Source organism: Oncorhynchus kisutch, linkage group LG12 (assembly GCF_002021735.2).
Source record: "Oncorhynchus kisutch isolate 150728-3 linkage group LG12, Okis_V2, whole genome shotgun sequence".
Taxonomy (NCBI): Eukaryota; Metazoa; Chordata; class Actinopteri; order Salmoniformes; family Salmonidae; genus Oncorhynchus; species Oncorhynchus kisutch.
The window spans coordinates 11929038-11999645 of record NC_034185.2 but is presented as its reverse complement, the minus strand read 5'-3'; the positions used below and the strand labels follow the sequence as shown (position 1 = coordinate 11999645).

The 70608-nt window shown below is 42.5% G+C and overlaps 7 protein-coding genes across 16 annotated transcripts; 2 read left to right on the top strand and 5 right to left on the bottom strand.

Moving 5' to 3' along the window:
* The first annotated feature begins 6773 nt into the window (after positions 1–6773).
* On the top strand, positions 6774–8586 carry LOC109900522 (cell wall protein IFF6-like). The gene has a single exon (XM_020496180.2). The coding sequence runs from the start codon at positions 7004–7006 to the stop codon at positions 7970–7972; it is 969 nt and encodes a 322-aa protein (XP_020351769.1). The 5' UTR covers positions 6774–7003; the 3' UTR covers positions 7973–8586.
* Positions 8587–17800: 9214 nt separating this feature from the next.
* On the bottom strand, positions 17801–19412 carry LOC109900521 (complement C1q-like protein 2). The gene is made up of 3 exons (XM_020496179.2): positions 19043–19412; positions 18485–18622; positions 17801–18182 (listed from the first exon to the last, which is right to left on the bottom strand). Exons 1-3 carry the CDS (start codon positions 19230–19232, stop codon positions 17890–17892), a joined length of 621 nt encoding a protein of 206 aa, XP_020351768.1. The 5' UTR covers positions 19233–19412; the 3' UTR covers positions 17801–17889.
* A 1327-nt stretch (positions 19413–20739) lies between these two features.
* Positions 20740–22149, bottom strand: LOC109900519 (complement C1q-like protein 2). 2 transcript variants are annotated; one of them, XM_020496177.2, is made up of 3 exons: positions 21791–22149; positions 21258–21395; positions 20740–21121 (listed from the first exon to the last, which is right to left on the bottom strand). In XM_020496177.2, exons 1-3 carry the CDS (start codon positions 21966–21968, stop codon positions 20829–20831), a joined length of 609 nt encoding a protein of 202 aa, XP_020351766.1. In that variant the 5' UTR covers positions 21969–22149; the 3' UTR covers positions 20740–20828. The 2 variants fall into 2 exon arrangements, with proteins under 2 accessions (XP_020351766.1, XP_020351765.1); XM_020496176.2 differs by having other exon boundaries at positions 21779–22140.
* A 4083-nt stretch (positions 22150–26232) lies between these two features.
* Positions 26233–38151, bottom strand: LOC109900518 (coiled-coil domain-containing protein 9). Of its 8 annotated transcripts, none has more exons than XM_031836892.1 (6): positions 37395–37499; positions 37119–37279; positions 36851–36949; positions 36411–36557; positions 35596–35748; positions 26233–27679 (listed from the first exon to the last, which is right to left on the bottom strand). In XM_031836892.1, exons 2-6 carry the CDS (start codon positions 37200–37202, stop codon positions 27449–27451), a joined length of 714 nt encoding a protein of 237 aa, XP_031692752.1. In that variant the 5' UTR covers positions 37203–37279; positions 37395–37499; the 3' UTR covers positions 26233–27448. The 8 variants fall into 8 exon arrangements, with proteins under 8 accessions (XP_031692752.1, XP_020351763.1, XP_020351762.1 ...); XM_020496174.2 differs by lacking the exon at positions 37395–37499 and adding an exon at positions 37502–38151 and having other exon boundaries at positions 26596–27679; positions 35596–35745; XM_020496173.2 differs by lacking the exon at positions 37395–37499 and adding an exon at positions 37502–37806 and having other exon boundaries at positions 26596–27679.
* On the top strand, positions 36520–53411 carry zbtb25 (zinc finger and BTB domain containing 25). Of its 2 annotated transcripts, XM_020496170.2 has the most exons (3): positions 36520–36632; positions 49115–49251; positions 49927–53409. In XM_020496170.2, exons 2-3 carry the CDS (start codon positions 49229–49231, stop codon positions 51170–51172), a joined length of 1269 nt encoding a protein of 422 aa, XP_020351759.1. In that variant the 5' UTR covers positions 36520–36632; positions 49115–49228; the 3' UTR covers positions 51173–53409. The 2 variants fall into 2 exon arrangements, with proteins under 2 accessions (XP_020351759.1, XP_031692749.1); XM_031836889.1 differs by lacking the exon at positions 36520–36632 and having other exon boundaries at positions 47343–49251; positions 49927–53411.
* On the bottom strand, positions 38160–47263 carry zbtb1 (zinc finger and BTB domain containing 1). Its single transcript, XM_020496168.2, has 2 exons — positions 46978–47263; positions 38160–45427 (listed from the first exon to the last, which is right to left on the bottom strand). The coding sequence occupies exon 2, from the start codon at positions 45421–45423 to the stop codon at positions 43327–43329; it is 2097 nt and encodes a 698-aa protein (XP_020351757.1). The 5' UTR covers positions 45424–45427; positions 46978–47263; the 3' UTR covers positions 38160–43326.
* A 1128-nt stretch (positions 53412–54539) lies between the features above and the next one.
* LOC116376498 (uncharacterized) lies at positions 54540–61137 on the bottom strand. The gene is made up of 2 exons (XM_031836890.1): positions 60958–61137; positions 54540–58777 (listed from the first exon to the last, which is right to left on the bottom strand). The coding sequence occupies exon 2, from the start codon at positions 58646–58648 to the stop codon at positions 56786–56788; it is 1863 nt and encodes a 620-aa protein (XP_031692750.1). The 5' UTR covers positions 58649–58777; positions 60958–61137; the 3' UTR covers positions 54540–56785.
* Positions 61138–70608: the final 9471 nt, after the last annotated feature.

Here is a 70608-nt window from a genome sequence, read left to right as displayed (position 1 = left end):
CAGATAGAGGTGCATGCACACGCATTGACAGATAAAGGTGCATGCACACGCATTGACAGATAAAGGTGCATGCACACACATTGACAGATGAAGGTGCATGCACACACATTGACAGATAAAGGTGCATGCAAACACCTTGACAGATAAAGGTGCATGCACACACATTGACAGATAAAGGTGCATGCACACGCATTGACAGATAAAGGTGCATGCACACGCATTGACAGATTAAGGTGCATGCACACGCATTGACAGATAAAGGTGCATGCACACACATTGACAGATAAAGGTGCATGCACACACATTGACAGATAAAGGTGCATGCACACACATTGACAGATAAAGGTGCATGCACACGCATTGACAGATAAAGGTGCATGCACACACATTGACAGATAAAGGTGCACGCACACTCATTGACAGATAAAGGTGCATGCACACACAGTGACAGATAAAGGTGCATGCACACACATTGACAGATAAAGGTGCATGCACACACATTGACAGATAAAGGTGCATGCACACACATTGACAGATAAAGGTGCATGCACACACATTGACAGATAAAGGTGCATGCACACACATTGACAGATAAAGGTGCATGCACACACATTGACAGATAAAGGTGCATGCACACTCACTCATTGTGTTTCAACACTATTATGCCTCTCTCTCTCTCTCTCTCTCTCTCTCTCTCTGTCTCTCTCTCTCTCTCTCTCTCTCTCTCTCTCTCTCTGTCTCTCTCTCTCTCTCTGATCTCCTCTAGTTGAGGTGGCTGGGGGTGAAAAGAGAGAGAGAGGCCTGTTTGATGTGCAGATGGTGGCCAATTAGAACCAGGCACCAAGACCCTTTATCTCAGGCTGTATCTCATTCTGTTTGGTTGTGGGCAAATCAGAAGGCATGAATCACAGCACAGCTTGCAGACCCAGAAGGTGAAGATAGTTTGGGTATTGGTTTGTATGACAAAGATATTCTAAGGCATCTTTGGAGGTGTTGTAAATATCAAGACTCATTTTTCAGAGCATTCACCTAGGTTATTATAGTAAACTAAAACTGAAATTAAAATGAAAACAAATAATGAAAAAATTATTTAGTAAACTGAAGTAAAAAATAATGAACAAACCTATAACTTAAACAACAATGAAACTATTATCTTTGACTCCAAAATTAACTAACTCAAATATATTTTTAAAAAACTATCATGAATTATGTTGTTTTAGTTTTTATCTCAATTTTGGGCAAAAATCCAATTGGGTTTCCAATGCGTTATTCAATCTTTTCGGGCCGTTTTCAAGCTACTGAATCTGGAGGGTAAATGCTGGCAGGTGATGGCGATGTCACTATTAGCCTCTAGACAGATGAGTTGCTTGCCTAGCTTACAATGCTCCAAGGTCTGGGATATCTGAGACGACATCACTATCACAAGCTAACAGGGAAAAAACAGGCTATGTATCTAACTTGTCCTACTAAGGTGAAAAGCATTGGATTGGTGTGAACATGGGTGAGAAAGAGTTTCCTTCTGCCATATCTTTTTACACCAGTGTTAGCGCTATTCCTTTTAAATCCAAGTCACATTGCATTTGACCTCATCATTTAAAGGACCAATCAGCAGGTGAAACAATAACAAAGCCACTCTGCCACTGTTTTGGTAAAAAGCTGAAGGATGGGGATGGAGAATTGCAACCACTCTAACATTAACAGACAGACCTGTAAGGATTATAGTTTTAACCATGTTTTGAGGCTGCACAGTGTTTGTTCACATTTACAAACATTTTAGTAAAACAAGCTTATATTTTGGATTCTGATGGGGACCGACAATCGAACTAAGCTAATGAGGCATTTATAAGTTATATTCTTCAAGAATCAATGTGTACACATCATTTATAAGTAAAACAATGGATGCAGCAACTGCTGATTGCCCTATTAAACCTGACCTATGACCTGACCCATCCCATTATGCACTGCTGTCCCCCAGACATGGACAACATAATGTCTCCAAGCCACACATGTTTTCTCTCCCTAAAACTAAAACTAAAACTAAAACTTAATAATATAAAAACAAAATAGAAATACTACTACACATTTGAAATGAAGTAAATACTAGCCAATCAGGTCTGACAACTGAAACTAAACTCAATTCCAAATAAACAACTAATAGAAATAAAAAAAGTAAAAATAACAAATCTATGATAACTTTGGGACACACGCACGCTCGTGCACACACGCTCACGCACACGCAGAGAGACACAAACAGACAGACACACACACACACCCATCCTTGCTAAAAATCGGACATTCTTGTCAAACACCTCAAACCTGCCAAACACGACACTTCTTTATGTAAGATATGAAACATAGATTGTGTAGCCATACAAAAGTGCTGAAATAATATGAATGAAAAACAAATGTAAAACATACTGAACAAAAGTGTAAATGTCAATTAGAATACATTCATTAGGCCCTAATCTCTGGGAATACAGATATGCATCTGTTGGTAACAGATACCTTTTAAAAAATAGTTCAGGGCTTTGATCAGAAAACCAGTCAGTATCTCGTGTGACCATTTACTTCATGCAGCGCGACACATCTCCTTCGCATAGCGTTGATCAAGCTGTTGATTGTGGCCTGTGGAATGTTGTCCCACTCCTCTTCAATGGCTGTGCGATGTTACTGGATATTGGCGGGAACTGGAACACACTGTCGTACACGTCGATCCAGGAACTGGGACATTTTCACCTCCCAGGAATTGTGTACAGATCCTTGCGACATGGGGCCGTGCATTATCATGCTGAAACATTAGGTGATGCTGGTGGATGAATGACCAGACAATGGGCCTCAGGATTTTGTCACGGTATCTCTGTGCATTGAAATTGCCATTGATAAAATGCAATTAAGTTTGTTGTCCGTAGCTTACACCTGCCCATACCATAACCCCACCGTCACCATAGGGCAACAACAATTTGACATCAGCAAACCCCTTGCCCACACGACGCCATACACGTGGTCTGCTGTTGTGAAGCCGGTTGGACCTACTGACAAATTCTCTAAAACGAAGTTGGAGGTGGCTTATGGTAGAGAAATTAACATTACATTTTCTGACAACAACTCTGGAGGACATCCCTGCTGTCAGCATGACAATTGCACGCTCCCTCAAAACTTGAGGCATGTGTGGCATTGTGTTTTGTGACAAAACTGCACATTTTAGAGTGGCCTTTATTGTCCCCAGCAGAAGGTGCACCTGTAGAATGATAATGCTGTTTAATCAGCTTATTGATATGCCACACCTGCCAGGTGGATTGATTGTCTTGGCAAAGGACACTAATAGGGATGCAAACAAATGTGTGCACAAAATCTGAGAGGAATAAGCCGTTGGTGCGTATGGAACATTTCTGGGATCTTTTATTTTTAATACAAAATAACCTTCAGGGTGTCTGGCTTGTGTGCATTGGTTAATTGGCTGTAATTGAGTGCCTGGCAGCGCCAAAGAGTCAGAGTGCCTCCTCCCCTGAGTTTACAGTGCCCAGCTGCTGCTGTTGGCGCCAGACACTTTATTACCCAACACCGCTGCTCAAAGGCCACCAAGAGATTTTGCCACACACACATACGTACGCACGCGCACACACACACACACACACACACACACACGCGCACGCACGCACGCACGCACACACACACACGCGTACGCACGCACGCACACAGATACACACGCGCACACACAGACACACGCACACACATACGCACGCACACGCACACGCGCACGCACGCACACACACACACACACACACACACACACACACGCACACACACACACACGCACACGCACGCACACACATACACACACACATACACACACACACTCTTGTTACTGTGTCAGAAGATCCCAAAAGCATAAAAAGCTACTTAAAAACAGGAAATTATGTCACAGGAGTATTGACAGATGGGCTAACTATAGCTCTAAAGAGGAAGTCATGATGTCATGATAGCGGCCATGTTCCAGAACAGATTTTGAGGCCACCTGCTGAGCTCCAAAATGGATACAAGTGGATTGCCAATCTGCAGTGACTGGTTACATCTGTCACTCTAACACACAGATCACTAGTTACACATGAATGAGCACACTCACTCACAAAAAAAAAAGAGCTACAACTGCAAAAAGTACACATAGGCCTACATTTCACACACTTGCAGGAATAAGCATGTACAGTGTGTGCTTATTTTTTCATTCAAATATTACAGATACACTCACTCCCCCCATTTTCTAGAGGATGAAACGCAGAGGAGCACAGATGTGTGCCGGAGGCTGTCGCCATTGGAGACAGTCACCAGGGGAGACTGACTGACGTAGGCCTGCTGTCAGTCAGCAACATTAACCCAGTGGCCTCTGTCTCTGCCTCCCTGGAGACCACCCATCCAAAATTCATACAGAAATCCCAGAGGGAATATGGAAAAGGTTACAGCGCACAGAATATGTCCCTTTTCACGGATACAGGTACGCTCAGTCGCACACCTAAGCTGTGCAGTGGTTGGCGTGAGCAGTAGTGCAGACATAGGCTACTAATTTATGTACTGCTATTTCACGAAGAGATCTGGTCATATACACACATGTTTACAACATACACAAGTGGAAGGTGTTGGGTTTGCATATGGTTGTGTAAAACTAGGGGCTGATGGAACATCTGTAGACAATGTGCTTATTAGGGATAAATGGGCTATAGTTCTCACCACACAAGCACACACACACACATACACACTTCATCTGGCAGAAAGTAAGACCCTCACCAGCACAAATCAATGAGCTTCATCCTTGAGCCTAAATGCAAATCTAATTTTATGTAAGATCCAGGAAACCCTTTTTTTTTTTTCTCTCTCTCAACCAATTACTTTTTTCTCTGCTAGGCAATGAGTGGGTGTATCTGTTAATATCTGTTTTTTAAGAGCACTTTTATTTGGAATGTCCCTTATTCAAGCCTATACCTTGTGCAAAGACAGAAAATGATACTATGATGCTCCACAATGACCTTGAAAACACTAAAGCATCAATGATTGATCACCAAATCCAATTTAGATCAAGGTACCAGGCAGCTATGGGGACCATGATGAACCTTTTCATAGCCTACATTCAGTTATGAGAGAGGTCTGGACCCAACACAGGAAGTCAATATAAATGGTCTATGTAAAGAGAAACAAGTAACACATTCCTGGCTGTGCTAGTTGGATGGAGTCCCAGAACAACAAGGTCCCCTCCCTTGACAGTCCCGGGTGCGTCACGGAGCTGTGCCTGCTGGCTTTGGAACGTAGCTTGCGTCATGGCGCTGACGTGATTCGCGCAATGCCATCATCGAGACACAGCCGACGCCGGTGTGTGACTAAAGTGTGAAGCGTGAAACCATGGATTGTTGCATGTAAAATGAAAAAACGGTCTCCTGTGGTCTTTTATTCCGCCTAGACAATGTAGTTTAAATGTATTTGTTATTCTACGAAAAGAGTTACAGAAATGGGATGAATAATTATTTGTGCACAGCCTTCCTTGTCTGGTAATCTGAGCATCTGATCTGAACATTTATTTGGTGAGAAATTGATAGATAGGTCTTATATCAGCGAAGTTAAAAGTGTCACTAACTTCAACCAACCACAATAGAAGGGTAAGAAATAAAAGCCTTCCTCAATTTCTGAGGTAGCTACAACGAATAAGTAGGCTATAGTATAGGCGTAGGCGCAATGGTGCATAATAGCTTCATCAAGCAGTTCCCCCATCCTTCAAATTAAATGAGACTTTGATAGCCAGAGAGACCCTTCTTGGGCTTTTGCAACATTTCAGTAAGATGACAATTCTGTATTCTATCACAATTTCCAATGTAACCGATGTGAAATGGCTAGCTAGTTAGCGGTGGTGCGCGCTATACTGTTACACCAACAGGTGCACCTAAGCTTTGCTCATACCTCTGTTCGTCCCAATGGTTTACTACGCGGAGCTGTCCATGCAATCAATCGCATGTGCTCAATAAGTATAGGCATCACTCATTGTGCATCAAGACTTTATGTAGTTCAAGTATTTGATGATGACTGAACAATGACAACACCAAAAAAAGTAATCCAAATAGATCCTGGGGGGATTCATGAATTATGCGTATGGGACATTTCAGGGATCTTTAATTTATAATTCAAAATAACCTTCAGTGTGTCTGGTTTGTGGGCATTGGTCAATTGCCTGTAATAGGGTGTTCTGGCAGGCAGGCAGGCTATAGGTCTATAATATAGCCTATAGGCTGATAGGTGACATACTGTGTGTGTTGCATGTGGTCCAGTATGGTTCGTTTTTATCTTTGTGTTTTTACATGGACGTAAAAAACAAAAGATCACCATGTGCATTCATCTATCCTTATGCAGACTACAATAAGTATAGGCTAATGCAACGAGAGAGAAACATGTAGCCTATTTTCATTAAGTCTGATGTCTTGAAATCATGGCATTTGAGGACAGTGAAATTGATCAATGCATGGTAAAAAAAATATTGAAATTTCCTCGCTTCATCAAAGGCCCGCCTCCCGACCATGTTTTGAGACCAGACTGTCCACTTACTTTGCTGAGGCGCCCTTGTACGTTACCTCATTTAATGAGTCGAATTAATCACGTCCTCGCTGCTTGGACGCAAAACCTCTAAATAATCGCCTACAAGAGCTTTCGTTGGGATAAACAATTGCAGTGAGCGTAGCAGAAAGCGCATGGACCACGGAGACTAGCGCACCGCACCATCTCATTATCTTCCCAGTAAATGCCTGGTAAATAACGGAAGGGTGCAACCGCTTTATAAAGTGAGCCTGTGTTATATCCGAGCCAAGATGAGCGCGATAGTAATCTGTTTGGTTACGAAGTGATACGTCGGTGTGAAAGACACATTTTGTGTGCGTTAATTAAGCGGGTAAGCGTCTTCTCTTGCACCGTGGATACCATCTAATCCTTCAAGACGGACGGCGCGGCGGAGCGAAGAGGGAGAAGGTCGAAAATGAGGGACAGGGACTTCATGCCCAACATGGAACGGGGGAAACCCGCCACATACACGGGGGACAAAAAGGCGAAAATGGCTGCGAAGACTAACAAAAAGTGGGTGAGACTGGCCACTGTTTTCGCATACGTATTGTCCGTTTCTCTGGCGGCTATAATATTGGCCATATACTACAGCCTAATATGGAAACCGACGTCTGCCGCCTCCTCGTCATTTGCGAGCCCCAATGCTGTGACCGTTGTCGCGGCGAATACTACTGCGAACATAACCACCAGTAGTGTGCCAAATAATACAATGCACACAGGTACGCAGACGGACGCTAGTATACGCGACGACACGAGGTCCAAGGCATCACCAGTTACCATCAAAACAGAGACGTCCGGGACTGAGGCATTTCAGTGGGCGGATAGCAGTAGTAAAAGTCCCACGGTCTCCGCAGACGACAATACGCCCAAAACAGCGAATGTTGGACCAACGAAAATACACTTGGTCTCTGCGCAAAGCTACCCAGCCACAAACAACAAATTGGCAACTCCAACAGAAGTAAGACACGGGTCTCCAAGTGTCACTGTAGAGGACTCGGTGAACTTGCCTACGCACGCAACCATGGACCAAGAGGATAAGTGGTGGACGTTTAGCTTGGTCTCTCCTGCTGTTGGGGTACAACATGAACCTGTGGAAGGATCTGGGTTGAATTATATTCAAGAGAGCCAAGCTACGGATTCTTCTCGGATGAACGGAGTGACGCTGGCGGAAGCCGCGGTGGCTTCAAACGCAGATCATCCGACTTTGCGCACCGACTCTACCTCTGACCAGGCCCGGGGTACGCGGGGACCGGTTACCTTTACCGATGCACAACGTGATTCGGATTTAATAACGGATCGGTTTTCTAACGTACCAGAGCACAGGCAGGAGGAGATAGTTACCATGGAAAACGGAGATGCCCCAGCGAGAACTACACAATCCTAAACGCACATGCTTTTTTGGGCACTATTCAAACTGCGTAATAGGGCCTATTCTTATAATGCATTAACGCTTTTTGAAAATTAGAATTATAGCCTAAAATTCCAATATTTAAGTTATGCCTTCATGTGGTACCCTTATTTGGGTTGTTGGCATCACAACATTTCTATCGAAGCATCTTCTATGTTACCCCATAATGTTGAGGAAATTAACGATATAATTTAACGCGTCTGGATTGAGCTATAGGCCTATGTTTAAATGTGTTGTTTACATTGGACCTTATTCTCAAGGATAACGGAGCCATGATACCCAAACAGCCTACTTAACGGGAAAGGCATTTCTATGGTATATCTTTAAAGGTTCTGTCCCAAGGTAAGATGATATCAGGAATGGATTGGCAGAGAAAAATATGTAGTCCCTCTCAGGTAGCCTATGTCCATAAACTTACACATTTAGCCGCAACATACACTGTGTTTTGGTCTTTTCAGTAGGAGTAACATTGTAACACATTGTAACATCGACCTTTGTTAAAGTTATAGCCAAATGTAGCCTCCTTTTTACAATATCCATGTGCAATACATAGCCTGTATGAACACACAAATAAAGCCTTTTGAGAATAATATTGTTTTTCATGGTTTGTCACGTTTACACTATAGTATGTTAATTAGACAAGAGGACTTGAGATCATGCTTTATGCTCTTTTTCAATAACTTTTGCGCACCCACACCTTTGTTGACTAAATCAATGACCCAAGTATCAAATAGAGTAGGGTGTTCTTATTATTTCAAATGGGAACCATTGACATCTTTATGCTCTGAAATGTTTCTTTGTCTTTAATATTGTTCAATTAGATATTGCTTGGTGGAGCGTGGGATCATTTTTCACGGCAGGTGGAGAACAATAGGCTACATTAAACACTTTGAACGGGTCCACGTCTTATCAAAATATACAGAGGTACTGTACAAGAAAGCATGTTCTCATTGTTGTAAACTAATTATTTGCTGGGATGGAGGAAACGGTGACACAACGGCCCTCAGCTGAGAAAAGGTATTATATATTATATTATAGTATTGGCAATGGGCCATGAAATGGGTTGCTTGCAAACTGCAGACATTGGGCAACACCAGAGTGACAACAGTTTACAGGCTGACATATTTCCTAATAAATTACACATAATGTTTACATGAAGAATATATTTCAGAGTTCTGGGGCCTGCCCATTAAATGCTTTGTGAATGTGTGAATGAAATGAGAAAGAAATGGCACCAGAGAGGAAGGGAAAGGTTAATGAGAGGGAGAGTTTTCATCTACCACTCACCCTGAACTTCAAGAGGAATAGAATTTCTTAATCAGGATAGACTTCCACCCTATACTTCCACACTACCACTCACCCTATCCTTCCACCCACCCTATCCTTCCACTCTATCCTTCCAAAAATGTAAAGTCACCCAGTAAAATAATACTTTAGTAAAAGTCTAAAAGTCTTTGGTTTTTAAATATACATAAGTATTCAAATTAAAGGTAGTTGCTAAAATATACTTAAGTATCAAAAGTAAAAGTATAAATTGTTTTAAATCCCATATATGAATCAAACCAGGTGGCAAGATTTAATTTTACATTTTTGTATTTACAGATAGCCAGCAGAACGCTCCAACAGTAAGACAATCATTTACAAAGAAAGCATTTGTGTTTAGTGAGTCTGCCACATCAGAGGCAGCAGTGATGTTCTCTTGATAAGTGTGTGAATTTGAATATGTTCTTGTCCTGCTAAGCATAATAAACGTAACAAGAACTTTTAGGTGTCAGGGAAAATGTATGGAGTAAAAAGTACATACTTTTCTGTAGGAATGTAGTGGAGTAAAAGTAAAAGTTAAAAAAATATATAAATAGTAAAGTAAAGTACAGATAGCCCACAAAAAAATACTTAAGTAGTACTTTGACGTATTTTTACTTACACCACAATATTTTTGTGATAATGGTGCGATCAGTTGGTTGTAGTTTTGGATAGAGCAGACCATATATTTTTGTGATAATGGTGCGATCAGTTGGTTGTAGTTTTGGATAGAGCAGACCATATATTTTTGTGATAATGGTGAGATCAGTTGGTTGTAGTTTTGGATAGAGCAGACCATATATTTTTGTGACAATGGTGCGATCAGTTGGTTGTAGTTTTGGATAGAAGAGACCATATATTTTGTGATAATGGTGCGATCAGTTGGTTGTAGTTCTGGATAGAGGAGACCATATATTTTTGTGATAATGGTGCGATCAGTTGGTTGTAGTTTTGGATAGAGGAGACCATATATTTTTGTGATAATGGTGCGATCAGTTGGTTGTAGTTTTGGATAGAGCAGACCATATATTTTTGTGATAATGGTGCGATCAGTTGGTTGTAGTTTTGGATAGAGGAGACCATATATTTTTGTGATAATGGTGCGATCAGTTGGTTGTAGTTTTGGATAGAGCAGACCATATATTTTTGTTAGCTGCATGTGTGACATAACTCCGCCAGTACTACTTATGATATCATTAATAAAGATTATACTGTTTGTAATTTTGTTTCTCCCCCCAAAAAATACATATATATCAATTTGTATATTTGAGTTTAACCATAATATTTTTTGTAATATGTGTTCTGTCGTTTAAGGTGGATTATACTGAAATTGCAACCAGCTTTCTATCGCTTGTTTTAAAAATAGCGATATTCTGTAGATTATTTCATTTTTCATGACCTTTGTCTTGCTGCAGTTGTTAACCAGGCCTTCTTGCCAAATGACTGGATTCTGTCCATTTTTGGCTCATAAATGTTGGTGTGTGATAAAAGAGTTGTCATCGGTGAAGTCAAGGTCTTAGTAAAATACAAGGTCCATCGTATACCTCTTGCCTGATCTTCTGTTGTTCGCCCGAGAGTAGGGCTGAAATCACACAATCTTAACAAACTCCAGACTTCACAGCAAAGCTCATGTTGTTCGTTCCCACAGTGCATGAGAAGTTGCTGCAGAACTGTTTTATGATGTTAACGACATGGGTGGAGATTCCATACATTCTTAATATGTTCCATAAGCTTCCGCGGCGGATGTTGTCTAAAGTCTTCTGGAAGTCAATAAAGTTGATGTAGAGCTTCCAATGCAACTCACTACATTGCACAATAATGTTCCTGAAGCTAAATATCTGGTCTGTACAGCTCCTTCCTCCCCTAAAATCCGCTCGTTCGTTCATAAGCACTTTGTCTACAGCTGAAGACATCCATTGTACGATAATCTTGCAATAGATCTTGTTGGGAACTGATACACATCCTGTTATTGCAGTAGTGTGCCCTTCTTAATTAGGTACCTGTATGATGATCATTTTGGTCCAATCTGAAGGTATCTTTCCTTTCATTCAGATGTCAGTGAAGATTTTGAACAGCTCTGCATTGAGGCTATCAGGACCTGGAGCTTTTCCATTCTTTAGTGGACTTGATGGTAGTGATTATTTCTTCTTCGGTTGGTGGGTCGGTGTTTATGTTTAGATCTTCTGGAGCAGTTTCAGGTGTGTTAATTAGATCCACAGGGGGTTCTCTGTTGAGAACCTCTGAAATGTTCTGTCCACCTTGCTTCCTGTTCATTTTCTGTATTTTACTTGAAGTTTCAGCCACAGATTCGGTTAATGAATTTGTATACTGTTCCTTAAACCCTTTTGTCTCTTCTTACTAGCCTGCTGCCTCTTCTAACTAGCCTGTTGTCTCTTCTAGCTAGCCTGTTGTCTCTTCTAACTAGCCTGTTGTCTCTTCTAACTAGCCTGTTGTCTCTTCTAACTAGCCTGTTGTCTCTTCTAACTAGCCTGTTGTCTCTTCTAACTAGCCTTTTGTCTCTTCTAACTAGCCTGTTGTCTCTTCTAACTAGCCTGCTGTCTCTTCTAACTAGCCTGTTGTCTCTTCTAACTAGCCTGTTGTCTCTTCTAACTAGCCTGTTGTCTATTCTAACTAGCCTGTTGTCTCTTCTAACTAGCCTGCTGTCTCTTCTAACTAGCCTGTTGTCTCTTCTAACTAGCCTGTTGTCTCTTTTTACTAGCCTGTTGTCTATTCTAACTAGCCTGTTGTCTCTTCTAACTAGCCTGTTGTCTCTTCTAACTAGGCTGTTGTCTCTTCTAACTAGCCTTTTGTCTCTTCTAACTAGCCTGCTGTCTCTTCTAACTAGCCTGTTGTCTCTTCTAACTAGCCTGTTGTCTCTTCTAACTAGCCTGCTGTCTCTTCTAACTAGCCTGTTGTCTCTTCTAACTAGCCTGTTGTCTCTTCTAACTAGCCTGTTGTCTCTTCTAACTAGCCTGCTGTCTCTTCTAACTAGCCTGTTGTCTCTTCTAACTAGCCTGTTGTCTCTTCTAACTAGCCTGTTGTCTCTTCTAACTAGCCTGCTGTCTCTTCTAACTAGCCTGTTGTCTCTTCTAACTAGCCTGTTATCTCTTTTTACTAGCCTGTTGTCTATTCTAACTAGCCTGTTGTCTCTTCTAACTAGCCTGTTGTCTCTTCTAACTAGCCTGTTGTCTCTTCTAACTAGCCTTTTGTCTCTTCTAACTAGCCTGCTGTCTCTTCTAACTAGCCTGTTGTCTATTCTAACTAGCCTGTTGTCTCTTCTAACTAGCCTGCTGTCTCTTCTAACTAGCCTGTTGTCTCTTCTAACTAGCCTGTTGTCTCTTTTTACTAGCCTGTTGTCTCTTCTAACTAGCCTGTTGTCTCTTCTAACTAGCCTGTTGTTCTCTTCTAACTAGCATGTTGTCTCTTCTTACTAGCCTGTTGTCTCTTCTAACTAGCCTGTTGTCTCTTCTAACTAGCCTGTTGTCTCTTCTAACTAGCATGTTGTCTCTTCTTACTAGCCTGTTGTCTCTTCTAACTAGCCTGTTGTCTCTTCTAACTAGCCTGTTGTCCCTTCTAACTAGCCTGTTGTCTCTTCTAACTAGCCTGCTGTCTCTTCTAACTAGCCTGCTGTCTCTTCTTACTAGCCTGCTGTCTCTTCTAACTAGCCTGTTGTCTATTCTAACTAGCATGTTGTCTCTTCTTACTAGCCTGTTGTCTCTTCTAACTAGCATGTTGTCTCTTCTTACTAGCCTGTTGTCTCTTCTAACTAGCCTGTTGTCTCTTCTAACTAGCCTGTTGTCTCTTCTAACTAGCCTGCTGTCTCTTCTAACTAGCCTGTTGTCTCTTCTAACTAGCCTGTTGTCTCTTCTAACTAGCCTGTTGTCTCTTCTAACTAGCCTGCTGTCTCTTCTAACTAGCCTGTTGTCTCTTCTAACTAGCCTGTTATCTCTTTTTACTAGCCTGTTGTCTATTCTAACTAGCCTGTTGTCTCTTCTAACTAGCCTGTTGTCTCTTCTAACTAGCCTGTTGTCTCTTCTAACTAGCCTTTTGTCTCTTCTAACTAGCCTGCTGTCTCTTCTAACTAGCCTGTTGTCTATTCTAACTAGCCTGTTGTCTCTTCTAACTAGCCTGCTGTCTCTTCTAACTAGCCTGTTGTCTCTTCTAACTAGCCTGTTGTCTCTTTTTACTAGCCTGTTGTCTCTTCTAACTAGCCTGTTGTCTCTTCTAACTAGCCTGTTGTTCTCTTCTAACTAGCATGTTGTCTCTTCTTACTAGCCTGTTGTCTCTTCTAACTAGCCTGTTGTCTCTTCTAACTAGCCTGTTGTCTCTTCTAACTAGCATGTTGTCTCTTCTTACTAGCCTGTTGTCTCTTCTAACTAGCCTGTTGTCTCTTCTAACTAGCCTGTTGTCCCTTCTAACTAGCCTGTTGTCTCTTCTAACTAGCCTGCTGTCTCTTCTAACTAGCCTGCTGTCTCTTCTTACTAGCCTGCTGTCTCTTCTAACTAGCCTGTTGTCTATTCTAACTAGCATGTTGTCTCTTCTTACTAGCCTGTTGTCTCTTCTAACTAGCATGTTGTCTCTTCTTACTAGCCTGTTGTCTCTTCTAACTAGCCTGTTGTCTCTTCTAACTAGCCTGTTGTCCCTTCTAACTAGCCTGTTGTCTCTTCTAACTAGCCTTCTGTCTCTTCTAACTAGCCTGTTGTCTATTCTAACTAGCCTGCTGTCTCTTCTAACTAGCCTGTTGTCTATTCTAACTAGCATGTTGTCTCTTCTTACTAGCCTGTTGTCTCTTCTAACTAGCCTGTTGTCTATTCTAACTAGCCTGTTGTCTCTTCTAACTAGCCTGCTGTCTCTTCTAACTAGCCTGTTGTCTCTTCTAACTAGCCTGCTGTCTCTTCTAACTAGCCTGCTGTCTCTTCTAACTAGCCTGTTGTCTATTCTAACTAGCCTGTTGTCTCTTCTAACTAGCCCGTTGATTTTTCTGTACTGCTCTTCCAATTTCCGTTTCAGACTTTTTCATTTGGCATCTGTTGTTTTCTCTTGTCCATTCTTTCTTCAATCATTTTCCATGTTTCTGGGGTGATCCATTCCTCAATTTCCCATGTTTCTGGGGTGATCCATTCCTCAATAATTTCCCATGTTTCTGGGGTGATCCATTCCTCCATCATTTCCAATGTTTCTGTTTGTGATCCATTCCTTGCATTGTCCCCTTCTCTGTCCATGGTTTCCTCACTGCTTTTACTGTAAGCCTTAATCACTTATCCCACTTCCTATCTATATACAGTGCCTTGCGAAATTATTCGGCCCCCTTGAACTTTGCGACCTTTTGCCACATTTCAGGCTTCAAACATAAAGATATAAAACTGTATTTTTTTGTGAAGAATCAACAACAAGTGGGACACAATCATGAAGTGGAACGACATTTATTGGATATTTCAAACTTTTTTAACAAATCAAAAACTGTAAAATTGGGCGTGCAAAATTATTCAGCCCCTTTACTTTCAGTGCAGCAAACTCTCTCCAGAAGTTCAGTGAGGATCTCTGAATGATCCAATGTTGACCTAAATGACTAATGATGATAAATACAATCCACCTGTGTGTAATCAAGTCTCCGTATAAATGCACCTGCACTGTGATAGTCTCAGAGGTCCGTTAAAAGTGCAGAGAGCATCATGAAGAACAAGGAACACACCAGGCAGGTCCGAGATACTGTTGTGAAGAAGTTTAAAGCCGTATTTGGATACAAAAAGATTTCCCAAGCTTTAAACATCCCAAGGAGCACTGTGCAAGCGATAATATTGAAATGGAAGGAGTATCAGACCACTGCAAATCTACCAAGACCTGGCCGTCCCTCTAAACTTTCAGCTCATACAAGGAGAAGACTGATCAGAGATGCAGCCAAGAGGCCCATAATCACTCTGGATGAACTGCAGAGATCTACAGCTGAGGTGGGAGACTCTGTCCATAGGACAACAATCAGTCGTATATTGCACAAATCTGGCCTTTATGGAAGAGTGGCAAGAAGAAAGCCATTTCTTAAAGATATCCATAAAAAGTGTTGTTTAAAGTTTGCCACAAGCCACCTGGGAGACACACCAAACATGTGGAAGAAGGTGCTCTGGTCAGATGAAACCAAAATTGAACTTTTTGGCAACAATGCAAAACGTTATGTTTGGCGTAAAAGCAACACAGCTCATCACCCTGAACACACCATCCCCACTGTCAAACATGGTGGTGGCAGCATCATGGTTTGGGCCTGCTTTTCTTCAGCAGGGACAGGGAAGATGGTTAAAATTGATGGGAAGATGGATGGAGCCAAATACAGGACCATTCTGGAAGAAAACCTGATGGAGTCTGCAAAAGACCTGAGACTGGGACGGAGATTTGTCTTCCAACAAGACAATGATCCAAAACATAAAGCAAAATCTACAATGGAATGGTTCAAAAATAAACATATCCAGGTGTTAGAATGGCCAAGTCAAAGTCCAGACCTGAATCCAATCGAGAATCTGTGGAAAGAACTGAAAACTGCTGTTCACAAATGCTCTCCATCCAACCTCACTGAGCTCGAGCTGTTTTGCAAGGAGGAATGGGAAAAAATGTCAGTCTCTCGATGTGCAAAACTGATAGAGACATACCCCAAGCGACTTACAACTGTAATCGCAGCAAAAGGTGGCGCTACAAAGTATTAACTTAAGGGGGCTGAATCATTTTGCACGCCCAATTTTTCAGTTTTTGATTTGTTAAAAAAGTTTGAAATATCCAATAAATGTCGTTCCACTTCATGATTGTGTCCCACTTGTTGTTGATTCTTCACAAAAAAATACAGTTTTATATCTTTATGTTTGAAGCCTGAAATGTGGCAAAAGGTTGCAAAGTTCAAGGGGGCCGAATACTTTCGCAAGGCACTGTACATATTCCCCTCTTAATCTTCTTCTTCTGTGTTGTTTGAAAGGGCTTAAGACTTGTTGCGAGCATTCTGAAGGTTTTCTTGATGGTTTGGTCTCTCAGCATGCTGTTACGGTTTTCTAGGTGTGAAGGAGAGTCGGACCAAAATGCAGCGTGTAGATTGCGATCCATTTTTAATGAACGAACGAAAAACACGAATCAATAACACAAACACTACAAAACAAAGAATGTAAATAACGAAACGAAAACCGAAACAGCCTATACTTGTGAAAACTAACAAAGATAGGAACAAGGACACTAAGGACAATCACCCACGACAAACTCAAAGAATATGGCTGCCTAAATATGGTTCCCAATCAGAGACAACGATAAACACCTGCCTCTGATTGAGAACCACTCCAGACAGCCATAGACTTTGCCAGATAACCCCACTAGCTACAATCCCAATACATACACACCAAAACCCCAAGACAAAACACACCACAATACAAAAACCCCATGCCACACCCTGGCCTGACCCAATACATGAAGAAAAACACAAAATACTTAGACCAGGGCGTGACACATGCCAACATGTTGGTGGTCCTGAACGTTTCAGCTGGCAGTCACAAGATGGTGGTCACCGGCAACATCGGCCCTCCTTCGCAACTTGACATCCCTCAGCGAGCTTCTCCACTTGCCGTTGATCATCAGGTGGTCAATTTGGTTTGCCTCTTCCATTAGGAGAGTACCATGTCAGCTTGTGGATATTCTTGTGGGGAAACTGGCTGCCACCTATCACCAGGTTATTTGTGAAGCAGAATGTTGCCAGTCTGTCACTGTTATCATTCATCTCTCCACAGCCGTGCTTCCCCATTGGTCTCTCGTAGTTAGTGTTGTCGGTGCCAACCTTTGCATTCAGGTCACCAATGAAGAGGAGCAGGTCCCCCCTCACATTCGACCAGCTGGTGGACCTGTCCATCCAGATGGACAAACTGCTGGCTACCCGCAGACATTCAGATCGGGGTCTGGTGGTTCCATCCTCCCGCACCCCCTTTCCGATACCCATGGAGCTGGGAGGGGCGGTGCGCAGGGAGACTAGAGGGGGTTCCAGCTCGTGCACCATTTGTGGCCGCAGAGGTCACACTGCCGGTCGGTGTCGGGTTTGTTCCTCTGGGATCGGGGCAACAGGCAGGGCACTCTGGCGTCACCCCAGGTGAGCCGGCACCATTCTCACCCAGAGCCCTCTGTTGCACATATGTTTGTGTATGTCACTTTCCCTGAGTTTTCCCCGCATTCCCAGCATAAGGCGCTCGTAGATTCAGGTGCGGCTGGGAATTTTATTGAAGAGCGTTAGCCCATAGTTTAGGGATCCCCATTGTTCCCGTGGATGTGCCCTTCCCCGTTCATGCCTTAGATAGTCGACCATTGGGGTCAGGGTTGATCAGGGAGGTCACCGCTCCTTTGGGCATGGTGACGCAGGGGGATCACAAGGAAAGAATTAGTGTCTTCCTTATTGACTCTCCTGCATTTCCCGTGGTGCTGGGCCAGCAGAGCAAAACATTTTTGGGACTGTATCAACAGTGGACTAATGATAAAAATACCAGAAGACAGTTTGAGTGGATTATTTCTTTAATGAAACGTTGAAATAAGTATTTCCAATTCTTGCTAAGTCATGCCATGTAAATATCAGCCGTTTACTATTACTTATTATCGATAGGAAATAGAAGGTAACCACTGAACATGCTAATTCTGCTGTTGTCAAATATGCTACTGCCCCTCCAGAGAACCACATAGACTTTGTCTCCTTCCACTAGGTCTAGTATGACTCCATTGGCCCCGCTGTGGTAAACACCGGATATTGGGTCGGCATATTCATAGACGGCAGCCATGATCACACCGTTCTTAAGCAACGCTGCATTCGCCACCCCTGAATTCCCAACATTGCAAGTGAATGTGAAGTAGTAGGCCCCTCTCACAAGTGCAGTAAAGACACCTGCATCAGGTGGGAAAGCAAGGTGGACAAAAACAACTTTGTGTGATTATGACACAACAGAATATGGACATAAAGACACCTCAGTAAAATACAGTAAAATACATAAAGGTGCAATCTGTATCGTTCATCATTGCCAGTGGCAACTCAAGGTACTGCAAACACTTTCAGCCAAGAACCGAAAGATTAAACAAACTAAGTCCCATCCCCTCAGTTCACAAGTGCAGGACAGCGCTTGACACAAAATGAAGTTACAGATTGCACCTTTAATATAATGCTGAAATACTTATCTAGTGGGTAAATACCTGTATCTGGGTTATATGCTTCACCAATGTTTGTAGTGACCTTTTTATACACCACGGTGGTGTACTTTTCGAAAGGTCCTAAGTGATAATGTTCATCACTGACCCTAATTGAAGCGGTGAAGGCCACTTTTGGTTTGCCTGTAAAAAGACATTATGTTCAGATTACTACACATCAAACGTTTGAAGCCAGATAGTTTGACAGCCTGAACCTTTGCACTTCTTTCCAAAGATACTGTGAAATAATGACAGAGCATGATGAACAGCAACTTCCATCATGCATGAGTACACACACACACACACACACACACACACACACACACACACACACACACACACACACACACACACACACACACACACACACACACACACACACACACACACACACACACACACACACACACACACACACACACACACACACACACACACACACACACACTGTTCCTGCATGCCCGTAAGAATACCGACACACACTGTTCCTGCACACCCGTAGGAATACCGACACACATAGAGAAGCTAAGTCTAGGAACAATGATAAGTAATGGCCAACATTACCAATACACTCGCTCTCCAGTTTCTGCACCCGAGCTGTCAGTTCCCTCAGCAGCCCGTCAACCTCACTCTCCGTCTGAGTCTCAACCACACAACAGCAAAGCAACACCACCACAGCCAAAACAGACTCCATCGCAGGGCTTTCAACGAACTGGGTGGGAGAGGATTGCTGAGATGTCTGACTGCTCCTCATATGTTGAAATAGATTGGTTTATTTAAAATGTAACCCGGTTTGCAAAATTCTGGGAACATTTCAAAATTCCCCAGCTATTGCAGAAATCCTGGCTGGAAGATTCCTGGAATCAGATGGGAATAAGCAGGAAATCCTGGACTCCTCCAACCGGGATTCTGGACCACCTGGGAATTTTGCCGTAATTACCAGAATTTTGCAACCCTGGTATCAGCAAAGTTCACTCCACTCTGTGCGTCAACAAATGACATCACCGACCCTGTAATAGAGAAATAAAGACAAAAAAAACATATTTTGATTAAAGGAGCATTCCACAATATTCCCATAAAATGTATGTCTATGTTTTATCTATAGAAGTAAAGGAAGAAAACAACTAAACATAATACCCGTATGGCCAACTGACAAAACCTTGAAATAGCAGATATTGATGATAACAAGAAACACACTTGTTTCTCTATCACCAATGTTATTTTTTTGTTGTTGTTAAAAACACTCTTGAGACATGGGTAGGTAGGATCCTTATTTTTGTTTTATTTTCCAGAACAGAACAAAAAGTATTTCATTTAATCAGGTTATGTGGACAAAACTGTTTTCTGTGAGACTGCAGTATGTATGGTACATTCAGTTTCTGAGTGTTGAAGTGTGCCACTGGCTATCCTTAAAAAAAGAAAATGGTTCCGTCTGGTTTGCTTAATATAAGGAATGTGAAATTATTAACATTTTTACTTTTGATACTTAAGTATATCTAAAACCAAAAACTTTTAGACTTTAACTCAAGTAGTATTTTACTGGGTGACTTTCACTTTCACTTGAGTCATTTTCTATTAAGGTACCTTTCCTTTTACTCAAGTATGACAACTGGGTACTTTGTCCACCACCGACACCAGCGTGTGGTACTGTTTCTCCAGCGCTGGTCCTCGTGGATTCAGAGCTGGTCCTCGTGGATTCAGAGCTGGTCCTCGTGGATTCAGAGCTAGTCCACCTGACTTCACTCACCTTCAGGATCAGTAGCTTGTATCGCTTCATTTAGTTGGAAACCCGTGCCAGCTTTCTGGACTCAAACATTGTTCAAATATTACAAAAGCCAAAGTGCAGTTTGTTTTTGGTGTTCAGTGCTCCCATTAGTCAGCCACTAGTTTCCCGTAGGCTTTCACTGATGGTGCTCATACAAGTCTGGGACACTGGGAGATTTTGCATCCAATTGTAGAATTGTGATTTGTTTTTGCGGGTTGGGGTTGTTAGCCCCATGGCCAACAGTCCAACCTTTCTGTTTTCACGAGATGTTGGAGATGATTTGTTAGTCCTATCCCCTGACATTTTGTCTTCCTGGTGATGGATCACAGTCTCATACAACGTGAGGCCAGACAGGCTTTAGGTTGTGTACAAGCAGCCCTGGTGTGTCAAGTCCAACCAACTACTGCTATGTTGGTTTTACCAGTTCATACCAGCAGCGCAAAACATTTTGGGACTGTATCAACAGTGGACTAATGAAAAAAACACCAGAAGACAGTTTGAGTGGATTATTTCTTTAATGAAACGTTGAAATAAGCATTTACAATTCTTGCTAAGTCATGCCATGTAAATATCAGCCGTTTACTATTACTTATTATCAATAGGAAATAGAAGGTAACCACTGAACATGCTAATTCTGCTGTTGTCAAACATGCTACTGCCACTCCAGAGAACCACATAGACTTTGTCTCCTTCCACTAGGTCTAGTGTGACTCCATTGGCCCCGCCGTGGTAAATACCGGATTTTGGGTTGGCAGTTTCATAGACGGCAGCCATTTTCACATCGTTCTTAAGCAACGCTGCATTCGCCTTCCCTGAATTCCCAACATTGCAAGTGAATGTGAAGTAGTAGGCCCCTCTCACAGGTGCAGTAAAGACACCTGCATCAGGTGGGAAAGCAAGGTGGACAAAAACAACTTTGTGTGATTATGACACAACAGAATATGGACATAAAGACACCTCAGTAAAATACATAAAGGTGCAAGAGACTGAGAGTCTTATCTAGTGGGTAAATACCTGTATCTGGGTTATATGCTTCACCAATGTTTGTAGTGACCTTTTTATACACAACGGTGGTGTTCTTGTCGAAAGGTCCTAAGTGATAATGTTCATCATTGACCATAAGTGAAGCGGAGAAGGCCACTTTTGGTTTGCCTGTAAAAAGACATTACGTTCAGATGTTCAGATTACTACACATCAAACGTTTGAAGCCAGATAGTTTGACAGCCAGAACTTTTGCACTTCTTTCCAATGATACTGTGAAATAATGACAGAGCATGATGAACAGCAACTTCCATCATGCATGAGTACACACACACACACACACACACACACACACACACACACACACACACACACACACACACACACACACACACACACACACACACACACACACACACACACACACACACACACACACACACACACACACACACACACACACACACACACACTGTTCCTGCACACCCGTAGGAATACTGACACACATAAAGAAGCGAAGTCTAGGGACAAAGATAAGTAATGGCCAACATTACCATTATACTCACTCTCCAGTTTCTCCACCCGGGCTGTCAGTTCCCTCAGCAGCCCATCAACCTCACTCTCCGTCTGAGTCTCAACCACACAACAGCAAAGCAACACCACCACAGCCAAAACAGACTCCATCGCAGGGCTTTCAACGAACCGGGTGGGAGAGGTTTGCTGAGATGCCTGACTGGTCCTCATATGTTGAGTTAGATATATATGGATTGGTTTATTTAAAATGTAACCAGGATTTCAAAATTCAGGCAACTTTTCCAAATTCCCCAGCTGTTGCAGAAATCCTGGCTGGAAGATTCCTGGAATCAGATGGGAATAAGCAGGAACTCCTGGACTCCTCCAACCGGGATTTCTGGACCACCTGGGAATTTTGCCGTAATTACCAGAATTTTGCAACCCTGGTATCAGCAAAGTTCACTCAACTCTGTGTGTCAACAAATGACATCAAACCGACCCTTCACTTTTTACGGGAATAAAACATCAAAGACATAAAAACATATTTTGATTAAAGGAGCATTCCACAATATTCCCATAAAATGTATGTCTATGTTTTATCTATAGAAGTAAAGGAAGAAAATAACTAAACATAATACCCGTATGGCCAACTGACAAAACCTTGAAATAGCAGATATTGATGATAACAAGAAATACACCTGTTTCTCTATCACCAATGTTTAAACAAATAAAACAACATTATAGAGACATGGGTAGGTAGGATCCTTATATTTGTTTTATTTTCCAGAACAGAACAAAAAGGATTTTACTAAACCAGGCTATGTTAACAAAACTGTTTTCTGTGACACTGCAGTATGTATGGTACATTCAGTTTCTGAGGCTCCTTGGTTACATAAGCAAAATAAATTCAATTCAACTAAACATATTGTCACGCCTGCTCTTCCCCCCTGGCACCATCATCATTACGCACACCTGCCTTCCCCCCGTCACGCGCATCAGTGATTATTGGACTCACCTAGACTCAATCACTTCTGTCATTACCTTCCCTATATCTGTCTGGTTCCCAACTGTTCCCTGCTTCTGCATTGATTGTCATATATCTTTGTTTACCCGTGTGCTGATACTGTTCCTGTCCTGTTACCTGTTTGTTCCTGATTAAATGTTGACTCCCCGTACCTGCTTCTCATCTCTGGCGTCGGTCCTTACACATATGCTCTCGTACAGTGTGCTCAGGCTCACTGTAGTTAGTGCTGGGTATCTTAGTGGGGGGGTTCCTATGCATCTGTGACATCTGATAAACCAGTTTTACTGTATTAGCGATTAAGAATCTTTATAAATCATACATTTGTAAAACCTTCAGAATACTGTTTGCATAAACGTTGGAGAAATGCACGTGCAGTATTTCCTGAAGGAAGACGAGCATCAGTGTTTGATTATAGTACATACATTCCTACAAAACTTTACAATCATTAAACATACAAAAAGCAAATGGTACGCTCTCCTCACATTGGAAAGAGCAGGACACCAGTGAATGTGCTCCTGTATCCATTATCATAGATGCTGTTGTCACTCCAGAGGATAATGTTAACATGATCACCTTCATCTAACTGCAGTATTACACTATTTGACCCCATGCTGTCAACATAACCATTTTCAATCACTGCAGCCATATTTTGGCCATTTTTCAACAGGGCCGCATTCACTTTTCCTGTAGTCCCAGAATTGCAAGTGAACGTGAAGTAGTAGGCCCCTCTCACCGGTGCAGCAAAGACACCTGCAATGCAGAGAGAGGAGATGCATGCAATAGATGCATTCATTTCAACATCATACTCATGATAAACATGAATTCCTTTTGGTTCAATTTATATAGAATAGTTGACTTGCATGTTTGATGTCCGAAGGTATATCAAAGCCCTCTGAGCTCATATTACAACTCAAAATAAATTAAATTAGAAACAGTAATTATGCTGTAAAATAAACTACCTGTTCCAGAGTTGTAAGCTTGGCCAATGTTTGTGATAACATTTGTGAATATCAGGGTGGTGTCAATATTAAAGGGCCCTCTGTGTTGAGATGATCGGAAGAGTGATGCTGAGAACGCCACCTTATGTCTCTCTGTGAGGAAACAAGTGTAAATTATTTCAAGAACACACACACAAACACCAAAACTGATTGAAATTAACTTTGGCTTTAGAAGTACAGGCCATTGAGGCAATTCACAATATTACAAAATGTAGCAAGAACACCATCATATTGTGCTCAGTTACTCACTCACCATTACCTGCCTTCTCCAGATTTTCCACTTTGGCACTAAGTTCTCTCAGCACAGTGTAGATGTCCCATCGGGAGCCGGTGGTGCCTGCCACTTCACCGAGACTCTCCATCAGCTCTTTCATCAAGTTGTTTCCTACTTTGTCGTCAAAGCGTTGAGAGATTTCTTTCCCTCCCTCACTACTGCTCTCAACTTGTGCACCAGACAGACTACAACAGCACAGCAACAGCAGCAGAACACAGACAGCCTACATCTCTTAATAAAGCAACAAATGAAGGTGTTTGTAACTCGTCATTCCTGTTGGCTATTTATACATGACTGGTAAAACAATAACATCGGGTTCCATGGGAAAGGAGTATACTAAAATAATAATTATTCTTCAGAACCATAAACTCAACATTAACTAGATGTTTCTCATCAACTTGGCATCTGATTTAACCCTATGCAGATATTTGTAAGGATACAAGTGAGTGTTTTTGGCCTGTGTCCCCACCCCCTGAGCAGCCATTGGTCTCCTCACTGGTCATTAGAAATATGTAACCATATTACGAGGAAGTTAACCACAGAAAAAAAAGTGTTTGTCCCGTCTCAAGTAATAAGTAATGGTTTTATCTGACTGATTGTAGATGAGATAGGCGACTATGAACCAGATAAGATGTAAAACATTCTCAGATAATAAAAAATGGTTCCTCATCCTTGCATGACACTTCCAAGGTTTAGGAATGTTTACTCAAGGACTGACCAGTCAAAGACACTAAATGAAAATTGCCATGGCGCCCAGTCTCTTCCAACTCCTAGTATCTCCTTGGAGTGGACCCCAAGTGATGCAACTACCACTTCTTACTACATTTACTTAGCCAGGACGGTCCACTCAGTAACACTTGCCCCTGTTCACCCATTTAACCCTAATCCATTAGCAATACCATATTTATAGACATGCTGTTAGCATAGATTCTAACAGCAAACAGTACACAACTAGGAGAGAAGCAACCAGAACAACCTCATGAGTCCCTAAGAGCATCGTGTCCCACTAGCAATGGTTTCGTCTGCACAGCAAGTGAAAAGATGCCAATACATATATGGATTCAGAGTAGGTCGACTGAGGCAAAGAGGATCAGGACACCTAGGTCTTTGCAATCACTTTTGAATCATTGGGTGGGTTTTACGTAAGCCTGATAATATTGGAGTGGACAGTGTTAGCAGCAGAGGCGTTTGTCCCCTTCAGGGCCCTAATCTCTGCAGGTATCGAAGTGAAAACGAAATGACTTATAGTCATCAAAATCCCAATATACACAAAGCCCCACGCAAGCACACAGCTAGAGGACATCCACCACCACCAGCCAAGGTCTCAAGGGCTGTCTCTGCATGCCACTAGGGAACACTGAACCACTCAAAAAGGATGACATGTGGCTATAGGATCCATGTTTTCAATCAGTGTACTACATACCATGTGAGACCGGGACAACACAGAGCCCGGTTCAGTGATTGATGCCAATTTCTACAGACGTGAACAATTTACACTCACGTCATGAAGACTAACCCAGAGACACCAAGTAGAGTTGTTTGATGTATATTTGTTAAGATGTTTGGGCCTATTCTAAGCCTGGGGGTAAACAATTCAATGAAGCCCCAAGGTCAATGTTGGCCAAAACAATTCAGAGGCAGGCTTATTCTATTTCCAACAGACAAAGTCTCTTCATGTTAAGTGACTTCACACCTCATGAAGTATAACATGAAGTTATTAAAAGCCAGACAATGACCTGTCATAAGACAAATGGAATTGTGATTTAGAGACATTTGACCTTGATATAAAACATACCAACACTTTAGTCAGTCATGTTGTAGTCTCCTTTTTCAACAGGATTTTGGATGAAGATTTATCACAAGGTTTTGTCATCTTTACTACTCCCAAATATGGCGAGGCATTCCAATCCCATAGTAAAAATACTCCCCCGCAAACTGCATTGTCTGAGAACAAGCTCTTCTGGGAATTCATTTGCTTCCTCTCACCATTTAATTGCACATCATAATCTGTTGGTTTAATAACTACATGCATGCTGTGACTTGGGAAAGTTGTGAATAACCTAGGCTATTCTAAACTGTATTATGCACGCAGGTACTAGTCCCAATTGAGTGTACTTATTAGGTTGTATTTCCATATCTGTATTTCCATATCTGAAATTTCTTGGTGCAGAGCTGGCAGACGGTCGGCCAAGAGGACAACGCAAAAAATAAAAACACCCACTCGCTTAGAGGGTCAATGTAGTTTGGTGTTCAAATCATTTTAATTGAGAAACATTAACCAGAGATGGCATATAAAAAGCTACTTGTCAATACAGTACCTATCCACCCAGATCCATTAATGGCATAGTTCTCCCAAATAACTTTGTTTCCTTACCCTGTAAGCAGTCTATGGACAAGGTAAAACAGAAATCCATGCTTTGGTGGTTTCCCTGGGGAAGTGTGAAAAATGCTAATATAGATACCATGACTTTGGATTTGTGTGAAACGTATCTAGTGACGCAGGCCCCGTTGATCTGGCCAAACGACATCGGAACAGCCACTCTCTCTGTCGTAATGAGGACCACTAAATTGCTTCCGCTATACCAATGAAAATTTACCTTAAGAGGTTTCAATCAAAAATGGCTCAATGGCATACATTGTACCTATCATGAGTCGGTAAACGGCAGCGTAGCCTAGTGGTTAGAGCGTTGGACTAGTAACCGGAAGGTTGTGAGTTCAAACCCCCAAGCTGACAAGGTACAAATCTGTCGTTCTGCCCCTGAACAGGCAGTTAACCCACTGTTCCTAGGCCATCATTGAAAATAAGAATTTGTTCTTAACTGACTTGCCTAGTTAAATAAAGGTTAAAAAAAAAAAAAAAAAAAAAACTTCAGTAGTTGTTCTCCAGGTGAGTATTCTTTTTGTAAACCATTTAAGAACCAAAATGGAATCAAACAGAACAAAAAAAAACATTTATATTGGAACACATTCAGGAAGTCTCCTCCCTGTATCAAATTGCACATCAGCTACGCAGACAAAAATAACATTTAGAACAGGGGAATTCAGGGAACAGTTCATTACACAAACAGAACCATATCAGTGTACAAACGAAGTTACGGTTTGGATATAAAACCCAGAGTAAAGACAACTTTTAATCAAGGTCCATGGTGGTACATCTCTGGGCATCATGCTAGAATAAGAATTTAGAGAGAAGTCAAGTACATTGAGTGTTAACTTCATTCTCCCTCTACTCTCTGTCAGAGAAAGTGTGAGGAAAGAAGAACAAAGCTTGTGGTTGCTCATTTATAAAGTACAAAAAAAAATGTACCATTCACAGTGAAAATATCAAGAAATAAAGTGCAATACACCAGTAAACATGCACAAATACAAACAGTGGTTGACTGAACAAGAAAATGAGAATTGTGTCATTGTCCAGCTAACGGGCCTTCTTACGCTGCTCCCTGCTGCTCTGGAGGTGTACTGCCAGGTCGTCCTGGTCGAGCAGTTCCATCTGCTCCCTGCTGCTCTGTAGGTGTACTGCCAGATTGTCCTGGTGTTGGTCGAGCAGTTCCACAATCGAGCGGTTGCGTCTCTTCCAGCGTAGGTACTCTCGCCTCTCTACGTCCGATGTGCTGCCACTGTGGTCAGTGCAGTAGTCTCCTGCATCCTGGGAGATAAAGAAAGATTACTTAGAAATAGGAGCCAATTGAAGAACTGATGTTACGCTGCTATTTTGCTTCCAATGGTCTTGTGGCCCTTGTTAAGGTCAACGGCATCAAGTACTTTACCAAGTACCAGTTAAGCCAAAACCCTGGTTGCCTCTGTCAGGAAGCTGATACTTGGCCACAAGTGGCTCTACCAGCAAAACAACACCAAAATATACAAAGAAATGGTAAAAAAAAACATTTTGCAATAGCTGTCTAAGTCTGCGGACTTGAATTCCATTAAAAACCTGTGGTTTGAATTGAGGAATTCCATAAGCGCAGACAAAGGATAAAGGACCTAGAAAGGGTCTGTGCGGAGGAATGAGCTAAGACCCCCAACGTGTTTTGTAATCTCAAAACATTTTAGAAAAAGGCTGTCATTATCCTCACAAGGGGATGGTGCTATAATCATTTTGACCCCCAATCTTATTACTTGTTCAACTAAATCTGAGCAATTGTATTAGTCTAAAATATACTTTGAGAATACAATACATCTCAGCATTTGCATTACATTTTTTTTATTTTTATAGCTCATCTTTGTCAAGAGTGCCAACAATTATGGACCTGATAGATATAGATATATATATATATCTCAACAACAGCTAACTAGGTTTCCTCTTGACATTCCACTTTTAGCTACAAAACCACAATATTTAAAATTGAAGGCAATGGAAAGACTAGTGAAGAATCTACTTTGACTTGCTTTCTTGTAGGCTAGCGAGCTAGCTAAGTTAGCCACGATAGCTAGCATGCTAATATTAGCTAACTGCTTCTAAAAAACAGCCAGTTACAAACAACAATTTGAAAAAGTTGTGACTGGCAAGATAGCAAAGAGGACAAAGCCTATACAACTAAAACACCAGCTGTGTAAGCCAAGAGGATGATGTCATGTTCCAAGCAAATTTAAAGCATAAAACATTTTTTTTTTTTTAAGTATAAAAAAAATGGGTGCAATAAAAAAATGGGTGCAATTATAAAAATATAATTTCTAAAAACCTGTTTTCACTGTCATTATGGGGTATGTGTGTAGATTGCTGAGGATTTTTATTTACTTAACTCATTTTAGAATAAGGCTGTAACGTAACAATGTGGAAAAAGGGGTCTGAATACTTTCCGAATGCACTGTATGCTTTGGCCACAACTATAAGTAAAAGGACAACAACTGTTTGGGGTAAGGGCAGAAAATGATTTCACTGGACAGTTTAACTACTGGTGTGACTGTGGCGTGTTTGAGCTGAGATGGGACACATACAGTGGTGAGGGACTGGTTGATTTCTATGAAGGCACCAGAGCAGGTAAGCAGGGATAGGGTCTAGTGAGCAAGTGGTGAGCCTCATTGTCCTAACCAGCTGCAGTAACTGTGGAGGAGATCCTTGACTCAGGGATCAGAGGAACTGGGTAGATCCCCTACAGGGGCTGATGAGGACAGGATGTTGTTGTTTCCAATATTAACATTTGAAAGAAGCACAGGTATTGATGGCACCGTTCTGAGGAGGCTGAGGTAGGTTGGAGAAGCTTGCTCACAGTAGACAACAGCACCTGGGAGTTTGTAGCAGCTACTCTTCCTGGGGCCCAGCAAAATTAAGGCAGATATACATGTTAAATAAACATTACAATACATTCACAGATATCACAACATTAAGTGTGCCCTCAGGCCCCTACTACCACAAAATCAATGTCTACATTTGTGTATGGTGCGTTTGAATGCATGAGTGTTGCTTCACAGTCTCGCTGTTCCATAAGGTGTAATTTTGTATATTTACATTTTACTGTTGGCATGAGTTACTTGATGTGGAATAGAGTTCCATGTCGTCATGGCTCTATGTAGTACTGTGCACCTCCCATAGTCTGTTCTGGACTTGGGCACTGAAGAGACCTCTTGTGGCATGTCGTGGGGTATGCATGCATGGGTGTCCGAGCTGTGTACTAGCAGTCCCAAAAGCGTCAGCTCGGTGCATTCAACAAGTCAATACCGCTCACAAATACAAGACGTGAAGTCAATCCCTCCTTATTCATGTTAGCTCTGTGTGCACCACTGCCGTTGCTGGTCAGTACAACACCCGTTTGTAGTTTTGCTGATGTTGCTCAAACATCTGCACATGTACAGTTCTCATATACGGTGTACAAGACATTATGAACACCGTAATATTTAGTTGCACCCCCTTTTGCCCTCTGAACAGCCTCAATTTGTCGAGGCATGGAGTGTACAATGGTGTCCAAAACATTCCACAGGGACGCTGGTTCATGTTGACTCCAATGCTTCCCACAGTTGTCCATTCTTGAGACACAAAGGAAACTGTTGAGCGTGAAAACGCCTTGGAGGCATGGACTGTGTAGGTGTGCCGTGCCTTTTGAACAGGGTATGTTAGTAGGTGCCAGGCGCACCGGTTTGTGTCAAGAACTGCAATGCTGCTGGATTTTTCCACACTCAGTTTCCCGTGTGTATCAAGGATGGTCCACCACCCAAAAGGACATCCAGACAAATTGAGAACTGCGGGAAGCATCTATTTTACCTTTATTTAACTAGGCAAGTCAGTTAAGAACAACTTCTTATTTACAATGACAGCCTAGTGGGTTAACTGCCTCGTTCAGGGGCAGAACGACAGATCTGCCCCTTGTCAGCTCGGGGGTTTGAACTTGCAACCTTCCGGTTACTAGTCCAATGCTCTAACCACTAGGCTACCCTGCCGCCCCAGGACACTGCCGGAGTCAGAGCTGGAGAATATCCAGAAAGCAGCAGAATGCCTACAGTATCCTCAACCTGCACAGTATTCCTATGACAGAGTCACAGGTCACTTACCCTAACCGACATCCCCCCCCCAAAAAAAAGACACTAGGCAACATTTAGCATTGATTTTGAATGTAATTTATCGATTTAGTATAGATACCATTAGCTGTTTATTAAAACCTTGTCCGAGTTCTCACATACGTCTCCCCTCTTCTCTCTACAGAGTTATGCACTGAGGAAAAAGAGCTCGCACATTGCAGTGTCTCAAGATGAAAAGGAAGGTTCTTAATGATATGGCTGACTATGACGACTTAATCAAATAATAATTTGTACTCTAATACGATGTTTGCGTTTCCTAAAAATCTTTTGAAATGCATCCTCGTCCATAAAAATGCACACAGCCAGATAGTTATGGCCTAACAATTGGCCTTCAGGCCAATTAATCTCCTGCGGGCCTTAACTAAATGAATTAGTATATGTAAAAATGCTATTTTTTATTAACCTCGATTTGGACATGGATTTTACGTCAATGAGTCGGAGGCAAAATAATTATTCCCGGACCAGGCCCAAAGTCCCGACACTCTGCGTCGACTGCGCTATCGAGGCGTCATGTGGGCTGGTACCCTGTGTATATAGCAAAGTTATCATTGTGAATTGATAACTTGTTCCTTGTATTATTTGTGTTCTCCTTGTGTTATTTCTCTACATTGTTGGAAGAGTCTGTCAGTAAGCATTTCACTATTAGTCTACACCGGTTTACCAAGCATGTGAAAAATTATATTTGAGGGGTTAGTAATTTGGTAACAAGGACAAATATATCCTCTGATACCAACCATAAAATCCCCCACAGCCTGGGTTGTGTTCATTGGACATCAAATGGAAGAAAACTGACTGAAACTGGGAGGGACTACCAGGGCTTGCCCAATAAGGAATGCCTATTTCTGTTTTATGTTGTAAAGCTGTTATCTTTTGCGAGCCTTAGTGAACACAACCCTAGTCATGGATGATTAACTGGGACTGTAGCACTGGTCTAGGACAGGGGTATTCAAACCTCTCCTTGGGTATCCCGAGCCGTTCAACATATTTTAACTATGCCACAGCTAGCACACATGATTCAACTTGACAACTACTGTATTCAAGCCCTTGAATAGGACAATCAAGTGACCTAGTTAAGGGCGACAAAAAAAATAAAATGGTGAAACGTCTCAGGGTCCCAGAGGACAGGTTTAAAAACCACTGGTCTAGGGGCTCAGTGCCTGGGAGATAAGAGTCAGCGGCTGGGAAAGAGTAGATATTTCCCCCTCTTATCCCTAAGGAAAGAGGGGTGGAGGGGCTGTGACACAGGCAGGGAACACAGCTGGTTAGTCTTCAGTAGGGCGTTCAGATAGAAACATAACGTAGAGCAGACAAGCCTTTGACATGTGGCCAGAGGAATCGGTTTGGCTCTAGCTACAACATTGTTATTTTCCCCCTGGGTGAACGCTTGCAGCCCTGATGTTCGGATAGCAAATCCCTTTCACTTCCCTCTTTTGTAACAGCTAAAAAGTTGTCATATTTTAGTTTAAGGAGGACTTCACAGGGAGAAAAGAAAGCCATTGAGAGGAGAGCTAGGGAGACATCTGGAATGTATCGAGATAAAATCATGTAGGGAGAGAGAGGAGAAATGCTGAGAGGTTGTTGCATGATGTGCTGCCCATCTCCTGAGATTTGGGGAGGGGACGACGGGTATTTTCCATTAGTGCTGGGGGACAGCGTGAGGGACACTTGGGGCTGGGCGATATGGACAGAAAATCACAACATTTGATGGTATGGCAGTATTTCATGTTTGTGAAGTTCTTAGTATGTTTTACGTGTAGGGCATGGACCAATTATAGGGCTTTACTGAGTTCCCCACTCGGTTTTATACTCAACCAGACGAGAACAAAACTGACAGTGAATTAGTCCAATTTGTTGGACTTCATTTATTTACCAAATAGTTATACCAGTATGTGAATCCATACCAGTTTATACGATATTGCCCAGCCCTAGGGACCGTCAGCGGATTACCACTCTCACTCCCAGGCCTCACCAGGCTCCCACAGAAACTAGTGCTTTCAATGTCCCTCTTTCTCCTGGGTCGCGGTGTCCGTAGAGGCAGACAACGCCCCTGTTGCATAACCTGTAGTATAAAAAGGCAGACTTGGTGCCGTGCGCTTCTCATGTGTGTGTCACACCTTCGATTGATCGTCACAACAGGGGTAGTGTCATTCGTTCCCAAGAAACACCAGAGCATGTGTTTGTGCACATGCGAGCGCCCGTTATTCACAACCCCCGGAGACTAGGGTGGCCCTGTCATACCCCATAATTCATCTCCATTTGCAGGCTGGGTGTGGGGGCAGAATGATGAAGCAGGAATACAGACAAAACAGAATTCAAAGATGTATTTAACTTAGTGGGGAATCAAATGTACTTGCCCAAGTTTATCATAAGACATGAACAGAGATTCCTATCCCCCTGCCAAAAAACTAATTGTTGGTGGTACAAAACTGTTTTATTAAGACAGCAAGTTCGAGGTAGTTTCGCGAGCCAATGTTAACTAGCGCAATGACTGGAAGACTAGGCAGCAGGTACCTAGCGGTTAGGAGCGTTGGGCCAGCAACCGAAAGGTCGCTGGTTTTTAATCCCGAGCCGACAAGGTGGAAAAATCTGCCGTTCTGCCCAGTATAGCCCCAACAACAACTGCTTCCCAGGAGCCGATGACGTGGATGTTGATTAAGGCAGCCTCCCGCACCTCTTCGATTCAGAGAGGTTGGGTTAAATGCAGAAGACACATTTCAGTTGAATGCAATTAGTTGCGCAATTGACTAGGTATCCCCTTCCCCTATGGGTAGCTACGGCATGTGGTGTGCAGTGTGGGAATTTGCTTGATGTCACTATGCAAAGCAATGCACCAATGAGAAAGCTCAGCACCTACCAAATGAAAACAGTTGGCCTTCGCTACAGGATGATTTGCTGTCCATCAGAGCCTGGCCGTTCCCTCCAATCGACCTGTGATCATAGGCCTCAAGCCTAACATGAGACATCTTCCATTGATATCCATGCATGATTTAGCCTACACGTGGGCTTGGAATTACACACATTTTTCTCAAGTTAGGATTCGGCCCTCACAAAGATTTGCCCAAACATCAAAAGTTGGTAGACGGCACCAGCAACGTAGAGGGCTGTAACACCGAGAGGTTTATTCAGAACGACCCAAAACTCAGACAACAACACATACAGTAGTAGACTTAGCCTATGGATTCAACAGTATGCAATACATGGAAATCTTACAATGATTCTATCAACACCACTCTGAACTTGGCATGATATAGGCCCATTATAGTAACAGGGTATGCACTATAAAATTAAAGTGAACACTGTTAGGCCTAGTGTGACATGTATGGTCTACGCACATTTATACAAGTGTAAATCAGTCGGCAGATTATGGCCAGCAGTGAATTCTGCATCATGTCTTGACCGGTGGGTGTAATCAGGCCTAATTGTAATCGCTCAGGAAACTGAGAGACTTCAGTCTCAGTGGGGGAGAAATGTGACGTAGCAGCTTTGATGCTTTTTTTTCGTGGAGAGGGCTCCACAGCTGCCCAACAGAACGCATGAGGCACTAGTTGTTGGTCCAATTGGTGACATTTAATAGCTTCCGATCATGCACTTTAACAAGTGAAAAGTAGAATTCAATAAATAAAATAAAACTTCACTAAAAAGCTGCTACATGGGTAAATTGACATGACTAATACATGGGTCAATACATACAGTAGAATAGCCCTGGCCTAATTCCAACAAACAAGTAGTGGAGAAACATGCTCAGTGTGCAACAGCACACTCAAGTGGACAAGATCGGAACCACAGCCCAGGAACAACAACACAGTGTACCAATGTCAAAAATGTAGACAGGACAACCTTAATTCATCACCACCCGGATGATTCATTCATCCTTCCTATATTGCATCATATTGAAAGAGAACAGAGTACACCATCAAACACTAGGCCTACTGTGTTAATCAAGGACGACCCTTCGACAACACATTTCACAATATCAGATGATGGCGGTAACATGCCTTCACAGGGCTCTATTCAACTAGTCCAACAACAATCCCCATGGGGAATAAATAGAAACTCTGCTGCAGTTGAATAATTAGAGGTCAGATTGGCATCCACCCCTGAGCTTCCATTCCAGCCCGATTCCACTGTCACAGCCAGTTACTAAAGTGTCTAAAAGTGGGACATTTATGTTGTGTGGCCTGGTCTGGGCCGTGCTCAAAAAGGACAAAAATGCCCGAAAACGCTCAAAAAGAAAAACAGTCAAACGGGGACGTACTGTGATCTTGTCCAATAGTTTCCCCATTGCAAAACAATTTGCCACACTGTGCCCTAATAAACACCATCCTGATGTGTGGTGGAATGTTTTCTGCCACAAAATGGCTGCCATGGCCTCATCCAGGTAGGTACATCACATTAGTGGTGGATGAGGAGAGTATTCCCCATACAATGTTAAGTGCCAAGAGCACCACCAGCTGCCTATAAAACCAATATAAAGTTCAAATTCTCAACAGGACTACACACTGGATACAACCGATGTACAGTGGGTTCCACAGTAGTGTATACAACTGCTGGCCCTATGATATAGCTGTAGGCCCTGTAGTAGCTTCCCATACAGTAGACTTCATGGCAGAGCACTAGCTCCTACCAGTTAGCATGAGATAGCGTGCCATGCAGTTCGGCCTAGTGGATGACATGCTGCTTTCATTGCACTTGGCAGCCTACAGGGCACTGTGCTCTGCCTGCGAGTGGTTTCTCAGCATTCCATGGGGATCAAAGACAGCTGTTATAGAAACATGAGTAGAACATGGGCGAGTCTGAAATATCAGTTAATGGGGGTAAATCTTTTCTTGCGTAACATTTCCCACGGGGGAAAGGAAGCCAGGTCTATTGGATTGGGACACGACCCATGTAGCGCAATGGCATGCGGGTTCAAGAGGGATATCAATATTTTATTGCCTGTATGTTTCTTGAGCAACACAAAAAATCACACTTTTAACGCTTAAACCCTTGTGAATGACAGCAGAGTCCAGCGCATAGTGGACAGTTCTGACCCGTGTTGGTAAAAGCACTTACCTCACCGTTGTCTATAGTGCAGATTATCAGTTGCCTTTCCTCCAAAATGTTTTTCTCCTCCCCACATCTCTTTTCCAGGCGGTCCTCCAACCTCCGTGATTTGGGCTGCCTTCTGCCTCCATTAGACCGCCTTGCCACCAAACGGGTGTCCTTCTCCATAGGACACATAGGAGAGGGGATATTAGATGGTGCATTGAATTAATAAATAAAAAGCATTATTCATTTTTTCAGAGGGAAAACTGTATGTCACCTGCAATGTCACCCCATCAATAGAGATAATGGGAACAGCAATGTTGATACTGTAACTACAAGTTATCCTGTATTATTTATCAGTAGGGGTCGGGGTGCGATCAAGTGGATGACTACAAGTTATCCTGTATTATTTATCAGTAGGGGTCGGGGTGCGATCAACTGGATGACTACAAGTTATCCTGTATTATTTATCAGTAGGGGTCGGGGTGCGATCAACTGGATGACTACAAGTTATCCTGTATTATTTATCAGTAGGGGTCGGGGTGCGATCAACTGGATGACTACAAGTTATCCTGTATTATTTATCAGTAGGGGTCGGGGTGCGATCAACTGGATGACTACAAGTTATCCTGTATTATTTATCAGTAGGGGTCGGGGTGCGAGCAACTGGATGAATCCAGGTCAACTTTAGGAATCTTTCAGTCCATTTGATGCATTTCAATTAACCAATTAATTTCATGACTCAGGATACTGCTTTATTATGTTTCCTTGCAGTCAATTAGCAAGTGAGAAGTGCAATGTCTCCCCCAAGCGGGCTGCACAGGAAACACCTGGGTTGGCACCTGGTTCATTACGGTGATGGTGAGGCTCTCCCACTGGTCCGACACATCAGTGGTATGAGCTGAATAACTGGTTTTGACCAGTTTGGTGCTTTTGGGCAGCAGGGCTGCCCCCCTACGCTCAGCCCTTCTCCTGTCCTCCTCAACTTCCTATGAAGAATGAGACATGTCATGTGACTATAGCCGAGGCCTCAATGCAGACAAAGACACGAGGAAAATGTAAAGGTAACCAATTCAGTGACCATTTGCATTCTGCTTTTTAGGTAACAAAGCCTCTACTGAAAATACACCATCGAACATTCAGATAAATGTTTCCGAATATGATGAAAGGCTTCAGTTTCAAATTCCTTACCTAAACCTTTTCAAAATAGTAGCATATAGTGTTTACCTTTGTATGATATCAGTTTCAGTCAGGACGCTGCACTAGCTACTGATAGACTTACTTTGAACCTTTTCAACAAAGCCTCATTTCGCCTCCTCATCTCCTCAATCCTCCTTTCCAGCTCCATGGCTGGGCCTACAACCTCCGGCTCTGTAGAACACTAGCAAGGGGAAAGCAATGCGTTTATTAACAAGTCTAGCATCTTAGAAAAATTAACGTAAGGCAAAGCAACTTGAACGAGAGATCCACCACCATCGGCCTTTTGTGTCATTTTCCTGAGCAGATAACTAGGCGAGTTTGCTAGAACAAAAACTAAATCAAAGCTTTGCCTTCACAATTTCTTCTTCTGAAGATTCCTCAGACGATTCTGAAGAATCTAGTTCCAGTATGGCGTTGCATTCAGGGTCGTGCATGACCACATTATCGTTGTCATGGGGACTCTGGCATTGGCATAGACTTTTCCCAGTCTGACCCGACCTGCGCCTGTCACCTGCAGACCATCAACAAGTTTGCAAAACATAGTGAAACGGTTGAATAATTGTGACTACAGTATTTCGTTTGAAACTGAAATATTGAGTAAATGTGTGCACAGCTAAATAGCTTACTAAAGTCAGTTTAGCCAACGCATATAACTAGGGTGTGAGAAACTGAAGGAGTAAATTCACTATCTGGCCAAAACTGTTTGTAGAAACTACATTTACTTGTAACTTACCGTCAATACTTTGGGCCATGGCGAATTTGTAAACAAAAAACACTTTGGCGCGCACACTTTCTCCGCCTTTTTGCTAGCTGCTAACCACGGATAGCAATATTTTGAGAGTTGAGTTTGCGTCAGAGCACGAGGTACAAACAAGCAACTACCAGTAATCAATTATCTAACCAACATGGCCAACAGGCTGCAATTCTGATATTTTTTCCCCCACTAATTGGTATTTTAGCCATTCAGACCAGTTCTCAATTTTTTTTTGATGCGATTGGCTAGATGGGATACAGTTTATGTCAAAGGCCGCATTTACACAGCCAGCCTAATTCTGATCTTTTGCCCAATTATTGGCATTAGAGCTGATCTAATTGATCAAAAGACCAATTAGTGGTAAAATAAAGAAGATCCAAATTCATCTGTCTGTGTTAACGCAGCCAAAGGGACGTCCAAAGTTGCATGTTGGGGAGAATTTTAGCATTTTTGCTAAACCTTTCCTAACCTTAACCTAATTATCCTAACCCGCTGCATAAATTCTCCAACCTGCTACGAAAAGTCACTTTGGACCGTAGTTGTTTACCACCTAGTCAAATCTAACATAGTAGGCCAAGCCTTCTCTAGCTACCTACCAGCATGGTGATAGATCAAATAAGTTTGCAAAACACCACACTTGGTTGGTGAACATCTTTATTATCAATCTTGTTTATTTAATTTTTCATTTCATGCAATCAATTGCTGTATAATGACCAACTATTGTTTATCCTAAAAATGTCTCATATCGACAGTGCAGTTACAGCAAAACCACTCATCATATACAATTTACAATGCAAATGAACATGGCTCTATGGTTGCATTTACACAAGCCACCCAATTCTGATCTATGCCCAATTATTGGCAAAAGAGCTGTTTTGATTGGTTAAAAGACCAATTATAGGGTGAAAAGATTTGGCGGCATGTGTAAATGCAGCCTTTGTTTTCTGCCCTGTGTGTGGATTAGAGAACAAATCAGTGCTCCCTCCGATAAATATATTGGATTGATGTCAGGTGCAGACCATAGGAGCTAGTCCTAGTTTGGCTGTGTGTAGTTAAAGCAAAATCACTCATCATATACGATTTGCAATGCAAATGAACATAGCTCTATGGCTGTGTTTACACAGGTGACCCAATTCTGGTCTTTTGCCCAATTATTGGCAAAAGATCTCATCTGATTTGTCAAAATATAAAATCTGAATTAGTCTTCCTGTGTAAACAGCCTTTGTATATTTTTCCTTCATGAAATATAAAATACTACAACCCTTGCCAAGGTAGACTCCTTACAATCTCTCCCAAGTGGGTTAACTCTATAAAAGCCTCACTTGAGGTGACATGAGTTACCAGATTGTATGCATACCAACACATTTTCGTACCCATTTTGCATTACTTTAACGGTTCTAAAAAGCAATAACAAATTTAAATTGCAGCAGTGAAAACGCAGAAATGACAAATGACTTATGCTTTTGTTTAACACCGGTTTGGTTTTCAAACTCATCTCACTCTAATATACTTAATGAAAGAAAAAAAAAATTCACCCCAACAACCATGTTATTTTCTTGTTCCTCACAACCAAGGTACTGTCTGAAGGATAATTTCAATTTGTTTTACCTTGCTTTTGATTGGATAGGGCCCTGAGTAGTAGATCATATACAGAAATAAGCTTGCTTGCTCATTAATAATTCTTAATTTACCCCCTGAAGGGATGTCACTCCTGTTTAGGTTACTAAAATACAACCTCCATACAGATGTAGGATCTTAAATTTGACCTATATAGCAAAAATAATCCTGCAGCTAAAGTATTTTAACACAATGTTTCTTGATATGTGGTTAGGCTATTCGCTGGCCAAAAGTAGGCTACATGAAAATTCCATTTCTGTTAATATGTGTTAGTGTGGGTTTTCAGTAAATTTACAATTCATTAATATTCTCAGCAACAAAAGAGTGATCAAATTAAGATCCTACATCTGTACATGGTCATGTTGTAGGCCTACATTATGATGGCTTAAAATAATTGATAACTCATACCCAAATAATGTTGTTGACTCATTCTATACTTGTATTTGTGGCCAAAGTTTTTGGCCAAGACGTCTCAATGAGGGGTTTGATTAATTTAGCCCATGTAGGCATGTTTTGCACCGGGTGAAAGTTGATTGCATTCATTTTGAAACTGGGCTGCCTTCAGGCATGAGCTAGGTGTGACGTAGGAGCACGTGGAGTAATGAGTAGGACTCTGTGTTTTCAAATGCGAAAGTGATTGCTTTTTTTTCAAATGCAAAAGTGATTGCTTTTGAGCTTTATCTGCCTTCCCAATGAAAATGAGTCAATTCTAACATTTTGTTTTATGGAATATATATGTATGTTTCTGGACGATGCACCATGCTGCCTTGTTGACAAAATGACGGAGCGACGTAGATTACTTTTCCGTTTGAGAAGGGCGCTCTTCCCTCCCCTCTTTCGCCCGATGATAGAATGTGCTTTCTTTGCCAGGTACCCGGCTGGTCAGTATAATCGAATCCGTCCACTGACTCATTGGCTGAGCTGGCCAATCAGCTGTTTACTTATCACGGATATTTTTATCGACCGGTGTACACCCACACCATTCAAACACAGAAAAGCTGCTTTTTAACTTTTTTATACCTTTTTTTTTTTCAAGAAAGATATTTCACTCATATTAACCAGGTTTCCAACTAACCTTTTCTATACGAGTAAAGTATATGTCAGATATTAAATGACAGGCCTGATGGAAACTGAAAGGTTTTAGGTAAACTTTCCAAATTTCGACAAAACAAAATACACTAGACAATGTGGGATCTTCTTTTGTGTCTGTAAAATGTATTATGTGAGAAATGTCAGTGGAAACGCTTTTAATAATAATGTCAGCATGTAGACTAGGGTTCCCCAACTGGCAGCCTGGGGGACAAATTTGACCCAAGTTTTCTGTGAAAATTTGTATATATATATATATTTTTTTTCATGTTATTCTTGGTCAAAAAAGACTGTACAAACATCAGCAAATCAGCTCCAAGTGATTTTAGATTTGTAAATCGAGAGATATACAGTATGTGATCGTATACAAAGGTAAGCAAGGTTTGAAATGATTCTGTTTTAGTTAAATATTATATAGTTTGGGCTTCTTGAGGTCAATTTGCAGTTGACAAATGATTTGTAATTATGTTCTGGCCACCTGACCATCCACTCAAGAAAAGGAAAGAATCAGTCCACGGCTGAATCTAGATGATGATCCCTGATGTAGGCTATAAGTGCGCTCTAGCCAACAGTACTGTATCTGTGCACTGTTGGCTGGAGCGCACTGCCAATGCCGGACTGGGAACATAATGACATTTTTTTGGGGGTGAGAAAACCATAAAAAGAGTTGAATGTGATGGAAACCCATTTAACTTGTATTTTTTGTTGTCGGTACATGGGAATATAAACGCAAAAGCTATTTTTTACGTGCATAGCCTTTAATCTGCAACATCTCTGGTGGAAAAATGCGCATTTTATTTTTATGCAATTTTTTTAGAATATTCACATGGAAATCTGTCACCATTAGATGGACACCTAGCTATAGTAATTAATTATAGATCATATTTCATAGAAATTTGGAAACACCGGATAGCTACTTTAAGAGGCTTTACCAGCTTCCACACGACTGCATGTCGTTTCAAGATGTTTTAAAGGAGTATGTTCTCTCTGCAGTGCAACAAACAAAAGTATTAGCATTTCACAATAGCAACACGTGTGACATTGTCCAACATGCAGGAGTCATACTGCTCAAGTAACTCCCCGCAATATAACACTACCAATGTAGGACAAAGCTTAATATTGGCTGTGTAATGCAATCAAACAAAAGTTCAAACAACAGAAAATGTTAAAGGAAGCTTCCGACTAAATCTATCCAAGCTGAAGAGAAAGCAAATGTAACATGAATGAAGTCATCGATTAGCAAATAAAAGTTCCCAAGAGTGGATTCGGACATAGTTTTAGTCTGTGTACAGTATGCAAAAAATGAAATATTACAATTTTTGATTGTCTATAAAGCCAAATTACTGTCATATAGTCACCGGGTCGAAGTTATGTTGCTAATTGTATAGGTAATATACAATACTCCTACCTTACCAGGAAAACTGAATAAGAATCAATGTAGACATCATAACTGTTTTCTCACACAGTGATAAAAGTCATTACTGTATAACAACAATAGAAATCCTTTGAATCGAAGTCTGTTTGAAAAGCGAATAGCCCAACATTGCATAGTAAACAGGTGAAATAATTGATTAAGCAAAAGAGCGAGTGCATGATCTTGCCTTGGTGGCATGAAAGATTTCATATGGAATTAGGTGATAACCGTTGTCAAGAGTAAAGCATTCTAGTGTTTTTTTGTGTGTCCTATTTACAATCTGAAGTTCTCACAGCTATTGAACTTTCCACTTAAAAAGCAACTTTCATTAAGAAAAAAAAAGTGTTCATATCTGATATGAGTTGTAGTCATGTGTATCAACTCTGCTAGAAAATAAATCTATCAAAACTATCATTTGGGGTTTAAAGGTCCAATGCAGCTGTTTTTATCTCAATATCAAATCATTTCTGGGTAACAATTAAGTACCTTACTGTGATTATTTTCAATTAAAATTGTCAAAAATAAACAAAAATAGCTTCTTAGCAAAGAGGAATTTCTCAAGCAAGAAATTTGCTAGGACTGTCTGAGAGTGGTCTGAGTGCGGAGGGAAAAACTGAAAACTAGCTGTTATTGGCAGAGGTTTGGAACTCTTTGTTATTGGTATATTAATTAATTTACCACCTGGTGATGACACCCGGCAGGCCAAAACTCCACCCCACCAAAACCAGTCTTTTACATTTGAGTCATTTAGCAGACGCTCTTAACCAGAGCGACTTACAGTAGTGAGTGCATACATTTTTGTACTTTTTTTGTGCGGGTCCCTGTGGGCTCTTACACTAAAAGGGCATTATATAATAATTTTCACAATTTCACAGTATTATTCCAACCTCATAGTGTGGCAATATATATAAAACACAGGGAAATCATGTTTCTGACTGCACTGGGCCTTTAAAGACAGGAATTTCTGAGCCTGTCTGAAACAGAATTTTGGAAAACCGTGATGCAGCCTATGTTATGATTGGGCTAAACAAACGATGCCTCTCTTTCCATTTCGTAGCATCATTTTAAAATACAAGGTGCCAGATGAGTCAATTTGTTGAGATATTCAGTTATGCTTGTCCATGTCCCTAATGCTTTACATTGAAATGACAAAGAAGTGAGCGTTGCAAAGTGGCAAAGACTGGCAGACAGTGTTCAGAATGCAATGCCACTCTCATGCACACCTGTAAAGCAAGAGCACGGCACTGCCAAAGCAAAGGCAAGGCCATTCTTCATTGTAAATGCACAAGTGCTATGTACAGTAACTACTCACAAAGACTATATTGAAGTGTGGATTCATATTACAATCAAAACACACCTCTTTGCACGGAACTTAAGTTGAATCCACTTCATTCCATGAACTGTGTATTGCATAGGCTGTTTGCTGAGAAACACCAGATTCCAAAAGCCTTAAAAGATGAGCCAAGGATTTGTGTACTGTGGCACTGTCAACGAATGGCAGTAATGTGTGTTTAGTACAGGGGTGTGAAACTAATGACAAAATGGCCAAAATTTGAGGCAATAACACACTTTGATTATTCATACAAATTTGAAAGTGCAGATTTTATAGGTTTTCTTTTTTTGGTGTTCAAGTGCATAAATTTGTTCTCACATTTATGGCTTTTAAGTAATAGATGCATAAAATTCAGGCAGGACACAGTCTTTTGGTGTGCTTGGAGTTGTAGTGGCTCCGCATGTCCTTGCGAAGGCGAAACTTCTCCCCGCAGACGCCACAGATGTACAGGTGCACGTCCATGTGCTTCTCCAGGTGCTCTCCGCTGGGAAAGATCTGGAAGCACACCTGGCAGATGGTCTCGCCGGCCGACAGGTGCGAAATCATGTGGCGCACATGGTCGTGTTTGAGGAAGGTTCCCTGGTCACACACGGGGCAGACGTAGCGCGCCATGCCCTTGTGCATGTCGGTGTGCAGCCGAAGCTGCCGCTCACGCAGGAACTGCTTGCCGCACGTCTGGCAGGTGAACTGCTTCTCCTTGGTGTGGACGGTGTAGTGCTCCCGCAGGTGGCAGCGCTGGTAGAAGCCCTTGCCACAGATGGCGCAGAAGTGCTTGCGCCGGTGGTCCGGTTCGACGCCGCCATCCTCCAGCAGAGCGGGGCGGAACAGCTCCTGCTCGTGGCAGGCCAGAGCATGCTCCAATGCTAGGCTCTCACTCTGGAAAAGCAAGCCACACTGGGGGCAGGCCAGGTCACCCCCCTCCAGCAGCCCATCGTCCATGGCCTGCGGGTCCTCGGGCAGGGGCGAGTCTGCCTCCTCCCCGTGGGAGTCGGTGTCCGCACCCTGAGGTTCGCCACAACGCTCAGCGTGCTCCTGCAGTTGCCTCCCCTTGATTAGGACCTGGCCACACCTCCCGCAGGCACAGATGTGGCCCATGTGGCTGGAGATGTAGTGAGCTGACTGGTCCTCCTTTGTGAGCAGTTCCCCACACAGCTCACACGGTGCACTGTCCCCGTCCTGCTTCTCCTCTTTAATCTTGCGCATCTTAACAGGTATGCCAGAATCCTTGTTGCTGGACATGTGCCCCTCGAATGGCTCGTTGCTGTCGTCCATGACTGAAACACAAGCCTCGGCCTCCCGGTTAAATTTAATCGGTTCCCTCATAGTGTCGCTGAGTGCACCGTGCCTCGCACTGATCTCTCCCACCTGAACTACCTTAATGCCATCCATCTCGGACACCACGCTTTCTTCCAGCTCCACCTTGATGGTGATATTTCTAGCAGAACCAGGCTCGTTATCCGTACCAACTGTCATGGACCTGATCACTGTGTCAGCGTCTGACTTGTGGTCCGGCCAATCCTCTTCACCCTTGCAGACCACCCTGTGCTCCTCCATCCCCTCAGAGGCCGAGCTCTCCACCTTGCTGGAGTCGTTGTCTGCCTCGGAGCTGGTCCTGGGGACCTGAAAGGCCTTACGATTGGTGCAGGTGAGGATGTGCTCGATCAGCAACTTCTCGCAGCTAAAGACAAAGCCACAGTCGTCGCAGGTGTATGTGCGCCCGAAGCGGGGGCGCTCTTTCAGGGTGGCACTCCGGCCACCGGGCCTCTTGCGCAGGTCACAAGGCTGTTCAGCCACACTGTCTAGAAACGGTGGTGCAACTACTACCAAAGGGGAAGCCACATCCTCCACCACAAGTGGAGGCCTGTTGACTTGGACAGGAATGCTTGGTCGCACAGGCACAGCAGTGATGGCAACTTTGGGCAAACTTTTGGGCTCCCCCTCTGGGGTGCTTGGCTTCTGCTGCTCGTACATGCGGACTCCAAACATCATTTTTCCTGCAATTGCCGGGCCAATGGAGGAGGAGGAGCTGGATGAGGTGGTGGAGGAAGAGGAGGAGGCCGAGGAGGACGGTGTGAGGTTGGAGGTGTTCCTGATGTCCCTGAGGTCCTCCAGGGTGTCTGGGATGTAGTACATCTGCAGGTAGGCCATTGAGACCTTGAGCTCCTCAAACTCGTAGCTGCCCACCACGATGCAGCCAAGGTACATGAGCTGCAGGATGAGGTCGAAGCACTCTGCACTGATCTGCATGTTGCTGAGATCCATGCGAGCTGTCCCCTGCTGGTCCCGGATGAACATCATGCGGAAGTAGGAGCTGCACGCAGCCAGCACTGCCTTGTGGGCCCTGAAGTAGATGTCGCCAATGGCTATACAGCAGTCGCACAGGAAGCCCCACTCCCGTTGGTTGTTGAGCTGCTGCAGCACATGCTCGCTGTGGCTCGGCCTCGCCATCACCCTGGAAGAGTGAAGGGGAGAGCAGCGAATTAGCAAAGCAATGCTTCAATCTAAAGATGCTACATTTAGTTATTTAAGCAAGTGCCAAATCTGTTTGAAAACACAATTGCACATCTTAAGCTTCATTGAGTGGTTATTATCCCTGTACAATAACCCTCATTAAAAACAAAGGTTAAATAAAACAAAAGAGGACATTTAAAAAAAATGTAAACTCTCATGCCTTAATTAACTTCTCAAAATAGTGCTAAGCATTGCATGTTGAAGTAAAGTATTTTTATAAGGTCTGCATGTGGCAAAAACGTGTATTTATTTTATTTTTATTTAACCTTTATTTAACCAGGCAAGTCAGTTAAAGAACAAATTCTTATTTTCAATGACAGCCTAGGAACAGTGGGTTAACTGCCTGTTCAGGGACAGAACGACAGATTTGTACCTTGTCAGCTCGGGGGTTTGAACTTGCAACCTTCCGGGTTACTAGTCCAACGCTCTAACCACTAGGCTCACCCTAAAGACAATTCTTGTCATCCAGGTATGTACTCACACAGGACTATATTATCAAATTTACGATTTCAAAACGATGTAGCCTAATTTTATAATATACAGTAGAGCACATTATGTCTTGAACTAGTGTGGCGGAATAAAGCCTAGAGGTTAGAGAGGTATGCCTGCAATCGGAGGGTTGCTGGTTTGAATCACACCTATGATGGGGAAATATCTGTCGGGATTCAGGTATTCCATCTCCTGACTTTGTGCCCATGAGCAAGGCACCTAATCCCTTAATGCTACACTGTAACAGACCCTGGCCTCCAACCGCTCAGTGTGTGTGTGTTTGTGTAAGCGTTCCTCAGGAAGCCGTGCTCCACTGGAAGCAAAAAATACATATATCTACCGTATATAGCTAGCTTTAAAAAAATATATAATTTACAGATTTACAGTGATGTCAATTACAGATTTTCTACAGTAACAGTGTTTACAAAGTGGAGTTCAGTCTGCACTGCATTTGTAGCCTTTTTTAAAAGCCTATAACATAAAATGTACTTGAACTTAGTTGATCACAATGAAATATCTGTTTGTCCAACAGCTATAGACTACTAGTCTATCAATGGTCTACTTTGATAATGTGCAGTGAGGTGATGTCCTCTTATTTATGGCTCAAAAATAGCCGTTTCTTTGTCGGTACTCGTTGACTGCTCAAATCCCGCCCACCAATTTTCATTGGCCTGTTTTAGAGACTAAATCGTGCGGGCATCGTGGCTGTCAATCATACCTCACTAAAAGTAACGATGACCTAAACAGCTTTACAATCATTCCAATCGGAGCATCCGCGTAAATGAGTGATTATTATTTCTTGTTGAAAATATCGGGAGGACCAAACAATGTGAAACCAAAATGGAGAGACCTCCACAGCAGTGGCAGTGTTGTCGGAAATCTCACGCAAGCACGCACTGCCACCCCCGCGCTCCTACCCGCATTCACTCTATGAGAAAAAAGCACAGGGTTTTTCCGAAAGCAGGAATGTTTACTCTGTGAAAACACTGAATAAATACTCACCGACAATAAATGGAGCAGACTGTGGATGTAGTAAAACTCAAGTTGGGGTGTAATGTCCAGAAGTTCCACCTGAACCGCTTTTATCCAACCATAAACTTGTGACGAGAATAATCGCGAGGGCGAAGCAAGCCCCTTCTGCAGCACGGATGAAAGAACTTCCGCACAGCCGCTCTGCCGAGCTCGTTCACCGCACTGAGCGAGATCCAGCCCCACTCACGCAAATCCAAACCTCCCGAGACTGGGTGTACTGTAACAAGGCAGTGACTAGGCTGCTCAGCTGGACGCGTACAAGTAAAATGGACGAACATAGAGACTGTGACTGTGGCATAGGCTATTTAAGTTAATAGAGCAAATGCATAAAATTAACAAGGTTTATCTTCCTCCGCATAAATTTGATTAAAAGCCTAATTTAATTGCCTATTTATTTCGCCTCCATATGCACTTACTATAATAACCCACCGATAAGGATGGTGTAGGTACACATTTGATTAATCTTAAAGTTTTACAGAAGTAGGCTTACATCTTGATAGGATGTTAAGGCTACATTTCAGCATAAAGGCAAATTAGAAAAATATCAAATCTCCAAGGCGTGCGTTTATGATGCTGTACTACTTGGTTATTAGAACTTTGAGGCGCTCTTAAATTGACTGAACATGTCAATGTCAATTTTAGAATGTTACCCTTACTTCAGTGTTTGTCAACCAACGACATATGTTTTAGGGGAACGTAAAACACACGGTATTTACACAATTTGAACAACTTGGTTTTTTACACACGGTATTTACAAAATGTTCACACCTTTTTATGACAGAACAGCAAATATACAGTAGGCTACTGTACAGTCACGTGACGAATAAAAACCTCAGGAGACAATCACATAGGAAGACGCGCGAGACCGTGCGAGAATTTCTCTGTGGCAACAAATAGACTACGTACGAAATATAAACCTTTATTTAATATATATTTCGCAAATAGGTGGTAAGAAAGACTTCCGATTATCGTATTTGCTTTGTTTTGCAAATAGGAGGGGATATCCAAATGCATGCATTGGGGCCCGTGTGGGTTATCGAGGCTGTTCACGGTTGTTGATTTTGTCTAGAAGGAACACTTGATTTGGTCGGCAGGAACACTTGATAGGCTACAACGCAGACGTGTGCGAATCGATGTGATGATGTAGTGAAACAAGCTGGTGAATATATTTTGAGACCGCCTGTGGGTTGTAGGCTACATAGGGGACTGGCATGTTGACCATCATTTAGGATGGTATTTTTCGGTTATTTGCATATTTATTCGAAAGCTGACCCCTTTATCTGTGGCGGTTGCAAGAATGCATGCGTTGCTATGTCTGACAGTCCATCATATTGTCCCGTCTGCTTTGAAGTAGTCAGCATAAATGGATACAATTAAATAAAGGGTTTGCTACAATGTAAACATGCCCTATCTATTGCAACAATGTAACGGTATATTATATCGGCCCACTCTCTGTTACAATGTAATAACCTTGCCGTAAGTATACATCGACATAAAATGAACTGTTTTTATGTCAAAGTAATTATTAGGTTGCGGTTCCTCAATGTTTCATCTTTTCACACCGGAAGTGAAACTCTTATTACCTAAGATGTCAACAGGTAGAAAGTTACGCAGATGCCAACATCTGGCCAATAGTCTTTTTTTTTAGGGGGGGCGGGGTGCTACTTTCAGTTTTTTGACCAGCAGAGTACGCCATTGTTTCAGCAGCACATTCAGAAATTCCTTAATGCATGCTTCAGAGGTGTGACATTTTATGAACTTATTTTCGGTGTGTTCTAGAGGCTGAGAAAATAGTTTGATCATATAGAATCACATGTTGTCTTTGCACAGCAATCAGACCTGGCCTGGATTCCAATAGTATTCGTGTATATTTATTGAGCTTACCTGGCACAATGGAACCAATTTGAATAGTCCCAGAAGTGCAAACTCCGCCCCAAACTATTTGAAAGGAAGTGAATACTATTTTAACCCAGGTCTGCACAACATATCCTCTCCTGAACCTAATTTTTATATTATGAATTACTATGTGCGTATATTTATGTGTGTGACATGAGGTGGAGTGGGGGGTATCATGGACGTTTCCAGCCACAGCCTGTTCCTCTTGCAGCAGCTCAACGTCCAGAGGGAGTTTGGCTTCCTGTGCGACTGCACAGTCGCCATTGGCAACGTGTACTTCAAGGCCCACCGGGCCGTGCTTGCTGCCTTCTCCAACTACTTCAAGATGATCTTCATTCATCAGTCCAGGTTAGATGCATACTGCATGACTGTTGCATTCTGTGACACACTAAGGGTGTTATTTAATTTGACCTTTATTTAACTAGGCAAGTCGGTTAAGAATAAATTCTTATTTTCAATGATGGCCTACCAGGTAATAGTGGTTTAACTGCCTTGTTCAAAACGACAGATTTTTACCTTCCTAGCTCAGGGACTCGATCTTGCAACCTTTCGGTTGCTAGTCCAACGCTCTAACCACTAAGCTACCTGCCACCCAATGAGTGCCTATGTGTATAGCAAGTCCCTTCAAGTAAATAGTTGGCCATCATTTTTTGGTCTTGTTTTACAGTACCAGGGTCTAGTGACCATCAGAGGTTGTTTCAGTGATATTGGGGATTAGAAGGGGTGTTGTGTAAAGTTGTCTCACATGTACTGATTGTTAACCACATGTTTCTTTGGCTGCAAGAATAGATTAATAGAATATCATTGAGACTGGTAATGCACTTGTGTGTTTGTTTTACCTGAATGTCCTGCACGAGAGAAGGTCTTAACTAGTTTGCAGACATATATCTAACTTTACAAAATCCAAGGGACTTGGATATACTATATATATATATATATATATATATTAGAGACAGGAAATATGAATGTGCTTTGAGAGTAAAGGCTAATATACTCTCCCACTGTCTATCGTCATCTTCATAGTGAGTGCATTAAGATCCAGCCCACGGACATCCAGCCAGACGTTTTCAGCTACCTGCTCCACATCATGTACACAGGCATGGGCCCCAAGCAGCCGGTGGACCATGGCCGCCTCCAGGAGGGCATCAAGTTCCTCCATGCCTACCAGCTGTGCAGTAAGCCTGGTGAGGGTGGGCCCGATGCCGCCACCGCCGACCTTGTCCGCATGTCCAACCTGTACGGCATTCAGATTTCATCCCAGTTAGCAAACAAGGAGGGTACTGGGGTCCCTAAAGGTAGTGCAGGGGCCCGGGGAGGGGGCGGCCCCGAGGACGGGCGTTCGTCTACTCGGGCAGGCCGCTCCCACACAACCCAGTTTTCAATGACTGTGGGGATGGAGGGCGTCGCCTCATCAGGCTGTCAGCCTTTCTCTGGTCTCCTCCGTGGTGTCTCCTCTGTGGCTTCCGGCGACGACTCAGACATCTCAACGCGCATCAAGCAGGAGACGGTGGAGGAAGAGGGAGAGGAGTGCCATCAGGTGCCAGGCGGGGGAGGGTCCCCGACGTCTCCTTTGGCCCAGGGCGGCAACCCCTGCCAGGGCCTCTTGTTCAAGGATGGCCCCCATGCGCTGCTGTGCCCCCGGTGCGGCGAGCGCTGCTCGTCCCCCGAGGGGCTCCGCGAGCACCTGTTCAGCCACGCCACTTGCACCCTGGACCCCAGCGGACTAATGGAGGGCCTCTCCCAGGGCGGGGGAGGGGACACAGTGGGCACTGAGGACCAGCAGCAGCGGGGGTGCACCCAGGATCAGCAGGATGCAGGCTACCTGGAGGAGGCCCTGAGACAGAGCCAAGCCCTAGCTGACGAGCTCGCCACCGAGCTAAGGCGGAGCAGGGGGGGTATAGCCGGTGGCACCAGTACACCCCCCACCGCCACCATGACCACCTCCACTACCAGTCACACACGAAAGCGCAAGATTGCCTGCTCCGTGTGCAGCCTGCGCTTCACCCAGAAGAGCCAGCTGCAGGAGCACATGTACACGCACACGGGCAAGCCGTCGCGCTACCATCGCTACAGCCGCCTCTGCAGCCAGCTCATCCACGCTTCTGGGCACTTCTGCGAGGGGCCACCGGAGGGCGGCGGGGTGGTGGCAAGCACTACAGTAGCGCTGGCGGAGGAGGCAAACAGGGAAGCTCAGGACAATGGCAGCTCCTGCTATTCGCTAGACTCTGAGATCTCGCAGGAGAGCGTGGACAACATCGCTGTGGAATGAAAGCGAAAACAAACTGTAGAAATGATGAAAGAAATACATCAACTCCCATTTTACATAGGTGATGTGTTGGAGTCACCACCTAATTTGATAACTCTTGTTTGTGTGATTATGCAGTAGCCTCTCTTTTTTTGAGTGTTTTCTTAGAAAACTGGATTAACAATGGTAATTGGTAAGAACTATGTACTTATACTTGTTACAAGGTAATTGACATAAGTCATACCCTTCCAGTTACCCGGGGATAACAGCTATGTAATAAGAAGTGTTTTGTGAATACATCTTCATTCTCCCATCTGCACTCATCAGAGACTGTGCACAGCTGGTTCGTCTTCATTAGGGCACGACGATAGTAAAACGTTTTTGCAATGGAAAATGAAACTTAGTGATTCTTATTGGACGATTCCAGATAGTGCCTCCTGTTTCACCCTGTTTGAGTTTGTTTTCTTCAGTTTGATTCCTACTGAACATGACCCTGTTTCAGTTGCGTTCCTTACCTTTCGTCATTAACTTTCCACTGATCCGGTTGTATCCTGTCCTTTTGTCAATACCGTCATCTCTCTGTCGGTTAGATGAAACCCTGTGATGTGAATCCAGTGTAAAGTGTATGTTATTTTATTCAGTGAACGGTTGAATAGAATAGAACATGGTATTTAAAAGAGGAATGTGTTGTCTCTCTCTCAGTTGTCATATTTTACCAGCTGGTATATTGATTGGAAATGTATCTGCATTGTTTTCTGACTCTCAGAAAATAACTCTCACTCTCAGAAATAAGTAGCTGTTGAAATGGAGCCTGGCTTGTTGTTATGGAGGGTTGTCAGGGTTACAGGAATTTGCAAGGGACAAATTCTTACGCCCACAATGTTGCAGTACACAATTGATGTATGGTAGTACATCATTACACATATTGGAACATTTAAATATTTCCCTCCAAAATCTTGAGCAGGGGCTTGGTGTTCCTCTTTTTATTTCTTTAATCTCAACAAACTAGCACTTACAAACGAGCACAGTATACCTAAACTTGATAATTAGCAGAGAACTTGCTTGGCAAAGCTTCATTCACCTTCAAGAAGTGTGTACTAACTATGAAAATGGACATGTATGCAAAAAAAAGACAAAGCCACAAGTGTCATCCCAAATCCTTTAAAGCTGGAAAACCTGGGGATGTATTCAAGTGTCACAGGAGAGCTGATCTAGGATCAGGTCCCCCCCTGTCTTATTCATTCTAGATCTGATTCGGATTCTAAATCAGCACTCCTCTGAGATGTTTAACACATACGACCCTTAGCAGTGTTTAACTACAGAGGAAACCTGTTGAATGTACTTTATCCTGTGCTACCGAGTGGCACGGCGGTCTAAGGCACTGCAAGAGGTGTCACTACAGTCCCTGGTTCAAATCCAGGCTGTATCACATCCGGCCATGATTGGGAGTCCCATAGGGTGGCGCACAATTGGCCCAGCGTTATCCAGGTTTGGCTGGGGTAGGCCGTCATTGTAAATAAGAATTTGTTCTTAACTGACTTGCCTAGTTAAATCAAATTTAAACTAAATCCTTGATAACACTAAGAGGAAGGACTTATTTTAGCTCATAACAGGCTAACATGAGTAGAAGTAGCCTGACGACTCACACTAAGTTCTTCCGCTGCTCTGTCATTAGTTACATACTTCAATCTGAGACTGCCATCATTGAAAGATGAAGGGTTTTGGTGACGAAGGGCATTGTACAAAACAAAGTGTTCGCATTTGGTAAAGGGTGGAGGGTTGGGGAGGTACTCAGATCCAGACTCATGGCGGAGAAAACAACTAAAGTCCGTGGGCGTGGCGTAGCGTTTGGCCAGAGCAAAGAGTCTGGGTAGCCAGGCAAGAGTAGAAGTGACTAAAAGAGATACTCTGAACTGAAATAGTTCTCTAAAGCTTTATCATTGTGCGATTGTAGATTCATATTCGACGGATATGTGGCAATGGCTATCAGAGTGTGTAGAAGAATGCATCTAGTAATGTTGAACCAGGAACCTGTATGTACTGCGATAGACAGTATAAACCTAGGATTATCAAATGGACCTTTCTGGGTTTGTTTCCATTCTATCCTGTTGGTGTGTGTGACCTCTGGTATGTTTCAGTTGGCTACTCTTCTATGGCTTTTCCACTTTGTCATACACTTTGTCGTGGTTTCATGCTTTCTTTAATCTGTGTCACTTTTCCATACATGGAAAAGGTTTTGTAAATAAATATATTTTGTAACAGATTGTCTCATGTAACTCGTCTCATTGATAGGAATGTTTAGTTTCTACAAACCGAACATCTGTTTCCGATAACAGAATTCCTTTCCCTCTCACTATTTCTGTTTGTTTAATGCTGCATGTAATTGTGATGAGGTAAATGTTACACACACACCAGTGTCTAAATACAATGGCTGTAGTCCACAGGATGGTTGGTGGCACCTTAATTGAGGAGGACGGGCTCATGGTAATAGCTGGAGTGGTATAGGTGGAATGGTATCAAACACATAGTTTCAATGTTCAATGTTTGTCATTCCATTCACTCCGTTCCAGACATTATTATGAGCCGTCCTCCCCTCAGCAGCCTCCATTGCTTTAGTCCCATGCTCTACCCTTATCCACGAAATGTGTAAAAACACATTCACTCACCCTCATGGAAGTAAAAGCCAGATTTACAGTGGTAACTTCAATCAGCCTATGATTACACCAATACAATGTTTTTAAAGGGGACAGTGGACAGACAAAGTAGGACACACTTAGAGAAGGGTGGAGAAGCTCAATTTATAGAGCACACCTAGTATGTTCCCTAACCTGAGTGCAAGTCTGTATGTGTTATATCATGCCGACTCCTTGTCATTCATTGTCATGCCAAACTTCGCTAGACAAGGACTGCAAATGAGTAAGCAAGAACAGCAACGTTCCTTGAACCAGGCTTTATGTTCCCTGTTCTTGTAGTAACAACTTTTTACCACCAGAGGCCACTTAAGAGCTGAAGGACTCATCCCCAAAAGGTACCAATCAGGCCTCTCTTCTACCCCGTGCTTATTCGTCTGCGTCACAATTTTCATTCTCCACCCTTTTCCACAAGTGTGCACTTGCACACGTTCCCGACAGGATTTAACAAAGGTGGAAACTCCCTCCAAGCCAATGCTTACACCAATCATGTGCTTGTAAATCCATTATGGGGAGTGTGCAAGTACACACTTCTGGAAAAGGGTGGAGAATTGGGTGGCCATGGTCCTCTGAGTGGAGCAGGTTAATGGAACAGCTACACAGAATGTTTTATGTATCCCTCTGGAGCTCAACATTAAAATATTAAAATTGACAGATGGCTTCTGGCTCTGAGACAGCACAATTATCTCTCAAGCACTAGGTTAAGTATATTCTGATTTATTATAGGACAGATAGTGCTGAAACCCATCAAACTCTTACTTGTGATAATAACAAAATGTCCAAAAATACATTGTTACAATCTGCCATGAAGTAAGATTAAGCTGAGGCTGTAAGAACAATAAAGTAGTACCCCACCCTCCCAATCAAATGGCAAACTATTATTGTGCCTTAATTAACAGAGAAGAAGCATGATGAGAAGAAACTGAGAAACTAAACAGAACTGTAATGGTTCAAATGGGTAGCTTCTTGATGATAGGTAGGTTATAATTAAATATAAGATGGCTCTATCGCTATAGAAACACACTGCCGACTTCACTGTGGAAGATCATTTTCACATGTTGCAGCTAAAAATAGGTGGATCAGGAGTGAGATTATGCATGTCTGTCCGATCATTTAATTGGTGACAGTTTTCAAACAGAAAATATAGTTATATTGATAAATAAATATCCACCAGCACGTTATACACACTTAACATAAAACAACAAATCAACCAGATATTACTCACATAACTCAATTAGAAAAGGCCAATTTTTCTCTTCACAATTGAATCAATCTTCACCCGTCACATTAAAAGACTGTCAACACCCTTCACTCCTCTGAAGTGATTGCCTCCGTAGCCAGATCTCAAGGGGGTGATCACACATACAGGACATACTGCTCATGGTCAGACCAGAGAGTTGGCTCATATCATTGGATGACACATTGTTTTGGTTACGAGAGCCTGGTATCCACTTCTAATGATGTCATTGCTGTTTGCCTCACAGTCCCCCACCTGTAAAAGAGGCCTTTGGGAAACCAGCAAGCCTCCATGTATTGAATGTTCTGTTGCGTCAAGACAGATGTTTGCTGGTCTCGTTTCCAAATACTGCAAAATCTCCTCTGAAGTCCAGGAGGTCAAGCAATGATGACAGAATGACAACAAATAGCCACCTGGAGACTAGGTTGTATTTATCCAGGTACACCAGGTGTCAAACTGTGTAATCATTATTTTCCCATGACAGAATGACATTCACACAGAAAAACGACAGCACAGAGTTCTATTCGGACTAGGGTACCTAATATTTTCTTATGACAAGTTACAGGTGTAACGTTAAGCGTTGTATAGTCTCTATACACATAAGAGAGAAAGATTTTTAACTGAGCAATGTATGCTTATACATCTATTAAACAGCAACCAGAGGGCAAGACACTGGTCAATAAGAGCCTAAGACTTTCATCGTGTGAAATAATCACCATATCTTAAATACATCATCAAATGTTTGATTAATTAAAATTGGAATCGGTAGCGGTGAAACTGCCGTGACCATTTGCGATATTACAACAACGAAGACGTTACATCAACAACCAGCACTGTTTTTCCCCTCTGACATCGTTACATGTCATTGCGCGATAGAACCGCAGAGTAATGTACCACGATGCTGGTTGCTCATTGGCTCAAAACAAATGCGGCTGGGGTAGCCAGTGGCTGTTTCCCTATCGCGGATCTCAGCTTTTTAAGAACTATAGTTTATTCAGATGAACAGATAAACTTTATCTGAGAATCTGAGACTTTCTGATCTATGGGTAAATAAACCGTAATTGAGGTATAAGGACTATATTCATTCTGTATCACTGAAGAGCTACAGATTGTGCGCTAGAAATGTGAAGGTAATTTCCGATTGAGGTGACATATGCAGAGTTTACTGAGAATGCAGTCGGGAACATTGCCTTGAAAATTCAATCACGCAGTAACGCTGATTTTCTGCGATATTGATTGAATAGAGCCCTTAGTTCAATCATTTTCAAAACACACAGTCACCTTGAACAGTTAAAATGTTTGTGATGGTAATTGTGAAAATTGAGTGCCACCACTTGTACAATATAAGAGAATATATTGTAAAAATGTATTGTGTCAATACGGTTCTCTGGTTTAGATTTATATGAACAGCAGCAGTTTGGTTTGTTAACAACAAGTTGTAAACAACAATAACTTTAAAAGTGGTTTACAGATGTATACTTGTCTAATTTAAAAATATATATTTTCTCAATAATCCTGGTTCGTGTTCATTAGACACAAACGGAAGAAAACGGATTGAAACAGAAACTACTGGTTCAATAAGAAACTATAATTTCCATTTTCTGTTGCAAAATGTTTTAAAACTTTTTCCGCTGTGTGCCGTTATGAACGCAACTCGGCTGATCCAAATGGGGTCATACATACGTGTTCACAACACGCCGGAAGGGGGTGTCAAGCGTGATCTCGACTCCCTTGCGCCTCCCTGTGGACTGTGGTGGGAGTGCCTCTCTGTTCCATTGAGAGCTGCTCCATGGCAGCACTCATGACTGCCTGGACCAAGAAGCGAGCCGTCTGCACTAACAGGTTCTCTCCACACAACAAGTCCTGGTCATCCTCCGTCAGGAGGCCACTCTTGCCGCTTTCATCCCCCACCTCATGGCTATCCTGGTCGGACACATCCTGATCCGAGTCAGCCCCGGGGGTGATGCTGATGTTGGTCAAAGGCGGGCCATTTTGCACAATGTTATCTACCGTGATCATGCAGAGTGTGTCATTCTCCTCAGATGCATCAGCAGAGTCCTCAGCAGCATTCTCTGAAGAAATTATCTGATTTGAGTCTGAGGGATACTCATTCGTGTCCATGGCAACGCTGTTGAGTGTATTGATTATCGCACAGTCTGACTCAATGACCTTGTCCTTCTCTAAACACTGGATATGATCCAGTTCATCTCCTTGCATCTCGTTAGCATCCATGGTAACATTGATGACTTCACTGAGGATTGAGTCTGTGCCAGTTTTGGTAGAAGTCTCAGTTTCCCATAACTTAGTTTTGAAAGAAATCTTAGGTTCCAATATCCCTGTTTCCTTTGAATCACCCATTGGACTGGTCTCTGTATATTCTGTATCTACCTCTGGTCTTACTACTCTTGTCGGGATGGGACTCACTAGTAGGGACTCTGGGCTCGTTAGGGTGTCTGTTGGGCATTCGTTCTCGGGCTGCAGGGCACTCACTTCGGCACACACTGTCACTCTCTCTGTACATTGTCCTCTAACCTCAGCCCCCTTTTCCAGAAGCTCAACCCCATGGATGTCAGATGTGCACTGTTGTCCCCTGTCTTGTGTCCCCATTGGCTCCACCTCAGTCTCCTTGTCTCCAGTGTCCTGGTTGTCCTTGTTTCCAGTGTCCTGGTTGTCCTTGTCTCCAGTGTCCTGGTTGTCCTTCTCTCCAGTGTCCTGGTTGTCCTTGTCTCCAGTGTCCTGGGTGTCCTTGTCTTCCAGAGGGATCACAGCTGAAGGTGCCCTTCTTCCACACATCAAAAAATGCTGAAATGTCTTCCTGAAGGTCACTGACGGTTGTTGGACGTCTTCAGAGACCACCTGTACAACATTTCCCTGTTTTGGCCTTTGGCCGCGGACGTAAGACACTGTCAAGAGCCGCTTGAAGGTCGGCCACGTCCGGATGGTAAACCTGCGCCCCCTTTTCTTGACATTGTCAATGTCAGGAGCATCGCGGACACACTTGTCACTCAAGGAGATGGTGTCTTCTCCCATTGACTTTGCTTCAGTGTGAGTTAGTCTCTCAGCTTGTACAACTCCCTGGTCACCACCCTGGAGTGAAGTTTTTGCAGCGTACTTCTTCCTTTGTCTTCTGACACAAATGAGAGCCGGGGAAAATAACCTTCTCCAGCCATGCTTTGTTGATTTCCTCGTCTTACTGTGTCCTTCCAATTGGCCTTCACTGGTCTCATCCTCATCTGAGGTGGAGCGCCACCTTGAGGGCCCAGTGGGTAGTTCAGATGAAGCTTGATCCTCATCCATTTTTGAGGTTGTACAGATGTCGTCTGAAGTGGCTACAGGTTGTGATGATCCCGTCTCTCCAGCTTCTATATTTGACTGTTTGATGGAGGAATCTATCTGACTTCCATTGATGATGTTCACTCTTTTGTTTCTCTTCTTAGAATGAGCCTCAGACCTATCACCTCTCTGGTTGTTGGATTTTGATTTGCCCAGGAGGAGTCTGGGTGGACCGGTCAACTTCCTCTTCAAAACAACGTTTTTCTGACGCTGTCCATCTTGGTCCCCCTCAGTCGCCATTGGTTAGTTTATAGCCCAGCACCAAAGTGAATGCTACTGATGGCTTAGAAATAAAGAACGCACCTCACTTATACACAGCACGCTGTCATTGAAAAGTTCTCTCTTCTAATTACCAACAAATCCTCAAACCTGGGGAAAATCAACAGAAAAGGACTCAATTAGAATTGTAATTGTCATGTACATTGCCATGTTAATTCATTCATTCCAAATGCTGATTAACCTTCAGTTATGCCCAAAGCTACTGTAATCATGTATGTACAGCATTAAGCATTTAGTCTACATAAAATACATTGAGCTCCAAAAGTATTGGGACAGTGACACATTTGTTGTTGTTTCCAGAACTTTGGATTTGAAATTATACAATGACTATGAGATTAATGTGCAGACTATCAGCTTTAATTTGAGGCTATTTTCATCCATATCAGGTGAAACTATAGCATTTTTGTACACAGTTCCTCTATTTTAGGGGACCAAAGGTATTGGGACAAGCTTAAAGTAGTCAAAAGTTTTGCATTTGGTCCCAAATTTCTAGTACACAATGATTACATCAAGCCTGTGACTCTACAAACTTGTTGGATGCATTTGCTGTTTGTTTTGGTTGTGTTTCAGATTATTTTGTGCCCAATAGAAATGAATGGTGAATAATGTATTGTGTCATTTTGGAGTTACCTTTAACTGTAAATAACAATAGAGAATGTTTCTTAACGCTTCTACATTAATGTGGATGCTACCATGATTACAGATAGTCCTGAATGAATCGGGAATAATGATGAGTGACAAAGTTACAACCACACAAGACATGCTAACCGCTCACCATTACAATAAAAGGGGATATTCGCATTAGGAGGGGGTATGATATTTGTGTATCTAACTTTCTCACTTATTATTATTCATGATTCAGTGACTATCCGTAACCATGGTAGCATCCACATTAACGTAAAAGTTTTATTTTATTCTTATTTACAATAAAAGTGACTTCAAAATGACACAATACATTATTTACCATTAATTTCTATTGGGCACAAAATAATCTGAAATACAACCAAAACAAACAACAGAGGCATCCAACAACTTTGTAGAGTCACAAGCTTGATGTATCGCGTGCTAGGAATATGGGACCAACTACGAAACGTTTGACTACTTTAATACACAGTAGTGAATTTGTCCCAATACTTTTGGTCCCCTAAAATGGGGGACTGGGTACAAAAAGTGTTGTAATTTCTAAACGGTTCACCCGATATGGATGAAAATACCCTCAAATAAAAACTGTCAGTCTGCACTGTAACCTCATAGTCGTTGTGTCATTTCAAATCCAAAGTGCTGGAGTACAGAGCCACAACAACAACAACACATGTGTCACAGTTCCAATACTTTTGGAGTTCACTGTATATAAGATCACTTGAACAAATTGAACAAAGTATTTTCATAAACTGACTGACAGAAGTTAGTCTTTGAGACAGCTTTCGGTCTGATATAACTGAAGTAAACATTTAAGTTGTCAGTTTCATATCACATTGTTCTCAGAAAAAGCTGTCAATCTGACTCAGACTGATAATGTATAATTAAATTACACAGATGTTTTCATAAACATGCCTCTTAGCATGATGGACAAGACAATTACAGGCTGGCTCAGTTGACTCATCCTGTTTACCTTGTTATAAATGGCTGCTTAGTTGATAGTTTTCCTTGAATGATCACAAGATACAGTACGTAGCTGTGTCCTTTATCTAAGATTGAATTACTATATTAAATAATTTATTGATCTGAAAATGAGACAAATATGCATAACCAAAAATGTATAGGGCCATTTAGCCTATCTGAAGGCAGACAATTATAGTCATATTTCAAGCACCACCTGGCATATATAATGTATTATAATGTTGTCCCCTTCATAATGAATTCATTGAAAAATCATTGGCTCAATATCAGACAGGCTATCAGTTTTTCATTTCTAATATCTAATACATTTCAGTTAAGATAATTCCAATGATCCAAGCTCTCATCAGGCTATTGCATTGAATGAGTTTAGGATATTGGATTATGCAAAGCACATGCTACAGTTATCATGCTATCAGTAATATGCTGTAATTTATATTTTTGGTTACAATTTATATTTTTCCTTTCATTTAGGCTGATGAAGCTTGCTTGCATTTATGGCGCCAAATGATCTTTACCAACTAAACGATGAACCCTGCACTCCCTCTCACCACCTTGCTTCACATGCGAAACGGAGAGATGACATGCTTGGTTGAGTTTTAAATCTATTTACTGGTCAACAGTAATATCCTGGAAATATACGTATAGCCTACCTGGGTCTACCTGATAAAGCCTAATCCTGAAGAACAAAATTAGTCGGAGGTTATCGGTTGGCGTTGACGGCTATAGTAGAAATCTCCAGTTTCCTTCAACTACAGTGCGCCCCTGCCACTGCCAGGCTTGAGTATCCTTTTCAAACCCATGCTTGCTCCCTGCCTGCAGCGAGCGAGAGAGACTCCGGCGAGCAGCACGCAGGTAGTGTACCGCCCAGTTTCCATGGAAACCAGGTGGTTGACAGTTTATTTAGAGAAATGTGTCATTCAATAAAAATGTGGAATGCGTGGAGGCCTCCTAATCATATAAACGTTACGGAGGCAGGACAGAATGGACTAGAGTAGCCTTGCTATCCAATTTCTGTAATGTCTTTAGATGGTATGCATTTAATATTCAGTTTTGTCTCTTTCAGTTGCTCCATCCATGAAAACACACATTTCCATCATTTAAAACGTATAGGAGTACCGACAATTCATTAATACACGTTTTAGCATGTTTGTGTGCAGATGGTTGCATGTGAGATATCAAGATTTAGATGCAATGAAAAATGCACTGGCACCATATTTAAAAAAATGCAGAACTGACATAGTGGAAGAGACATTTTCATTAGTGTAAAATAAAACAAGTAAAGTAGAAAATGTAAAAAAATAAATCCCATCTTTCAAATCAGACACGCCCCACCTACAGTATTTTACAAAATAATCTTTTAAAAAGTCATAGATTAGTAACCATGTCGCTAAAATTGCTTAATTTATTTCATGAAATGTGTCATGTTTAGCCCTGAAGAAGACTCTGTGGAAGATGAGTTAGCTATAGAAACTATCTGTTTAATTTTTGTACACTGTGACTTCAACTTCCACTGTGAGTTCACATCAGAGTTCCCTCATTCAAGTAAATTAAAGGTCACATAACCTACCAAGGTCACATAACCTACCAAGGTCACATAACCTACCAAGGTCACATAACCTACCAAGGTCACATAACCTATATAGAACATAGAGTAGGTCGATTTTTGTAGACAAACAGTACAGCATCTCATTGACATATTGATTCATATAAGACATGTGGTCTTAATGAACCATAGATGTTTACCCAAGCTGCCACTATTATTGCCCATGTCTCAATGCTTTAATAACAGTCACCCTAACCTCTGAAAAAGAGTCAACTGAAGATGAGGTATGAGGTAGGAGGTAAGGAGGTAGATGGTAAGGAGGTAGGAGGTGAGGAGGTGGTTAAAGGCTTATACATGTAAATATAATCAATTCAGTATATTTCTATGGCAGAAGGTACATTGTGAAGTGTTCCAAGAAATGAATGAAGGAGTCGTAAACAAAACGCATTGGGGGCCTTGGCAACTACAACGGACCACCTGATCATGATACTGTACCATCTTGAGAGCAAAAATAGACCACTGACAGATGGCACGGCCATATAACCATAACCATATGAATGGATATTGACATCATAAAGACAATTACAGTGCTTTCACACCATTTTGACTTATCCATAAATGTTGGTGTGTAACAGCCTGAATTTAAAATGGATTAGACTGAGATGTTTTGTCACTGGCCTACACACAATACCCCATCATTTCGAAATTTGAATTTTGTTTCTAGAAATATCTTGAAATGAATAAAACATTTAAGCTGAAATGTCTTGAGTCAGTAAGTATTCAACCCCTTTGTTATGGAAAGCCAAAATAAGTTTAGGAGTAGAAATGTGCTTAACAAATTGCATAATACGTTGCATGGACTCATTCTGTGTTCAATAATAGTGGTTAACATGATTTTTGAGTAACTACCCCATCTCTGTACCCCTCACATCTGTAAGGTCCCTCAATCGAGTAGTGAATTTTAAGCACAGATTCAACCACAAAGACCAGCATGGTGAAGTTATTCAGTAGGCTTTGGATGGTGTATCAATACACCCAGTCAATACAAAGATACAGGCGTCCTTCCTAACTCAGTTGCCAGAGAGGAAGGAAACCGCTCAGGGATTTCACCATGAGGCCAATGGTGATTTTAAAACAGTTACATGGTTTAACTTCTTTCGAGATAGGGGGCGCTCTTTTAATTTTTGGATAAAAAACGTTCCCGTTTTAAACAAGATATTTTGTCACGAAAAGATGCTCGACTATGCATGTAATTGACAGCTTTGGAAAGAAAAAACTCTGACGTTTCCAAAACAGCAAAGATATTATCTGTGAGTGCCCCAGAACTAATGCTACAGGCGAAACCAAGATGAAATTTCATACAGGAAATGCCCCAGATTCTGAAGGCGCTGTGTTCCAATGTCTCCTTATATGGCTGTGAATGCGCCAGGAATGAGCCTGCCCTTTCTGTCGTTTCCTCAAGGTGTCTGCAGCATTGTGACGTATTTGTAGGCATATCATTGGAAGATTGACCATAAGAGACTACATTTACCAGGTGTCCGCCCGGTGTCCTGCGTCGAAATTATTGCGAATCTCCAGGTCCATGCGCATTCCATTTCTTCAGAGGAGAAAGTAAACTGCCACGAATGGTGGTGGCTGCATCATGAATTGAATTCAGGCACTATTTCTAAATCTCTTGCAAGGTAATCAGATGGATTCAGCATCTGTAATATATCGGTTAATGGTTAGGTGTGGGCCATATTTGGAACATAATGTGCTCCAAGGTCTCCTGGGTAGGAACAGAACAGTAACAAAACAATCAGTATAGAGACTAGGTTAGCCTTCAGCTGAGAGGATTGAAAATGTGAACTTTCTCCCTTTAACTTTATTTTTCAGCTCTTGACTAAAACTTTTTGAGGTAAAAATGTGTGATTTTACCCTGGAGTTCTGGTGCTGTATACTTACAGAGTGGGCAGGCTTTAGTTCTAGCTCTGCACTAGTACACGTGATTGAACGAACCAACTAATATTCAAGCTCTTATTTTAGGATTGGGGCTAAAAACACACAACACACTTTTTTTCGTACTACCACAATAGTTTAACGAAGGGCCACTAACCAGAGAGTGTTTTTACTGAATGTGGAATGTTGTGCCACTATATGATAATAATAGTAGGAACATTATCAATACTGTTGCCTTTCATCAAATAATTCACAAGCATTATTTACAAGCAAAGCTTAAAAGAGTCACCAGTTACTTGCTGACGAGTTCATGTCTGCATCCCAAACGGCATTTTCGTAACGGTGCCCCGTAGGAATCAAGTGCACCTAATAGGGCACTACTTTAGACCAGGACCGTTGGTTCTCTAGTCGAAAGCAGTGCACTATGTAGGGAATAAGGTGCCATTTGGAAGTACTCGACGAGCAACGTCAGATGACTCAGTGCATCATCATGAGGGATAAAAGAGACATGAGATAATACAACCTTTAAAGGATCCCTTGTCTTAGCTATGCATGATGAGATGACAACAATACTGAATACGGGTTGGTCGTTCTGATGCGTTGGCCAAATGAACAGCATGAGAGTTGTTGAGTCAACGTATTGAATAACATTGAATATATTGAATATATTTCCTGGGGCTGGTCGAGCAGCTAACAGCCGCTGCCTGCAGCACATAAACATCCCTCTAATGTCTCCAGAGGACTTGCTCTGACGTGGAGCAGAGTTTAGGCCTCTTGTACTGTTCGGCCTCATTTACATAACAATGAGCCATTGTGAACATGGGTTTACACCTTTGACAGTTAACACCTTTCGAACAAAGCAACTGTCTTGATAATGCAGAGGTTGTTGATTCTTCTCTTCACAAGTCCTCACTGTCAACCCTAGCTATGGAAACACAGTTTCCCTATTATAACACCATGGTGTATACACCAATAGTGGAACACTGGTGTTACAGTCGAAAAGCAGTTTAAAAGTTTGAATCCTGGACCCTCCTGTAATCTGTATTTCCATCTCTCTCTTCACCCTCATTCAATTCTACTAATATTTAAATTAAATTAAAAAACATCTATATTTTTAAGAATATTGAATGTACAATGTGTGTCCATAGTCATACGATACAAAGCTGTGAGATTTCCCCCTTCTCAACTCGAATGCCTGTGTCACGTTTTTTATAAGGATTGGACCAAGGTGCAGCGTGTTATGCGTACATTCTTATTTATTTAACGAATGAACACTGAACACTGAACAAACTAACAAAATAATAAAACGAACCGTGAAGCTATACGAATAGTGCAGACAGGCAACTAAACATAGAACAAGATCCCACAAACACCAAAAGGGAAATGGCTACCTAAATATGATCCCCAATCAGAGACAACGATAAACAGCTGCCTCTGATTGGGAACAATATCAGGCCACCATAAACATACAAATACCTAGACCTACAAAACCCTAGACATACAAAAACCCTAGACAATGCAAAAACTAGCGTATCCACCCTAGTCACACCCTGACCTAACCAAAATATAAAGAAATCAGAGATATCTCAGGTGACAGCCTGAAAGAAACAAGAGGATATTTCCTGTTATCAATTACATTTCAGTCATTTAACCGATGCTCTTATCCAGAGCGACTTACAGTAGTAGTGTGTTCATACATTTTTATAATGGTGCCCCGTAGGAATCAAACCCACAACCCTGGCATTGCAAATGCCATGCTCTACCAACTGAGCCACACGGAACCACCCCAAATGTGTCTAATGCGTGAGGATAATTGGCACATGAGTGTTGCTGTTTTTGATTGGTCGTAAATCACTCATATCTGACGACTGGCATGCCTGCCTGGGGTGTAGCTGTCGGTGAGTTGGTGAGAGCAAAGGCAACTGATCAATAACAGACCTCAGCCACTTTCTCACTTTCTCACTTTCTCTCTCTCTAACGTGTGTGTTGTTTGAACAGATATACAGTGTAACAGTGTTGCTTCCGTCCCACCTGGGCTCGAACCAGGGACTCTCTTACACTACATGACCAAAAGTATGTGGACATCTGCTCGTCGAACATCATGGGCATTAATATGGAGTTGGTCCCCCCTATGCTGCTATAACAGCCTCCACTCTTCTGGGAAGGCTTTCCACTAGATGTTGGAACATTGCTGCAGGGACTTGCTTCCATTCAGCCATCAGCTGTGCCCTGGACACCATTTGTGAATTGATCGCCCCCCATCTAGCTTCAGAGTTTGTTCTGTTAGGTGACCTAAACTGGGATATGCTTAACACCCCGCCAGTCCTACAATCTAAGCTAGATGCCCTCAATCTCACACAAATCATCAAGGAACCCACCAGGTACAACCCTAACTCTGTAAACAAGGGCACCCTCATAGACGTCATCCTGACCAACTGGCCCTCCAAATACACCTCCGCTGTCTTCAACCAGGATCTCAGCGATCACTGCCTCATTGCCTGTATCCGCTACGGAGCCGCAGTCAAACGACCACCCCTCATCACTGTCAAACGCTCCCTAAAACACTTCTGTGAGCAGGCCTTTCTAATCGACCTGGCCCGGGTATCCTGGAAGGACATTGACCTCATCCCGTCAGTTGAGGATGCCTGGTCATTCTTTAAAAGTAACTTCCTCACCATTTTAGATAAGCATGCTCCGTTCAAAAAATGCAGAACTAAGAACAGATACAGCCCTTGGTTCACCCCAGACCTGACTGCCCTCGACCAGCACAAAAACATCCTGTGGCGGACTGCAATAGCATCGAATAGTCCCCGTGATATGCAACTGTTCAGGGAAGTCCGGAACCAATACACGCAGTCAGTCAGGAAAGCTAAGGCCAGCTTCTTCAGGCAGAAGTTTGCATCCTGTAGCTCCAACTCCAAAAAGTTCTGGGACACTGTGAAGTCCATGGAGAACAAGAGCACCTCCTCCCAGCTGCCCACTGCACTGAGGCTAGGTAACACGGTCACCACTGATAAATCCATGATTATCGAAAACTTCAATAAGCATTTCTCAACGGCTGGCCATGCCTTCCGCCTGGCTACTTCAACCTCGGCCAACAGCTCCGCCCCCCCCGCAGCTCCTCGCCCAAGCCTCTCCAGGTTCTCCTTTACCCAAATCCAGATAGCAGATGTTCTGAAAGAGCTGCAAAACCTGGACCCGTACAAATCAGCTGGGCTTGACAATCTGGACCCTCTATTTCTGAAACTATCTGCCACCATTGTCGCAACCCCTATTACCAGCCTGTTCAACCTCTCTTTCATCTCGTCTGAGATCCCCAAGGATTGGAAAGCTGCCGCAGTCATCCCCCTCTTCAAAGGGGGAGACACCCTGGACCCAAACTGTTACAGACCTATATCCATCCTGCCCTGCCTATCTAAGGTCTTCGAAAGCCAAGTCAACAAACACGTCACTGACCATCTCGAATCCCACCGTACCTTCTCCGCTGTGCAATCTGGTTTCCGAGCCGGTCATGGGTGCACCTCAGCCACACTCAAGGTACTAAACGACATCATAACCGCCATCGATAAAAGACAGTACTGTGCAGCCGTCTTCATCGACCTCGCCAAGGCTTTCGACTCTGTCAATCACCATATTCTTATCGGCAGACTCAGTAGCCTCGGTTTTTCGGATGACTGCCTTGCCTGGTTCACCAATTACTTTGCAGACAGAGTTCAGTGTGTCAAATCGGAGGGCATGCTGTCCGGTCCTCTGGCAGTCTCTATGGGGGTGCCACAGGGTTCAATTCTCGGGCCGAGTCTTTTCTCTGTGTATATCAATGATGTTGCTCTTGCTGCGGGCGATTCCCTGATCCACCTCTACGCAGACGACACCATTCTATATACTTTCGGCCCGTCTTTGGACACTGTGCTATCTAACCTCCAAACAAGCTTCAATGCCATACAACACTCCTTCCGTGGCCTCCAACTGCTCTTAAACGCTAGTAAAACCAAATGCATGCTTTTCAACCGGTCGCTGCCTGCACCTGCATGCCCGACTAGCATCACCACCCTGGATGGTTCCGACCTAGAATATGTGGACGTCTATAAGTACCTAGGTGTCTGGCTAGACTGCAAACTCTCCTTCCAGACTCATATCAAACATCTCCAATCGAAAATCAAATCAAGAGTCGGCTTTCTATTCCGCAACAAAGCCTCCTTCACTCAAGCCGCCAAGCTTACCCTAGTAAAACTGACTATCCTACCGATCCTCGACTTCGGCGATGTCATCTACAAAATGGCTTCCAACACTCTACTCAGCAAACTGGATGCAGTCTATCACAGTGCCATCCGTTTTGTCACTAAAGCACCTTATACTACCCACCACTGCGACTTGTATGCTCTAGTCGGCTGGCCCTCGCTACATATTCGTCGCCAGACCCACTGGCTCCAGGTCATCTACAAGTCTATGCTAGGTAAAGCTCCGCCTTATCTCAGCTCACTGGTCACGATGGCAACACCCATCCGTAGCACGCGCTCCAGCAGGTGTATCTCACTGATCATCCCTAAAGCCAACACCTCATTTGGCCGCCTTTCGTTCCAGTACTCTGCTGCCTGTGACTGGAACGAATTGCAAAAATCGCTGAAGTTGGAGACTTTTATCTCCCTCACCAACTTCAAACATCAGCTATCTGAGCAGCTAACCGATCGCTGCAGCTGTACATAGTCTATTGGTAAATAGCCCACCCTTTTCACCTACCTCATCCCCGTACTGTTTTTATTTATTTACTTTTCTGCTCTTCTGCACACCAATATCTCTACCTGTACATGACCATCTGATCTTTTATCACTCCAGTGTTAATCTGCAAAATTGTAATTATTTGCCTACCTCCTCATGCCTTTTGCACACATTGTATATAGACCCCCCCTTCGTTTTCTACTGTGTTATTGACTTGTTAATTGTTTACTCCATGTGTAACTCTTTGTTGTATGCTCACACTGCTATGCTTTATCTTGGCCAGGTCGCAGTTGCAAATGAGAACTTGTTCTCAACTAGCCTACCTGGTTAAATAAAGGTGAAATAAAAATAAAAAAAAATAAAAAAAAAAAAGCATTAGTGAGGTCGGTTACTAATGTTGTGGGATTAGGCCTGGCTCGCAGTTGGCGTTCCAATTCATCCTGAAGGTGTTCGATGGGGTTGAGGCTAATCAAGTTCTTCCACAACGATCGCGACAAACCATTTCTGTATGGACCTTACTTTGTGCATGAGGGCATTGTCATGCTGGGGCCTTCCCCAAACTGTTGCTACAAAGTTGGAAGCACAGAATCGTCTAGAATGTCATTATATGCTGTAGCGTTAAGATTTCCCTTCACTGGAACTAAGGGGCCTATCCCGAACCATGAAAACAGCCCCAGACCATTATTCCTCCTCCACCAAACTTCACATTTGACACTATGCATTGGGGCAGGTAGCATTCTACTGACATCCGCCAAACCCAGATTAATCCTTTGGACTGCCAGATGGTGAAGCTTGATTCATCACTCCAGAGAACACGTTTCCACAATTTGTCAAATTTATTTCCTTTGTAATGCGTTTGAGCCAATTAGTTGTGTTGTGACAAGGTAAAGGTGGTACACTGAAGATAGCCCTATTTGGTAAAAGGTCAAGTCCATATTATGATAAGAACAGCTCAAATAAGCAAAGAGAAATGACAGTCCATTATTACTTTAAGACATGAAGCTCAGTCAATCCGGACAATTTCAAGAACTTTGAAAGTGCAGTCGCAAAAACCATCAAGTGCTATGATGAACCTGGCTCTCATGAGGACCGCCACAGGAAAAAAAGATTCAGAGTTACCTCTGCTTCAGAGGATACATTCTTTAGAGTTAACTGCACCTCAGATTGCAGCCCAAATAAATGCTTCACAGAGTTCAAGTAACAGACACATCTCAACATGAACTGTTCAGAGGAGACTGCATGATCAGGCCTTCATGGTTGAATTGCTGCAAAGAAACCACTACTAAAGGACACAAATAATAAGAAGAGACTTGGCCAACAAACACGAGCAATGGACATTAGACCATTGCCATTGGAACACATGAGTGATGGTTGCTGATAATGGGCCTCTGATTGCCTATGTAGATATTCCACACAAAAAATCTGCCGTTTTCAGCTACAATAGTCATTTACAACATTAACAATGTCAACACTGTATTTTTGATTAGTTATCTTAATGGACAAAAATGTGCTTTTCTTTCAAAAACAAGGACATTTCTAAGTGACCCCAAACTTTTGAACGGTAGTATATATATGATTATTTATTTTTGGGCCTTTTTTGCATGTTATTTTGGTATTAATATATGTCACACATCAGTTTGCAAACAATATAAAAAAATGAATATCACTGAGTTAATAAAGCCGCATACAAACATGGTCTCTCTTTTTCTTTCTTGAGTCAGGAAGCTCAAATTCAAGACCCTTGGGTGCTGCCATAGAGTTACATTAGAAGTGCCCATCAAAGAAGACTCAAGGTCATTGGCCGCAGATAAAATGACATCAAATCACATTATATCTACTGTACTTTTGATTGGACTGATCATGTCAACATCATACTTTCAAAATCTTAGCTAGCAGTCATCATCATGAATCACATCGACAATCTACTGGCAAATGCTTTTCAATCCTTGTCATATGAAGAGAAATGATGAAGAGAAATTATAGATAAAACATATCGGTGCTCATCGGCCATTGGACATAAACATTACACAAGTTAGAAATCGCAAATTCAACAATGAATGGTTTGGAAGGAATCAGTGGCTTACTGCAAGTGTTGCAAAGCAAT

What these genes read in the sequence shown, in the direction of transcription:
- LOC109900522 (XM_020496180.2), top strand. Translation starts at nt 7,004, where the DNA reads ATGAGGGACAGGGACTTCATGCCCAACATGGAACGGGGGAAACCCGCC.
- LOC109900521 (XM_020496179.2), bottom strand. Translation starts at nt 19,232, where the DNA reads ATGAGGAGCAGTCAGACATCTCAGCAATCCTCTCCCACCCAGTTCGTT. An exon ending in ACTGGAGAGCGAGTGTATTG is followed by an intron (nt 18,623 to 19,042) that starts GTAATGTTGGCC and finishes GTCTTTTTACAG; the next exon opens with GCAAACCAAAAGTGGCCTTC. An exon ending in AGCATATAACCCAGATACAG is followed by an intron (nt 18,183 to 18,484) that starts GTATTTACCCAC and finishes CACCTGATGCAG; the next exon opens with GTGTCTTTACTGCACTTGTG.
- LOC109900519 (XM_020496176.2), bottom strand. Translation starts at nt 21,968, where the DNA reads ATGAGGACCAGTCAGGCATCTCAGCAAACCTCTCCCACCCGGTTCGTT. An exon ending in ACTGGAGAGTGAGTATAATG is followed by an intron (nt 21,396 to 21,778) that starts GTAATGTTGGCC and finishes GTCTTTTTACAG; the next exon opens with GCAAACCAAAAGTGGCCTTC. An exon ending in AGCATATAACCCAGATACAG is followed by an intron (nt 21,122 to 21,257) that starts GTATTTACCCAC and finishes CACCTGATGCAG; the next exon opens with GTGTCTTTACTGCACCTGTG.
- LOC109900518 (XM_020496171.2), bottom strand. An exon ending in CAGAAGAAGAAATTGTGAAG is followed by an intron (nt 36,950 to 37,118) that starts GCAAAGCTTTGA and finishes TCCCCTTGCTAG; the next exon opens with TGTTCTACAGAGCCGGAGGT. An exon ending in CTTTGTTGAAAAGGTTCAAA is followed by an intron (nt 36,558 to 36,850) that starts GTAAGTCTATCA and finishes CATTCTTCATAG; the next exon opens with GAAGTTGAGGAGGACAGGAG.
- zbtb1 (XM_020496168.2), bottom strand. Translation starts at nt 45,423, where the DNA reads ATGGCGAGGCCGAGCCACAGCGAGCATGTGCTGCAGCAGCTCAACAAC.
- zbtb25 (XM_031836889.1), top strand. Translation starts at nt 49,079, where the DNA reads ATGGACGTTTCCAGCCACAGCCTGTTCCTCTTGCAGCAGCTCAACGTC. An exon ending in ATCTTCATTCATCAGTCCAG is followed by an intron (nt 49,252 to 49,926) that starts GTTAGATGCATA and finishes TCATCTTCATAG; the next exon opens with TGAGTGCATTAAGATCCAGC.
- LOC116376498 (XM_031836890.1), bottom strand. Translation starts at nt 58,648, where the DNA reads ATGGCGACTGAGGGGGACCAAGATGGACAGCGTCAGAAAAACGTTGTT.